Source organism: Papaver somniferum, unplaced genomic scaffold, assembly GCF_003573695.1.
Source record: "Papaver somniferum cultivar HN1 unplaced genomic scaffold, ASM357369v1 unplaced-scaffold_92, whole genome shotgun sequence".
NCBI lineage: Eukaryota > Viridiplantae > Streptophyta > Magnoliopsida > Ranunculales > Papaveraceae > Papaver > Papaver somniferum.
In genome coordinates, this window is record NW_020652304.1 from 381,294 (window position 1) to 453,382 (window position 72,089).

The 72,089-nt window shown below is 36.8% G+C and overlaps 2 protein-coding genes and 1 pseudogene across 2 annotated transcripts; all 3 read left to right on the forward strand.

The window, feature by feature from the left end:
* The first annotated feature begins 15,859 nt into the window (after positions 1 to 15,859).
* On the forward strand, positions 15,860 to 42,473 carry LOC113346079 (annotated as a pseudogene).
* On the forward strand, positions 16,478 to 20,963 carry LOC113346084. The gene is made up of 3 exons (XM_026589673.1): positions 16,478 to 19,273; positions 19,393 to 19,917; positions 20,172 to 20,963. The coding sequence occupies exons 1-3, from the start codon at positions 16,478 to 16,480 to the stop codon at positions 20,961 to 20,963; spliced, it is 4,113 nt and encodes a 1,370-aa protein (XP_026445458.1).
* Positions 42,464 to 49,254, forward strand: LOC113346085. The gene is made up of 3 exons (XM_026589674.1): positions 42,464 to 42,484; positions 42,734 to 43,090; positions 48,704 to 49,254. Exons 1-3 carry the CDS (start codon positions 42,464 to 42,466, stop codon positions 48,806 to 48,808), a joined length of 483 nt encoding a protein of 160 aa, XP_026445459.1. The 3' UTR covers positions 48,809 to 49,254.
* Positions 49,255 to 72,089: the final 22,835 nt, after the last annotated feature.

Sequence of the window (72,089 nt, forward strand, 5' to 3'; positions counted from 1 at the left end):
CGGCGTTTGGACTTCCGTTGATAGAGTGCCGGAAGTACCCCATAAGTCTACCAGAAATACTCCGGAGAAACCCCGGAAAAAGTGCGAAAAATGCCCCAGAGGACACTTTTTATACGGACCCATGATTTTGGATAAGGGGTAACCTAATTACTAAGGGGTAACCCATGTCCAGGCAGCTGCTAAAGGGAGACCAGTCACAGATAAGGGGAGGTCATCTTCTCAAATTCAAACGAGATTTTTGGCGGGAAAAAGTTCATCAACTGCCAGTTTTTCGATCTGATTGTTGAAGGGGCTATAGTACGATTAAAGGGATAGAATTCATTGGGCCTATTACTAGTACTTAGAGGAAGCTAATGGTGGTGATTTGAAGGGCCAGAAGTGGTTGGAAAAGCCGTGAGAAGCAATCACAGCTCAACAGGGAATATCGGGTCCTGTTTGAGTTGGATTAGGATTTCTAGCATAAGGAATTGCTGATAAACCTTCCTATATTTTCTAATATATCATACAGAGAGTTTGGGATAAGCTGGGAACTCTCAGAAGCCGCGTAGAAGACTTGGGAAGCTTTTCTTCGTGACTTGCTGCCGGAGAGATAAAAGGATAAACCGAAAGAATTTGGAGAGATTGGATGACCCTTTTGTGTATAAATAGGAATCTTAGGGTTCCTAGAAGTTTATCAAGAGTTTTGGGGTCGAGCAGAGGCTAGCAGAGAGGCGCAGGAGGAGTTGCAGGAATTGTACCTGCTGCTGCCATTAACACGCCTGAAGAACACGAAGAACACACTTGCAAGGACCGTCGTTTTTCAGCAGTGGAAAAGACAACTTTCAGCAGTCTTAAAACAGCATCGACAGCGACAGTGGAAGCCAAGTATCGTTGTTTCCGTTGCAGCAGTGGTATTTTTCGTTCTTTTCTGGACGCCGCCTGTGGGTCGCAGAATCATTATTTTAATTCTTTTAATCAACTTTTTGAGCTATAAACATGTATTTTGAGCAAGTGATTAATATGAGGAGCTAAACCCCAACACTGGGATGATGGAGGAAGCCATTTTTCATGCATGTGGTAATTTTATTTAATTCTTTTATGACTATTTGCACTTTTATTAATCGTTTTATGATTTTTATTAATTAGTTGTGATGTCGTTTGATGGTGTATGCTTAGACTTAAGAGCTTTTGATGCACCATGCTTGTGATTTACAATTGATGTTTTACAAAATCTATTTTTGGGAAATAAAAGAGTCAATATTTATAAGCTATAACTATTGAATTGATAATTGAATCGCATGAGTATAAGAATTGGTGGAATCCTGAGTCCCAGTCTCTTGATCATTGTGACACATATTTTGTACATATATTTATTTTTAAATCTAAACGAGTCCGAGCAACGAACTCTTACTACCACTTGAAAATACCGCAACAAAATGGCGCCGCTGCCGGGGACTTGTTTATATATTTGTTTATTTATTTTTTTAGGTTTGTTTTTTTTATTATTATTTTTGTTCTTTTTACCCGTTTTGGTGTTTTTGTTTGCTTTCAGACTTGGAGCTGAGCTAAGGAAAGAAAGATAAAGTGCTGAAAAGAAAAGCGAGGCCAAAGAACGAAAGAAAAGAGGAATCCAAAAGGAGTGAAGAAGAAGTTTTGTAAATAGCTATTTGATTTTATTTTTAGAAATTGTATTAGGGTTTCTTTATTATTTTGTACTTTTTTTTTTCTTTTCTTTTGGACTTTTTTTTGGACTTTGGACTTGGACTTGGACTTGGACTTTATTATTTTTAAACCCTAAGGAAGGGTTAAAATTAAATATAAACTGTGTGCAGGGAAGGACGACGATTACGATATCGTCTCGGCCCCTCGGGTTCGCACACTGACACCGGAGTCAGTGGCCCAAGTCGACTTCAACGGTTCATCCCCCGTCTGGTACGGGAGGTAAAATTCTAATCACCCGTGAATCCCCTGTCAGCGGGTTTACTGTATTCCTTAAGGTGATAATTGTTTGAGGACGAATCGTACTGCTTTAAATTCCTAGTAAAGGGCAAGGCCTGGCCTAAATAAGATAAGGGTTTGGATTTCATCACCGCTCCCTTCTTGCCCGCCTTAGGAAAACGAAACCTAACGCGAACCCAAGCTTAAAATTTGATTAGAACGAGACTTATAGGGTAACGAGCTTGTTAGGAAAAAATTTCGAAGGATATTGGTCACCTTTTCAGCAACTTCAAAGTTCATGATGACTTCTGGGAGTTAAAACAAGTCGCCTTGTAACGCCGGTGAGGCCTTGGGTATCAAAGCTCCATTGAGCTTACCTCGCCTCAGTTTCATCTCACATTAGCTCGGATTGATCCAGAGGGGTTTGCTCAAACTGTAACGAATTCCCCTTCGAGATATAGAATCTAGTCTAGAAACAATCTAAGTGGAGCCATCATGCTTTTTGTTTGCTAGAAATCTTTAGGTTTGCTTTGGTGAAGTCGAGTCGGCCTTGTTTGTGATTGTGTAAAATTCCCTTGCAAATTAAGAATGTCAAACTGTTATAATAGAAGCCAATACAATGAGTATCGACCTGAATTTGAATACGAACATCATCATTATTATGACTATAGTGAGAATAGTGTTTGGGAACGCCAACCTTTTCAAGGTTATGGTTCATACCATAGTGAGCCCAATTATTATCCGCATGTGCATCAGTCTTACGAGCAAGAAGATTATAATACTAGTTCTTCGTCTTTAGAGGATACAATCAAACTTTTGAAAAGTAGTCCTTTTTATGATCCTTCAGTTCCTATTCCTCCTCTAGAAGAGTCTTTCAGAAAATTATAAGGGTCGACACGTAAGTTAGCTGAGATGAATAACTTAGTTTATGATGAAAGAACAATTTCTCTAGAGGAATCCTTCAAGCTGATAGCTGAGACGAACGAAAGAATTGCTCGAAATAATTTCCAATACAGTGTTTCCAATAATACCCTTGAAAATGAGGATAGTTATTTGCATAATCAAGATGAAGAGGTTAGAATTGGTAACATTACATGGTTAGATGAGGTTCGGTCATTTTCATGTTATTATAACGATGATGATGATGAGGATAGTAGTAATGAAGAATTTGAAATATGTAGGCATAGTGATCAGGAATCTAGTAATCCAATTGAGCTTTATAGTGATTATATTATTTCTAATTCAAATCCAAATAATTTTTATGATTATTCACCTATTCAAAAGGACGAGGATTTGATTAGGGATACCACCGTTTTAGACGATGTATTTTGTCATGTTTACGAATCCGATAAAGGTTTAGAGGAACCGATTTATCTTGAGACTACTGTTTTCGAGTCGAACGATTTAGAAACTGTGATCGATGATGGTTTTGAGGAACGGTTTTATCATGAGAATACAGTTTTAGAGTCGTACGATTTAGAAACAATAGTCTTAGATTAACTCGTAGAGATTAATGAGGATGAACCTGACTTAGAAGAATCAATTGCCCATTTTCCGGAATCTGATGACCTAGAAATTAGGGAGATTGTGACTAGTCTAACTAGAGACATTGAAAACTCTAAGTTTGAGGGTGATTATCATTCTCCGTGTGCTTTAACTCTTATAAAGGTCCCTCACTTGGGACTTAACATATGTGCCTCAACCATTTTACAAGATTATCTTCATACACGTTTCCCGGAACCTAATGATGTCCAAAAATAAGTTCAGTCGTTAGAAACCCATCCTCTGGTTGATGTGGTTTTCCCAGGCTATGATACCCAGATCAATTTTGTTTTCCCACCAAATAGTTTTCTTCCAAATGTGGGAACGTTTATATTTAAAATGAGTCGATTATTAAGTTCTGAGACTAAGCCTAAGTACTTTAGGTTAATAGAAACGACACATTTTCCTAAGAATGACCACTACTCTCATTGTGGTCAATTATGTAAGTCAAATCTGATTGACTTAGAGGATCCTCAGTTATTTAGGTTATTACTTCGATATTCTAAGCTTTTATTTGAGTTTCTACAGACTCTAAGACCTGGTAATTCGGATCCCATCTATGAAGAAACGCAGCCAATGAAAATATTCTATTTAGACCCTTTCATAGAACCTGAACCTGAACCACAATTAGATATAAATTTATTAATCAGGAAACTAGGTAAGGGCATGCTAGTATTGTTAAATTTCTTGGTTTACAGCAGTTTCCTTTGGTCAGCTCTTTTTGGTTTTGAAGACCCGCAATTATTTCGGCTACTATTATACGGTTCGAGTTGACTAGTCCTTTCCTAAGTCTGGCTGAAGACTTTAAACTTAGCACTTCTTGGGAGGTAACCCAAACTCACGCAACACGGTAATATCTTTCCTTAACTCTTTTGCTTCGAATGATAACAGTTTTTCCTCGTTCATGCTTTTAATTTTATCTTTAGAACATTGAGGACAATGTTAGATTTAAGTTTGGGGGTATGGGGGAAACTTTTTAGTTGCATTAAATAAACTCCAGAGCCTAGAAATTTATGCTTACTAAGGTCGGCACTAACCAATCTAAGTGGATGGAAGCATTTTGGTTGTAGGAGTTGAGGAACCAATCTGATTAGATGGAAACATCTAAAGAGTCTATTCATAAAAGCACAGAGCTCAGGTGTTAGAAATAACATGATAGTTTCATCATATCTCGTTGTGTCCTTTTCACTTCTTTTTTTATTTTTTCCATTTTAAACTATGTTTCTCTAACTGATTAGGTGGGTCTCACGATTCAAGTTGTTACCACTGCTAGGGTGAAATAGAGTGATTGAGATACCAAAAAAAAAAAAAAAAAAAAAAACATGAGATGAAAAAAAAATTGTGAAAAAAAAAAGAAAAAGAAAAAAAGTATTGAGACCAGACCATTAGACCAAAACGGAATAAGATTCAATAAAGTCGACCACTGGAACCCTTGTATATGCCAGTTGTGTTGACCTAGAGTTAGGGTTATTGACCACTGGTTCCCTTGTATATGCCGGTGAGTTGATATTAGTCAGACTATCTCAGTCATTTAGGATAGGTTTATTTTGGCAGTGGCCTTCAGACAGATATGAGAAACACCGTTCACCTAGTTAACATCAAAACCATCTATGTTTTTCTATATCCATCTCTTAATCTATCCATGTGATTAGTTTGTCTCCGAATATGATGTCCATAGTGAAACTATCTGAGTAGAGCTCGGTCACTTTATATGAATTTTAGTATGCTTGAGTGCAAACTCGTGCACAACAATTGGAATTTCGCATCAGGGTACTTCCTCTTGTAATCAATAAGTATGACAACCAACGAGGTTCTTTAGTGCCTTCCAAGGTTCTGCGTAAATGGTTAGGGTCTGGAGTATAAAGGTTTTGTGGGTACACCTCTGGTAAACCCACCCGAGACTATAACTCGGCCACTAGGGCCACCTAGGGGTTTAAAGGCTTATTGCATACGCTAAATGCAATCGACGATACCTGCGAAAGTGAGTTAGGATTTTATTTTGATTTGCTCGGGACTAGCAAATAATAAGTTTGGGAGTATTTGATAGACGCATTTATGTGTCTAATATATCTCAATTGTATATATTGTTAGTGCTCGATTTTGTACTTATTTGGTTATTTTATTTATTTGTAGGTGTTTTTAGAAGAATAAGCATTTGCGGCGAAATTGGCTGAAAATGCGGCGTTTGGACTTCCGTTGATAGAGTGTCGGAATTACCCCATAAGTCTACCAGAAATACTCCGGAGAAACCCCGGAAAAGTGCGGAAAATGCCCCAGAGGACACTTTTTATACGGACCCTTGATTTTGGATAAGGGGTAACCTAATTACTAATGGGTAACCCATTTCCAGGCAGCTGCTAAAGGGAGACCAGTCACAGATAAGGGGAGGTCATCTTCTCAAATTCAAACGAGATTTTTGGCGGGAAAAAAAAGTTCATCAACTGGCAGTTTTTCGATCTGATTGTTGAAGGGGCTATAGTACGATTAAAGGGCTAGAATTCATTGGGCCTATTACTAGTACTTAGAGGAAGCTAATGGGGGTGATTTGAAGGGCCAGAAGTGGCTGGAAAAGCCGTGAGAAGCAATCACATCTCAACAGGGAATATCGAGTCTTGTTTGAGTTGGATTAGGATTTCTAGCATAAGGAATTGCTGATAAACCTTCCTATATATGCTAATATATCCTACAGAGAGTTTGGGATAAGCTGGGAACTCTCAGAAGCCGCGTAGAAGACTTGGGAAGCTTTTCTTCGTAACTTGCTGCCGAAGAGATAAAAGGATAAACCGAAAGAATTTGGAGAGATTGGATGACCCTTTTGTGTATAAATAGGAAGCTTAGGGTTCCTAGAAGTTTATCAAGAGTTTTGGGGTCGAGCAGAGGCTAGCAGAGAGGTGCAGGAGGAGTTGCAGGAATTGTACCTGCTGCTGCTGCTGCCATTAACACGCCTGAAGAACACGAAGAACACACATGCAAGGACCGTCGTTTTTTAGCAGTGGAAAAGACTACTTTTAGCCGTCTTAAAACAGCAGAGACAGCGACAGTGGAAGCTAAGTATCGTTGTTTCTGTTACAGCAGTGGTATTTTATCGTTCTTTTCTGGACGCCGCCTGTGGGTCGCAGAATCATTCTTTTCATTATTTTAATCAACTTTTTGAGCTATAAACATGTATTTTGAGCAAGTGATTAATATGAGGAGCTAAACCCCAACACTGGGATGATGGAGGAAGCCATTTTTCATGCATGTGGTAATTTTATTTAATTCTTTTATGACTATTTGCACTTTTATTAATCGTTTTATGATTTTTATTAATTAGTTGTGATGTCGTTTGATGGTGTATGCTTAGACTTAAGAGCTTTTGATGCACCATGCTTGTGATTTACAATTGATGTTTTACAAAATCTATTTTTGGCAAATAAAAGAGTCAATATTTATAAGCTATAACTGTTGAATTGATAATTGAATCGCATGAGTATAGGAATTGGTGGAATACTGAGTCGCAGTCTCTTGATCATTGTGACACATATTTTGTACATATATTTATTTTTAAATCTAAACGAGTCCGAGCAACGAACTCTTACTACCACTTGAAAATACCGCAACAAAATGGCGCCGCTGCCGGGGACTTGTTTATAGATTTGTTTATATTTTTTTAGGTTTATTTTTTTATTATTATTTTTGTTCTTTTTTACCCGTTTTGGTGTTTTTGTTTGCTTTCAGACTTGGAGTTGAGCTAAGGAAAGAAAGATAAAGTGCTGAAAAAGAAAAGCGAGGCCAAAGAACGAAAGAAAAGAGGAATCCAAAAGGAGTGAAGAAGAAGTTTTGTAAATAGCTATTTGATTTTATTTTTAGAAATTGTATTAGGGTTTCTTTATTATTTTGTACTTTTTTTTTCTTTTCTTTTGGACTTTTTTTTTGGACTTTGGACTTGGACTTGGACTTTATTATTTTTAAACCCTAAGGAAGGGTTAAAATTAAATATAAACTGTGTGCAGGGAAGGACGACGATTACGATATCGTCTCGGCCCCTCGGGTTCGCACACTGACACCGGAGTCAGTGGCCCGAGTTGACTTCAACGGTTCATCCCCCGTCTGGTACGGGAGGTAAAATTCTAATCACCCGTGAATCCCCTGTCAGCGGGTTTACTGTATTCCTTAAGGTGATAATTGTTTAAGGACGAACCGGACTGCTTTAAATTCCTAGTAAAGGGCAAGGCCTGACCTAAATAAGATAAGGGTTTAGATTTCATCAACGCTCCCTTAGGAAAACGAAACCTAACACGAACGCAAGCTTAAAATTTGATTAGAACGAGACCTATAGGGTAACAAGCTTGTTAGGAAAATTTTTCGAAGGATATTGGTCACCTTTTCAGCAACTTCAAAGTTCATGATGACTTCTGGGAGTTAAAACAAGCCTCCTTGTAACGCCGATGAGGCCTTGGGTATCAAAGCTCCATTGAGCTTCCCTCGCCTCAGTTTCATCTCACATTAGCTCGGATTGATCCAGAGGGGTTTGCTCAAACTGTAACGAATTCCCTTTCGAGAGATGGAAGCTAGTCTAGAAACAATCTAAGTGGAGCCATCATGCTTTTTGTTTGCTATAAATCTTTAGGTTTGCTTTGGTGAAGTCGAGTCGGCCTTATTTGTGATTGTGTAAAATTCCCTTGCAAATTAAGAATGTCAAACTGGTATAATAGAAGCCAATACAATGAGTATCGACCTGAATTTGAATACGAACATCATCATTATTATGACTATAGTGAGAATAGTGTTTGGGAACGCCAACCTTTTCAAGGTTATGGTTCATACCATAGTGAGCCCAATTATTATCCGCATGTGCATCAGTCTTACGAGCAAGAAGATTATAATACTAGTTCTTCGTCTTTAGAGGATACAATCAAACTTTTGAAAAGTAGTCCTTTTTATGATCCTTCAGTTCCTATTCCTCCTCTAAAAGAGTCTTTCAGAAAATTAGAAGAGTCGACATGTAAGTTAGCTGAGATGAATAACTTAGTTTATGATGACAGAACACTTTCTCTAGAGGAATCCTTCAAGCTGATAGCTGAGACGAACGAAATAATTGCTCGAAATAATTTCCAATACAGTGTTTCCAATAATACCCTTGAAAATGAGGATAGTTATTTGCATAATCAAGATGAAGAGGTTAGAATTGGTAACATTACATGTTTAGATGAGGTTCGGTCATTTTCATGTTATTATAATGATGATGATGATGAAGATAGTAATAATGAAGAATTTGAAATATGTAGGCATAGTGATCAGGAATCTAGTAATCCAATTGAGCTTTATAGTGATTATATTATTTCTAATTCAAATCCAAATAATTTTTATGATTATTCACCTATTCAAAAGGACGAGGATTTGATTAGGGATACCACCGTTTTAGACGATGTAGTTTGTCATGTTTACGAATCCGATAAAGGTTTAGAGGAACCGATTTATCTTGAAACTACTGTTTTCGAGTCGAACGATTTAGAAACTGTGATCGATGATGGTTTTGAGGAACTGTTTTATCATGAGAATACTGTTTTAGAGTCGTACGATTTAGAAACAATAGTCTTAGATGAACTCGTAGAGATTAATGAGGATGAACCTGACTTAGAAGAATCCATTGCCCATTTTCCGGAATCTGATGACCTAGAAATTAGGAAGATTGTGACTAGTCTAACTAGAGACATTGCAAACTCTAAGTTTGGGGGTGATTATCATTCTCCGTGTTCTTTAACTCTTAGAAAGGTCCCTCACTTGGGACTTAACATATGTGCCTCAACCATTTTACAAGATTATCTTCATACACGTTTCCCGGAACCTAATGATGTCCAAAAAGAAGTTCAGTCGTTAGAAACCCATCCTCTGGTTGATGTGGTTTGCCCAGGCTATGATACCCAGATCGATTTTGTTTTCCCACCAAATAGTTTTCTTCCAAATGTGGGAACGTTTATATTTATAATGAGTCGATTATTAAGTTCTGAGACTAAGCCTAAGTACTTTAGGTTAATAGAAACGAAACATTTTCCTAAGAATGACCACTACTCTCATTGTGGTCAATTACGTAAGTCAAATCTGATTGACTTAGAGGATCCTCAGTTATTTAGGTTATTACTTCGAGATTCTAAGCTTTCATTTGAGTTTCTACAGACTCTAAGACCTGGTAATTCGGATCCCATCTATGAAGAAACGCAACCAATGAAAATATTCTATTTAGACCCTTTCATAGAACCTGAACCTGAACTACAATTAGATATAAATTTCTTAATCAGGAAACTAGGTAAGGGCATGCTAGTATTGTTCAATTTCTTGGTTTACAGCAGTTTCTTTTGGTCAGCTCTTTTTGGTTTTGAAGACCCGCAGTTATTTCGGCTACTATTATACGGTTCGAGTTGACTAGTCCTTTCCTAAGTCTGGCTGAAGACTTTAAACTTAGCACTTCTTGGGAGGTAACCCAAACTCACGCAACACGGTAATATCTTTCCTTAACTCTTTTGCTTCGAATCGTAACAGTTTCTCCTTGTTCATGCTTTTAATTTTATCTTTAGAACATTGAGGACAATGTTAGATTTAAGTTTGGGGGTATGGGGGAAACTTTTTAGTTGCATTAAATAAACTCAAGAGCCTAGAAATTTATGCTTTCTAAGGTCGGCACTAACCAATCTAAGTGGATGAAAGCATTTTGGTTGTAGGAGTTGAGGAACCAATCTCATTAGATGGAAACATCTAAAGAGTATATTCATAAAAGCACAAAGCTCAAGTGTTAGAAATAACATGATAGTTTCACCATATCTCGTTGAGTCCTTTTCACTTCTGTTTTTATTTTTTCCATTTTAAACTATGTTTCTCTAAGTGATTAGGTGGGTCTCACGATTCAAGTTGTTACCACTGCTAGGGTGAAATAGAGTGATTGAGATACCAAAAAAAAAAAAAAAAAACATGAGATGAAAAAAAAATTGTGAAAAAAAAAAGAAAAAGAAAAAAAGTATTGAGACCAGACCATTAGACCAAAACGGAATAAGATTCAATAAACTCGACCACTGGAACCCTTGTATATGCCAGTTGTGTTGACCTAGAGTTAGGGTTATTGACCACTGATTCCCTTGTATATGCCGGTGAGTTGATACTAGTCAGACTATCTCAGTCATTTAGGATAGGTTTATTTTGGCAGTGGCCTTCAGACAGATATGAGAAACACCGTTCACCTAGTTAACATCAAAACCATCTATGTTTTTCTATATCCATATCTTAATCTATCCATGTGATTAGTTTGACTCCGAATATGATGTCCATAGTGAAACTATCTGAGTAGAGCTCTATCACTTTATATGAATTTTAGTATGCTTGAGTGCAAACTCGTGTACAATAATTGGAATTTCGCATCAGGGTACTTCCTCTTGTAATCAATAAGTATGCCAACCAATGAGGTTCTTTAGTGCCTTCCAAGGTTCTGCGTAAATTGTTAGGGTCTGGAGTATAAAGGTTTTGTGGGTACACCTCTGGTAAACCCACCCGAGACTATAACTCGGCCACTAGGGCCACCTAGGGGTTTAAAGGCTTATTGCATACGCTAAATGCAATCGACGATACCTGCGAAAGTGAGTTAGGATTTTATTTTGATTTGCTCGGGACTAGCAAATAATAAGTTTGGGGGTATTTGATAGACGCATTTATGTGTCTAATATATCTCAATTGTATATATTGTTAGTGCTCGATTTTGTACTTATTTGGTTATTTTATTTATTTGTAGGTGTTTTTAGAAGAATAAGCATTTGCGGCGAAATTGGCTGAAAATGCGGCGTTTGGACTTCCGTTGATAGAGTGTCGGAAGTACCCCATAAGTCTACCAGAAATACTCCGGAGAAACCCCGGAAAAAGTGCGGAAAATGCCCCAGAGGACACTTTTTATACGGACCCTTGATTTTGGATAAGGGGTAACCTAATTACTAAGGGGTAACCCATTTCCAGGCAGCTGCTAAAGGGAGACCAGTCACAGATAAGGGGAGGTCATTTTCTCAAACTCAAACGAGATTTTTGGCGGGAAAAAAAAGTTCATCAACTGGCAGTTTTTCGATCTGATTGTTGAAGGGGCTATAGTACGATTAAAGGGCTAGAATTCATTGGGCCTATTACTAGTACTTAGAGGAAGCTAATGGGGGTGATTTGAAGGGCCAGAAGTGGCTGGAAAAGCCGTGAGAAGCAATCACATCTCAACAGGGAATATCGAGTCCTGTTTGAGTTGGATTAGGATTTCTAGCATAAGGAATTGCTGATAAACCTTCCTATATATGCTAATATATCCTACAGAGAGTTTGGGATAAGCTGGGAATTCTCAGAAGCCGCGTAGAAGACTTAGGAAGCTTTTCTTCGTGACTTGGTGCCGAAGAGATAAAAGGATAAACCGAAAGAATTTGGAGAGATTGGATGACCCTTTTGTGTATAAATATGAAGCTTAGGGTTCCTAGAAGTTTATCAAGAGTTTTGGGGTCGAGCAGAGGCTAGCAGAGAGGCGCAGGAGGAGTTGCAGGAATTGTAACTGCTGCTGCTGCTGCCATTAACACGCCTGAAGAACACGAAAAACACACTGGCAAGGACCGTCGTTTTTCAGCAGTGGAAAAGACAAGTTTCAGCAGTCTTAAAACAGCAGCGACAGCGACAGTGGAAGCTAAGTATCGTTGTTTCTGTTACAGCAGTGGTATTTTATCGTTCTTTTCTGGACGCTGTCTGTGGGTCGCAGAATCGCTGTTTTCATTATTTTCATTCTTTTAATCAACTTTTTGAGCTATAAACATGTATTTTGAGCAAGTGATTAATATGAGGAGCTAAACCCCAACACTGGGATGATGAAGGAAGACATTTTTCATGCATGTGGTAATTTTATTTAATTCTTTTATGACTATTTGCACTTTTATTAATCGTTTTATGATTTTTATTAATTAGTTGTGATGTCGTTTGATGGTGTATGCTTAGACTTGAGAGCTTTTGATGCACCATGCTTGTGATTTACAATTGATGTTTTACAAAATCTATTTTTGGCAAATAAAAGAGTCAATATTTATAAGCTATAACTGTTTAGAATTGATAATTGAATCGCATGAGTATAAGAATTGGTGGAATCCTGAGTCCCAGTCTCTTGATCATTGTGACACATATTTTGTACATATATTTATTTTTAAATCTAAACGAGTCCGAGCAACGAATCTTTACTTACCACTTGAAATATCGCAACATTGGTCATGGAAGAACGAGGCTCAAAGAGGAGTAGAAACTCTCTTGGAGGTGCGAGTAGTAGCCGTCGTCAACTTCACCTGGCAGCGAAGAGACAAATGATGAAGAAGAGGAGGGCGGGGTGGGCCATAGCCGAAGAGGTGGTCGCGGTGGTCCTAGAACTCGTGGTGGTGGTAGCACCAACAAAAGGGGTCGTGGCGGCCGCCATGCTTAGTTATGGTTTTATCTTAGTTGTGTGTTGTTAGTTATGACTTTCGACTTATGGATTTATCTTATTTGTGTGTGGATGTTATGAATTTTGACTTATATTATGGATAATTGTTTTATGTTAGTTATGGAATTTAGCTTATGAGCTTATATGTGTTAGTTATGGATTTGAACTTATGGATATCATCTATAAATTTGAACTACGACTTGTAATTCAAAGCACATTACCAACCGTACCTGGGTCCGTTTGGTAACTTAAAGCACATTACCAACCGTATATTGTCCTGTGTATGTTTGAAGTTTTTATATTCGGTTTCAAAATTTTGTAGAATTACCAACCGAAGTTGGGTGTGGTTGGTGTCGAAACCTTCAAGACGAACCGTACTTGGGTCCGGTTTGTAACTTGATGCAGGTTACCAACCGTACATGCTCCTGTATGTTTGAAGTTGTGTGTTCGGTTCAACAATTTAAATGAGTTACGAACCGTATCTCTAGATTTCAAAATTACTCAGAGGTACGGTTGGTAAGTCCGAAAAAGTTACGAACCGTATCTCTGGATTTCAAAATTACTCAGAGGTACGGTTGGTAAGTCCGAAAAAGTTACCAACCGTATCTCTGGATTTCAAATTTACTCAAAGGTATGGTTGGTATTTGTCTTTTAATTACCAGCCGTAACTCTGGAAATCAAAAAATTTACAGGCATACGGTTCGTATTTGTTTTTCCTTTACCAGCCGTACATGTACTTTCTCCCACTTTTTGGCAGTTGGTTGCACTGACATGTACTTGTGCAATTTGAAAATATATCCGTTGAGACTATCAATAACTTCAATTTCAAAAAAATAGATCCGTTATTGAAGACTTTTTATATATATATGCTTATCCTCTTTGCTTGGACTTACACCTCCACTTGAATTCCAAAAATAGATCTCTTACCTTAAACTATATTATGGCTCCAAACCTTGAATTCACTTTGGAAAAAGATTTATGTATTTGCCGTAACTTTGTTCTATGTTATCCAAAAAGAGGAGAAGAACGACGTCGATGTGGTTTTGTGAGTACAAGTTATTTGGGTACTCTACTTGAAAACTTTTGTTCCGAAACAGGTAACCCTAATAACCATAATGAAATTATGTTGTATGTTCGTTATGGAACTATTCGGGATAACGTTCACGAATTTATGGCATTAGTTCGTATTATGGGTGAAATACGATTAAGGGGTGAAACTGACGCTGAAGTTTTAGAGAGCTCTATTCAAGAATGGAGGCGACGGAAAAGGTCGAGTTTTCAATACTTACCTCATTTCAACATCCTTAAAGACTTCTATCGCACTCGTAGACGCGGATATTAGTATCATTTTAAGTCGCATGAATGAATGAGTTGTAATTTCATTTATATTTGTAATGGTTTCATGGTTGTAGTGTTGGTTTAGTAATGAACATGGTTTAACAAAATACTTCATTCATTCATCACCCGAATCAAATAGATATGATATTGTCACTTTTAATCATATCACATTTAGTCAACATACAAAATACTTTCAACATTTTTTGAACTACTTTGAACATAATACTTCATTCATTCATTCTTCATCGTCGCTCATAAGTACGAATTGCTTCGGCATAGATTGAATTATGGCCTTCCATAATTCAATCCTTTCCTCAAATCGATTGCACCAAGTCTTGTGGAGTTCACCGTCACAACCAAATTCCCTCCACAATGGAGGTAATGGACTTCCTTCATGTAATAGAAGACCAATGTAATGATTTCCTTCCACATGCCCCATTACAACTGTTTTTTTAATTGACAAGTGTTCGTCAAACGGAACTCTTCTTGGTGCAAATGTAATGCTCAAGTCTCTGGAGAGGTAAACAAAACAAATATATGTTTATAGGTACGGTTGTTAATGATAGAGGCAAACAAACTGTAATGCAGGTACGGTCGGTAACGATAAAAACTTAGCAACTGAACCTCGAATACGGTTGGTTATTCGAAAATTTTAACCAACCGTACGAACATACAGAGTAATATACGGTTTGTCACGAAAATACATAAGACACCGTAGGATAGGTTCGGTCGGTAACTAATTCTTAAACACCAACCGTACTAGGTGCAGTAAATACCGCCATGCAAAGGATGATTAGATACGGTTGGTATCGAAAATTCTCAACCAACCGTAACTGATACTTTTCCCCAGAATTGAAGAACATACGGTTGGTAACTGATACTTTTGCAACCGTAACCACTAGGTACGGTTGGTAATGAGCTCAATTCCAACCGTATGTTCTTCTGCAAATTTTAAAAGTTTGATATTTTTACGTACTTTAGAGAATTTTGAGCAACAAAAAACTAATGGGAACTAGTTTAGAAGTATACCTGGTCATTTTCAGTGCTTGGTTCTCCACTTTGTTGGCTAATTTCTTCGATTGGTTGAGATTGACCATCACTTTGGGTTAAAACATTTACACCATCTAACAAATACTCCATATCAGGATCTCCATCAAGAGGTATGTAGTACTTGTTTTTTCTATCATATAGAGATTCACCCACCTCAAAGTTGCCACTGAAATCACTCATTTTGGTTGAGTGAATCAAAACCTAGGGTTTCACAAATATCACACAAGTTTTTTATTTCTCTCCTCTTAACTTTTTTTTTATTTTCATAACTCTAAAAATCTGATTTTAGAGTTATTATAAGTGAAAATTAGTTATCAAACACTAAACTTGATTATCAAACACTAAACTTGATTATCAAACACTAAACTTGATTATCAATCACTAATCTTGATTATCAACAATAAGGGTTAATTGGTCATTTCCATATCTTATTTGATAAGGGGCACTTGAATTATCACCTAATGACCCTTTTTGCCTTATTAGGTTTGCCGCCCCTCTACCATTCCTTGCCGCCCCTATACCAAGTTTGTTTGAGAGTGGTATTCTCGTTATATTTGTTCGCGATAAAGGGTTAATTTTAATTTGGAAGGAAATGAAAGTGGAAACCCCGAAATCTCACAGCCTGGTTTAGTTTCTTCAGTCAGTCTCTATTAATTCTCCTCGTCGTCGTCGTGTTTGTGCTGACGAAAATCTCAGGTACAAACTCACCAACATTTCTGCATCTCTTCTTATAATTCATTCATTTATGAGTAATTCACTCATCAAATCAAAGATGTTGTCGTAAGTAACTAAAAGTTATGTTATTATCATGGTTTGTAATTGATCGTTTCTTGAAACCTGTTGCGACCCAACACCATTCACACTAGTTTACTTATTTAGGCTTCCCTATTTCTAGCATAGTTTGGTTTCCCTTTTTTATCAGAACTCTTTTTCCTTGTTTGGCAAGTCTGTGCAGCTATAAATACTGCCTTAAGTCCTGTATTCAGGCAATGAATTAAACAACCAAAGTTCTGTTCTTTAAAATTACTCTTCAAGTTGGTGGTTAACCCCCAATCAAAGGGTTTATTTAGGGTTCTTAGCTTATTTTTGGTGAGATACAGGCAAGGATCCTAACATCTGGATCAGAGCAAGGTTACGAATTACTCTCAAATTCTGAAATTATTTTTTTTTATTGGAAGTACAATGGGTGGTCATGATTATACAGAAAATCTCAAGGGGGTTCATGATGGATTGACAGACTTGACCAAGAATGTCAATACGCTTATTCAGGCTATGAACACCAATAAGTCTGAAGAAACAGAGAGACGAAAACAGAAAGTTATTGAGCAACGTCAGCAACGTGAAGAAGAAAGAACACAACGTCAGCTAGAGTTAACGGAGAATAATACAGCTTTGACAGCCAGTATTACTACAGCGTTCACAAATTTGTCCACAACCATTGCCGCTTCTGTTGCCACGGCCATTGTTGATCAACTTCGCCCCTTGCTTCCTCCAGTTGCAGGCAATCATGGTGGTCCTCGTCATAATCCACCTCCACCCCCACCTCCGCGACAAAATAACATCAACCTCAAGTTTCCTCAATTCGATGGAGATGATCCTGACGGTTGGCTTTTCAATGCAGATCAATATTTCGCAGTTCACACAGCAGATGATGCTCTTAAAATTACTATTGCCTCTGCAAATTTGAAAGGTGATGCTAATGTTTGGTTTAGATGGAAGCAGTCTAAAGCTGCCATTGTTACTTGGACTGAGTTTGGTGCTCATCTTCGAGCTCGTTTTGCACCAGAGAAATTTGTGGATCCTAGACTAGCTATTAGCAACATCGAACAAAAAGGCACAGTGCGTGAGCATATTCCTGTGTTTGAGCATTTAATGAATTTAGTGGACTTCACGGAAGAACACTTGATTCAATGCTTCATCCGCTCTCTTAAACCTCAAATAGGTTCGGCGCTTAGATTATTAGATATCCGATCTTTGGATGATGCTTTTAAAAAAGCCATCCATCAAGAGGAAGCCCTTGCAGCAAAGTCTGTTCCCAGACAGCCCTATCGTCCTCCTCCCTTCCGGCCTGCTGCATCTGTTCAACCCACTCCTTATAACAAGTCTTCTTCAACTCCTGTGTATCGCCATTTATCACCAGCTGAACAACGTGAACGCAGAGAAAAGGGTCTCTGTTTTAATTGTGATGAGGTTTACAAGAAAGATCATGTTTGTCTGAATCCCAGACTGACCATTTTGGATGTTGAGAACTATATTCGTGAAGGTTCTACCACTACAGAGGATACTGCTCCTGTTTCCTTTGAAGTTTCTGAAGTATATGAATTTGATCCTACCATCTCCTTAAGCTCGCTATTTGGTTCTTCTTTTCCACGTACCATGCGCGTTACAGGTCGTATTAAATCTCAACCCATTACTATTTTAATTGATTTAGGATCTACTCATAATTTTTTGCATCCATCTGTGGCTAAACAATGTGGATTTGAAGTTTGTTCTCGAGATTCTCCTCTAAGTGTTACTGTGGGTGATGGTGGCAAGTTGAATACTCGGGGTTCTTGTCCTTCTGTCCATATCCAACTCCCTAGTTTCAGGTTTAGTGCTGATTTCCACTTGCTTGACATTAGTGGTTGTGATGTAGTTTTAGGGGTACAATGGTTACGTACTTTAGGACCTATTGAATGGGATTTTGCAAGATTATCAATGCAATTTACAGTTAATGGTAAAACTGTTTCCTTACTTGGTAACAATCATTCGTCTGTAATGATTTTTGAGCAAAAATCAATGCAGCGTTTATTACAACATGCAAATCATGGGGTTTTTATTGAACTAGCTGCATTAACTATTTCATTGAAGGAAACATCGGTTATTGATCCTCAAGTACAACAATTATTAGCTCAGTTTACTGATATTTTCAAGCAACCAACGACTCTTCCACCAGAACGTCTTCATGATCACAGAATTCCATTGGTTCCTGGTTCTCCACCTGTCAATGTGAGGCCGTATCGATACCCTTACTTCCAGAAATCAGAAATTGAAAAGATTGTTGCTGAATTACAATTCTCTGGTTTTATACGTCCAAGTTCGAGCCCCTATTCTTCCCCAGTGCTGATGGTACGTAAGAAAGACGGGTCTTGGCGTATGTGTGTTGATTACCGTGCTTTGAATAAGCTGACAATCAAGGATAGATTTCCAATCCCTGTTGTTGATGACCTGTTAGACGAATTGCATGGTGCGACTGTGTTTACTAAACTGGATTTGCGCTCGGGTTATCATCAAATTCGATTGCATAAAGCTGATATTCCTAAGACAGCTTTTCGAACTCATGATGGTCACTATGAGTTCTTAGTTATGCCATTCGGTCTTTCCAATGCTCCATCCACTTTTCAGAGTTTAATGAATGATTCTTTCAGGGAATATTTACGAAAGTTCGTGCTGGTCTTCTTTGATGACATTCTGATTTATAGCAAGAATATGTCTGATCATTTGATTCACTTGTCTCAGGTGTTTGAAGTACTTCGTTCTAATCAGTTATTTGTGAAGGAATCCAAGTGCACCTTTGCTCAGTCCTCCGTGGGTTATTTGGGACATGTTATTTCAGCTGAGGGAGTTTCAGTTGAACAGGAGAAGATTGAATGTATTATGTCATGGCCTACACCAACTACCATCAGAGAGTTACGCGGTTTTTTGGGCTTGGCAGGTTATTATCGAAAGTTTGTTAAGGATTTTGGTAAGATCAGTGCGCCATTAACTCAACTACTTAAGAAAAATGCTTTTCAATGGTCGGAAAAAGCTATTGCTGCCTTCAAACTTTTACAAACTGCTCTTACTACAACACCAGTTTTGATCCTTCCTGATTTTTCTAAAGAATTTGCAATAGAATGCGATGCTTCTGGATTTGGATTGGGTGTTGTTTTGTTACAATCTGGTAGGCCTATTGCTTTTCACAGCAAGCCTTTAGCTGAGAAGAACAAGAATTTAACAGTTTATGATAAGGAGATGCTAGCTATTATTTCTGCAATTCAAAATGGCGCCATTATTTGCTTGGGAGGCATTTCAAAATATATACAGATCATAAGAGTCTGAAATATTTCTTGGACCAGAAAATATCTTCCTTAGAACAACAGAAATGGCTATCTAAACTTTTGGGTTACGATTATGAGATAATCTTTAGACCAGGAAAAGACAATGCTGCAGCTGGTGCTCTATCTCGCCAATCCAGCTTCCACTACAGTCTTACTGCACCAGTTTTCAGTGGTGTCACAGAAATAATGCACGAATGTCATAATGACACTGAATATGGAGAGCTTATTCAACGGTTAGTTGCAGATCCAACTTATAAGCGTAATTATTCTTACGTAGATGGTATATTACGTTACAAATGCAGAATTGTGGTAGTTTCCACTTCTTCGTGGTGTTCAAAAATTCTGCAGGAATTTCATTCAACTCCAATTGGTGGCCATTCCGGGTTTTTGCGTACGTATAAGAGAATACAGCATAATTTTTACTGGAAAGGACTTAAGCAATCTGTGAAGAATTTTATCCTTCATTGTGAAGTGTGTCAGAGAAACAAATCTGAGGCTGTTTCTCCTCCAGGTTTTCTTAATCCATTACCAATACCAACTGACGTATGGATCGATATTTCTATGGACTTTATTGATGGTTTCCCTCGTCCAATAAAAAAAATTCTATATTGGTAGTCGTAGATCGTTTAACGAAATATGCTCACTTTATACCACTTACACATCCATATTCTGCACATTCTGTAGGCGATATCTTTGTGAGGGAGATTGTGCGTTTACATGGCATGCCAAGATCAATTGTAAGTGATCGAGATCCCATTTTTTTGAGTAAGTTTTGGGAGGCTTATTTTTCTCTTCAGAATACACAGTTATGTCGCAGTTCAGCTTATCATCCTCAGTCGGATGGACAAACAGAGGTGACAAATAGAACTTTAGAGTGTTATTTGAGGTGTTTTGCGGGAATGAAGCCAACTGATTGGAGCAAATGGTTACCTTGGGCTGAGTGGTGGTATAATACAAGCTTTCATTCAGCCATTCGAATGTCTCCTTATCAGGCATTGTACAGTCGTCCTCCACCTGCAGTTACAGCTTATTTACCAGGTTCAACTTCAGTGCATGATGTTGAATTAAATCTTAAGGCTCGTGATCATACACTCAAGCTTTTGAAGTCTCATTTGCATGATGCACAGTCCAGAATGAAAAAATATGCTGATTCGCACCGTACTGAGCGTTCATTTTCAGTAGATGATTGGGTTTATTTAAGATTACAATCTTATCGTCAAACAACAGTGTCTCAGCAATCTTTTTCAAAGCTGTCTCCTAAGTTCTATGGACCATTCCGCATTTTGGAGAAAATTGGGTCAGTTGCGTACAAACTAGAGCTTCCTGCCTCTAGCCGCATTCATCCAGTTGTTCACGTATCTCAGCTTAAACTAAAGGTGGGATCAACTACATCTGTGGAACAAGTATTACCCGACATTATTGATTATGAAAAGTGGGAACCTGATTCGATTTTGGATCGTCGCATGTATAAGAAAGGCAATGGTGCAGGCACCAGATGGTTAATCAAGTGGAAGAATCATGCGCCAGAGGATGCAACTTGGGAAGATGCTGATGATTTCATCGCTAAGTTTCCAGAATTTGAGGCTTGAGGACAAGCCTGGTTTCGAGCAGGGTGGGATGTTGCGACCCAACACCATTCACACTAGTTTACTTATTTAGGCTTCCCTATTTCTAGCATAGTTTGGTTTCCCTTTTTTATCAGAACTCTTTTTCCTTGTTTGGCAAGTCTGTGCAGCTATAAATACTGCCTTAAGTCCTGTATTCAGGCAATGAATTAAACAACCAAAGTTCTGTTCTTTAAAATTACTCTTCAAGCTGATGGTTAACCCCCAATCAAAGGGTTTATTTAGGGTTCTTAGCTTATTTTTGGTGAGATACAGGCAAGGATCCTAACAAAACCCTAGTTTCTGATCTCTTATGAGAAAAACGAGAAGAAGAAAGAAGCTCTAATACTGAAGGTTTTCTTTGTCTTAGTTTAGTTTTGAATTTCCTGTGTGATTTCTTTCTGTTGATGAAATTTTGTTGTTGAATTTCTGAAATGTTGTTGAGCTTCACTTAGTTTACTGTTGGAGAATGTGTTTAAGGAGTTTAGTGTTGGATGTTTGTTTGTAGCTATATGATTATTTCATATTTGTCTAGGATTACAGTAGTAAGTAGCATCCCTAGGTTTGAGTTATGGACCAAATCAAACCTAATATTCTTACCAAAAGAGTAAAATCAGCAACAACATGTTTGAGTTATGGACCTAACTAAACTTATCTGCTGACTCAGATTCCGTTTTGACATGAGGAGAGGGATGATTAATCATTGACCAATAAGATCAGCTGATGTGAAATAATTTACGAGGGTCCTTTAGATTCCCTTCAATGAAATAATGTTTGTGCCGATTTTACCGGACACAGATGATGGACAACTCTTAGTGATAGGTTTAGGAACGGGGGTGACGTTGCACCTACGCTTACAGTGCTTCTTGCAGATATTGTAATGATTCCAGCGTATACAGCTGGTTCACTCTTATAAATGGGAGGCGAGGTTTTGCAAGTGGGAAAGAAGGATCAATAACTTATGACCAAAACTACCAATTATGTGGGAAATGTACTTGCACATTTTGCTCCATTTCCAGAGCATACAGATGGATATGATTTACCACTCTAAATGTGAGCGTGAATCTTTCTAGAGAGAGAGAGAGAGAGAGAGGTGATTAATGCAACTTTTGGATGCTGTCCACCATTTGGTTTACCCTGTACCACACATCACATTACTTCACACGTTTGTTTTTATCCTAAAGCTAATAGTGTACTTGTCTCCAATTTTTCCGGGTGTGGATTTTTTTTTTTTGTCTCAAGTGTAAATGTATCTTCAGCCTCATGAAACCAATCATTCGTTAATATAAACGAAGGCTGTTTCTAATTTATGATTTAATTATGGAACTTGGTTAACTTTCTTGAGAATCAAAAGAGAAATTCTGTGATTAGAGGAGTTATGGATGAATCCATTTTGTGCTCTTGGGAATTAATGTATGCGTAGGTCAGGTGTAGATTACAATGCTTGTCATGTGTAATCTTATCTTATTGTTGCCTTTTTGAAAAAAATCTACGGGGTTGTTTTTTAGAAGCTGATCACTTGCTTAGTAGAGTATAAGAGATTGGCATCTTGCTTAGTTTGGGTTTACGGATTTGATGTGAAATGTTTGCTCTCTTTTGGAGAAAATTATGAGCACCGTTTTATGATGTCATGGTGTGGAAACTCGGTCCTGGAAAATTGAGATATAGTGTATACTGCAAACCAAGTTTTACATATCCTACACAAGGATATGTTGGAACTCCGTGAATGCCTTTAAAAATGCACCGAGTGATTCAAGTTTCCTGGAGCCCTTGTTTCCAAGTATTTCTTGGGAAGCATGAGTGTTGCATTCAAATGATCCTTTTTACGTGTTTAAGATAGATAATTGGTTCTGGGCATGTGCTTAACTGTTTTTGAACTCTTGGTGTCTCTCTAAAGTTTTTCCTCCCAATATTCGCAACTCTTCAAAGAAAATTGCCAACTAGCATCATAATCTGATTGTAGGAGATGAGTAGTTTGGTGGAGAGACTGCGGATTAGGTCTGATCGAAGACCGTCATATAACATCGATGAATCAGATGATGAAGCCGATTTTGAGCAACGATCTGGGCGTACACAAGAAAAGCCTGAGAGATATGTCAGAAGTGACGCTGTAAGTTTTCTTCTTCATTTGCACCTTTCATTGTTTCGATAGTCCAGGTGTTATTGAAAGAGATTCTAATTTTGTCCCTCTTTCGGTATTTTTTTGTATACTATCATATGAATGACTCTCTTTAGAGTTCAAACTAGAGGATAATGGTTTACTGTTGAAATGAGTTGTTTCACTGTAAGTGTAAATGAGGAAAAACAAAAGTTTGCACACTCGTTCATGAGTATTCCCATACTTTTTCATATCCATCTTTACTTGGCATATATTCTGAACCTGCAGTTACTCATCAAAGAAAAAAAATGATACCTGAGTACACTATCCTGAAAAGACAAGAATGTAACATATTTCTGGCTATGGACTTTTCTATTCTCTGTAATGAGCAGACTATGCATGTTAACTTTTACGCAAACCTGTGTTTAACATAAAGTCCCACGTCGAAGATGATTCGTTTGGTTTACTATTCCGGCAGAATATATCTACTGCTTATATTTCCACGCTTCTAAGCAACAATGAGAGTTTCTATATTTGTGCTTCCAATTCAATTGTAGAAAGCTGACTCATGTCAAGGCTGCGGAGAAAACGAGGATCTTTTGAATGCGAGACATGCACATACGCATACCACTCTAAATGTTTGCTTCCTCCTTTAAGATCTCCTCCTAACAGCTGGAAGTGCCCAGAATGTGTATGTTACTAGACTAATGGTTAATTGTTTTGAATTTGATAGCTGGTTTTTTGTCGATCCACCTTATGGCCACTCCTGATTGTATACAATACTAGCAGATAACGGTTAATTGTTTTTGGATCTGATAATTAATTTTCCAGTTTGGTGATTCGTTTTTTTTTTTTGGCTGTTGCAGCTGAGCCCTCTAAATGACATTGATAAGATATTAGATTGTGAAATGCGACCCACCGTAGCAGAAGACTGTGATGCTTCCAAGCTGGGTTCCAAGCAAATATTCGTTAAGCAATACCTTGTCAAGTGGAAAGGACTGTCATATCTGCACTGCACATGGTAGTTGTTCTTAAAAAATGATTAAGTTGAATGTGTCCTTTTGTTGTATTACAAAATAAAATTGGCATTTTCTTAGGTTTTCCTTTTACTAAAGATCTTTCAGCATCATTTAAATTGCTAATTAGCTTTTCCCGCTTACATAAGATATGTCATAGCTGTTGATGCGCTTGCTACCATACTGGGTCTTGTTCCATATGGGCCATCTAGTGCTTTGAGATTTTGGAACTCACTAATCCGTTATCTTCTATTGACTCAGGGTGCCGGAGAAGGAGTTTCTAAAGCTTTCAAGGCACATCCTGGTCTAAGGACTAAAGTAAATAATTTCAACAATAAGTCAACGACGGCGAATAACTCCGAAGATGACTTTGTGGCAATTCGTCCTGAATGGACTACCGTTGATAGGATTCTCGCTAGCAGGTTAAAGACCATTTGTTTTGTTTTGATTTTCCATTTTTAATTTATTTCATTCATTTGCGCACACACCCATTTTTCGATTTGTGATGCCTTCAGTGGAATGTATCTGCAAAATGTTGTTATTTTGCTTTATAAGGTAGCACAATTCGGGTGTACTTGTATAGATATTTAGCTGTATAAGAGTCTCTAAGAGTTTGTTTAGGTTCAAACGCTTTAATTTGATTGTTTACATTCACCACTTAAAATGCTCTTCTTTCGTCTTCAATATGAAACACTTCATGTTGTGTTTCAGATTGAACATATGTTGGGTACTGTCTCATTGTAATTCATTAGTGTTCGACCAGGCTCTGAATTATTGTGAAAGACATTGAAATCTAATGAACCGTTAATCCTAGTTGTTACATTGTGTAGTTGTTTATTCTGTGTAACCAAATTCCTTGATCTTTGGATGCATTTTTATATTGTACTTTTGTTACGTTCAGGCAGAATGGTGATGAGAGGGAGTTCCTTGCAACCTGGGCGCCTCACATGAATGTGGTATGTATCATGAGTCTCTGTATTTATCAACCTGCCTAACCATTTCGATATACTTCTTGGTGCACCTCATTCTTCTCCTTCAATATATTTTTTTTTATGTCGAACATTATTTGAAGTATCCTGCAATGAACAAAAAGCCCCATAGCAATCTGCACCTTGTAACTAATCATTTTATAGTTAACCAACAAGAGTTTACAGAGCAAATATTTTATGAAGTTGTGATCTGGGCTCAAAATAAATTTGTTTCAGGTGATGTATGTCGGGTCTTCTGCAGCTCGTTCTGTCATTAGGGAATACGAATTTTACTTCCCTAAAGGTCAATCTAAGAAGCTGAAGAAAAAGAAGGCTGGTCAAATTTTGTCTGAAAGCAAGCAAGATAGATAAAATTTGACGTCCTTCTAACTTCATGAAATGATTAATTTAGACTCAGCCTCCTTGAAACCGATTAAGTGGGAGTGTGTGGTAATACTCATTACTCATTTGCTGGTTGCATTCCTAGCTAGTTGGCGACATGTATTGCTAATGTGGATATATGTTTTGCAGATTGTTGATGAAGGCCATCGCCTAAAGAACAAAGATTCAAAATTATTTATTTCACTGAAGCAATACTCCAGTAATCATCGTACGCTTCTAACTGGGACTCCTCTACAGGTTTATTCTTCTTCTTACTCGGGCTTTGTTTCTTCATTTGCAACCTAATTATGTGCACCGTGGGTGTTTCCTTTCGTTATATCGTGTTCAAGAAATGAGACGGAAAACCAAAGCATAAAGTAATAAAAGTATTGAGTGTTGGTTCTCATGGCCCATACCATTTCATGTACCTGACTTTACATTCTGCTTTTGCTTCAGCGATGTTTTCCATGATAAGATTTGTGTTGAGTTTATCAGCGAAGTGATTTTGTCGTGCAATTCATGTTCCTTTTAGTTAGCTGTGCATTTCTGATTCTTCTGTAGGCACACTGATGGTTCCTGTTTGATATGCTTTGCAGAACAATCTTGATGAGCTTTTCATGCTGATGCACTTCCTAGATGCTGGAAAGGTCAGTTTTATGTCCCGTTGATACTTACCAACAAAAAACCAAGGTAGATTTCAAAGATCGGAAAATGGTTTTGACTTGCGGTAGATACTTGCAGTTTTCGAGTTTGGAGGAGTTCCAAGAGGAGTTTAAGGATATCAATCAAGAAGAGCAAATTGCTAGGCTCCATAAAATGTTGGCGCCACATCTTCTCAGAAGTACAAATCTAAATCTGCTTTAATTCCATTGACAATATTGGTTTCTTCGTATCTCTCATTGAATAGCTTGGACTACTTTCATAACTGACTTGTTTTCGATGAAAAATGCATTTTAATTTCATTCTGAATTGAAAGTACAATGTTATGTGCTTTATGGTCTCTTAGAAATTTGATTGGTATCCAAATTTGATTACAAAATGAATGCACATAGCGGTCGTTCTTTTGTCATCAGACAAATCTGCCACATCCTCATATTAGTATACCATCCGCGAAAGCATTTGGATTTTGATCTGCTGATGCCACGTCTCTACTCTAACACCACTTATACAGGCATCATTTTCACCCTTACTTTTCACCCGTTACAGGTGAATAACCGGAATATCATGTTGCCTCCATTATGTATAACCCATAACTAATTTGTGGTGGCTGAAATGATAGTATTTAGTTTTCTTTTGGCTTAAAAACTGTTGTTTTTCTTTTACTCGTAGTTGTTTTCCTATGACAGATATTTGGAAGGATGAACATAAATAATTTCATGTCTAGTTTTTATGTGCTTAGCTTTACCTCAGTTCTTCTGATGATTGTTGGAGTTAAAAATATATAAATCGTGCGACAACTGTAGGAGTTAAAGGATGTCTTGAAGGAGATGCCGCCTAAGAAGGAACTCATTTTACGCGTGGAATTAAGTAGCAAGCAAAAGAATACTACAAACCATCTTGACTCGGAATTATGAGATACTGACTCGCAAGGGTGGTGGACAGTAAAACGCATAATTGTGATGAATAACCATCTTGTCTTTGAAATTATGGTTGGAAGCATAATGATTTCTGCTTTCTTTCTTTTTCGTTTTTCATAATTTATGCATATTTCTCTTATAAATGTGGTTATGGAACTACGAAAGCTGTGCTGTCATGCATATATGCTAGATGGAGTTGAACCGGATATAGAAGATCCGAACGAAGCTTACAGGTAACATGCTATGAATTTGATCCATCGCCTACTGCTGATGTTAGTTCGTGAAATTGCTAGTGCTTCTTATTCTGGTTGCATATTAAATATTTATATGCTGCCATAGAATTTCCTTGACTATGTAAAGCGGGATAATATGTTGCCTTGTCTTCCATTCATGTCTCCTTACTAATTCGCTTAACTTCTTAAACTAAATAAGGTGTATTTTTAGCTTATAGTTGTCGCTTACAATTGTAAACTGGAATATAGTGCCTATGTTTGCTTGTTAATTATACAAACAAGATATGCACTCCATTACTAACATAATAAGCGAGATGTACACACATTATACACGCACTGAAGTATCCACAACTGTTGGTATATGCGGATACAGCAAAATCTAGATAACTGGTGTGCTTTTGTTACAAAAAATTATGTATACAAATTTTAGATATTATTTGATTGGATTTTAATCTTCAAATTAACAATAATTTTATAATTCTCATTTCCTGTGCTTTTGTATTCTTTTCCAATTGGCAGGCAGCTTCTAGATACTTCTGGAAAATTGCATTTATTGGACAAAATGATGGTGAAGCTTTAAGAACAAGGGCATAGAGTTCTTATATATACGCAGTTTCAGCACATGCTAGATTTACTGGAAGACTATTGCATCTACAAGGTAAAATTCCAAAGAATTTTATCAATATTTGATTCTGCTAGTAAAAGTTTGTATCCAAACTGGTGATTTGCTCTTGTGAATATTGTGGGGTAATGCTCTAGTGTCTTTTATCTGAAGAAATTTTAGTAATGTGTGTTTAGTAAAAACGAGTAGGGGCTTGCACGAGTTTAATTTTTTGGTGTTCTAAGAGTGTCTTCTGTTGATATACCGGGGCTTATATTTTCAAGAAATGGCTATATGAACGGATCGATGGAAAAGTCAGTGGAGCAGAGAGACAAGTCCGTATAGATCGCTTTAATGCCAATAACTCTTCCAGATTCTGTTTTCTGCTCTCTACCAGAGCTGGGGGATTGGGAATAAATCTTGCTACTGCTGACACAGTCATCATTTATGACAGGTGATTACTTGTTTCTTTACATTTAAACTTTTTTTCTAGAGTGCATAATACATATGCTCGTTTAGTTTCTTGATCTCTCTCAAATTTTATCATCTAAAGACTTAAAGGCCTAGACAAAATTAGCTCCCATGTTGAACGGTGAGAAAACCCTCGCTTCCTACTGGTAGAAATAGGTCTTTTTTGAGTTCTGTGAAACGAGCATTTTGGTGAGGACACTTGGCATCGTATAATTGTTTAAAAATTCCTTTTTTAACGTGTTTGGAATTATGGAAATCCGGATTCGATTGGGAAGTCGAATACCTACCATATTAGGACTCTTTTTCCCAAATTAATACATACAAGAAAAAGAACCCACATATTTTATGCAAAAATAAAAGCAAGAAAATAAATGTATCTGAAAATAAAAAAGAAAAATTAAATAAAATCGGCACATATTTCATATCTTTTTTCCACTTTTTAATGTATTCGCCTTGCCGCATCACATCGAAAATACATCTCTACGGGGCCAGGCGAAGCCCCGCGACTCACCAAATCGAAAATGCATTGCCACGGGCGGGTAATGCCCCGCGACTCACCAAATCGAAATGCATCGCCATGGGGCGGGGCGATGCCCAGCGACTCACCAAGTTAAAAGAAAAAAAAAAACTCCTGATGCGTAGCACGGGCACAAATCTAGTTTATTAGTATTACCTTATCTGCCTATGTTCTGCATTCACAAAACCTTTATATTCTGCAGTGATTGGAATCCTCATGCTGATTTACAAGCCATGGCTAGAGCTCACCGGCTAGGTCAGACCAATAAGGTTTGATTCCACTGTTTAATTACTGGTTTGATGAACTGGCATCTTATTTTTGCTTCAAGGTGCAAGTGCGGGAGCTTGTTGCCACATGTTTATAATTGAATATTGATAAAAGTCAGTGCAAGTTGCATGTTTGTTGATTCTTGCCCACATGTCAGGTAATGATTTATCGGCTGATAACTAGAGGAACCATTGAGGAGAGAATGATGCAGCTGACCAAAAAGAAAATGGTTTTGGAGCATCTGGTTGTGGGGAAACTCAAAGCACAAAATATAAATCAGGTATAACTTTGCTCTATAGTCCCTCTACGTCATGTATGTGGAATGATTGTCTTTCTTTCTATTCATGCTTCCTAGCAAAGAATAGATGCGCATGCTTCTTCAGGGACTTATTTTTATTTATTTATTTATTTTGAATATAATCATGTGTTAGTTCTTTATGAAATTTTAACACAGCTTCTGATGTTAAAACTATATTTTCAGGAAGAGCTAGACGACATCATAAGATATGGCTCAAAAGAGCTTTTTGCGGATGAGAGTGATGAAGCTGGAAAAGCTCGTCAAATACACTATGATGATGCTGCAATAGATAGGTGAAATTTGTTCTGCCTTCTCTTTTATCTTAACTTTCACCCAACAAATTTGAAGAGTTTGTTTTTTATTTACTGTATGTTATTATGGGGTTTACCTTGAATAGATTGCTGGATCGTGATCAAGCTGGAGCAGAAGAGGCTACAGTAGATGACGTGGTTGATGATGGCGGCTTTTTAAAAGCCTTTAAGGTTTCTCTCCCTTTCCCACTCAATAGTGTTTGTGCATATATATGTATTGGGCCATGATGTCGAGAAAATTTTCTATTGTACTTTATAAATTATCCATGATAAATGGTGACTTTTTCTCCACATATACAAGGGAATGCACGCTTTGCTTTGTGAAGATGAGCAGTTCTCCATCTCTGTTGTTTCTTTGTAATAAGAAGATTACATGCGTCTTAAGATCTTGTTAGTCATAAATATCATTCGGAACCTTTAAAAAATCAAAAAGTCTGAGCAACCTCTTAATTAATTGGTGGATGTCTGCGATTACCTTACGTTTTATCCTATGTCTTAAAATTGAGGGCAATATTCTGAAAATGATGTTTGTCCTTTTATTGCGTGTACCTCCGTGTCCTTATTTTGCCTCTCTCTTTTTTTAGTTTTTCAAACCTTTGTTTGTCCTTATTTTGGTTCTGCAAATCCTACATTTCATCAATTTGGTCCTGCAATAAATTGTCCTTATTTGGGTTTTGCAAATCTTTCGTCTTTTTATCTTGGCTTTGCATCGCATAGTGCTATTAAAATGGGTCGTTAGCTAGATAAAACTATTTTATGTTTGTTAATAACGAGGAATCTGAAAAACAAGTGAACCCAATCTCCTTTTCTTAGATAAAATTAGTATCTAGTTCTAGATATTCGTTGGGGGCCTTCTGTAGAATTTAATAACATCGACTTCATGATTCTTCCTTGTGTCAACTTTATAAGAGCTAGGAGTTCAATTGGTCACAGTGCCGTCAACACGAAGGTATGAACCCCTTGATAAGATTTTATCTCAGTACGTGTATGAGAGCATTTAATTTTTGTCTTGTGACGTTTGATTTTGGTAGTAGATATTTGGATTGGTAGTCTGTTGAATTTGTTTATTGCAATTGGGCTGGTTTGTGTTTTGTATCTGATTTTGTTGTCAAATTGGTAGAAGATTTTCCTAGAGTTTTTGGTTGAGATAAGAATAATTTTTTGAGTGGGATCTAAGCTTAGTGGTGTCATGTGTTTGTTAGTAAAGGATTTCTGTGTTTCTCAAAGGTTCGGCATGTTACTAGACATATTTACGATGATTCAAAACAATATGGGATATTTTGTTGGGTGCAATAATCAAAAACAAAGAAAAATCAAATAAACAAAAGTTATTGATACTTAGCTCCTTTATAATGGAAGTGATTGCTTTGACGAAACGAACAAGCTCCCCGTATCTCCGCAACAGCAACAAGGAAAAACTTTGGAAAATAGAGTGAGTCACGTGTTCAACACGCTGTCCTTAAGACATTAGCGCCCGGCTACACTCAAGAGTGATGCTATAGCCCTCACAGGACGGATATCTCCAGGATAAAACACCCTAATACACCTACTACTAGCATATGTAGTAGATGCTCAACTTGAGCTTGGCAACTCCGAAAAAACCGTTAAGGAAAATCGCGAATGCTTAAAAACAGCTATAAAATATTTTCCCTTAGGGGTCCCTCTAAAATATAGAGCAACCCCTTTCCCATAGATTTTACAAAAGTAGTGAATTTCTTTATATAATTGACAAATACAACTTAAGAAGAAAAACTCCCCGATGTGGGACTAAAAGCTTTATATAGTTTCTTAAAACTACTAAAAATTGGAAACTCCACGATGTGGGACTAAAAAGTTTCATTCACAAAATAAAACAATAAATTATAATTTTTTATTAAAACTTTAAAAAATTATTTTTTATTAATCGTTTTCCAACAATCCCCCACATGAATGAAAACTCAATAAAACATGAAAACACAGATAGATCTTGGTAAATAAACATCCCAACCTCACGATCCAAACAGACTGATCGTGCAAGTGTTGAAATCATACTAGTCATTTCTACGTCCTCTCCCTCACAAAAGTGTGTTGACCCCAGGGTCATACTATGGATTGCATAAATCATAATAGTATTGAGAGCTTTCATCTTTAATTCTCACATGGTGAGACTATAGGTATCTTTCACCAAAGTGAAAAAGCATGAACTAGTGAACCCTTAGTGACCTTTAGGTCCTAAGTTCCAGTAATACCAAAACCATCAAAATGAAAATCACATAAAAAACGCAGGAAATACCATTTTAGGCAGAGGTGTCCATGAGGTCTTGAACCTTTGCTTAGTGAGATATTACCAGAATTACTTGCTAGAGACAGTGAACTATGTCTTGAACTGCTAGCATTTGATGTAATTCGTGATAACAACCACGGGTGATATCTCCAAGATTGCTGCCAAGCTCGTGCCGTTTTGTCCGTTTTGGCCCTGGACGTATCCTGTTTCTCAGAATGCTCTAGAGAATCAGCTCATATTCTCACAGGAAGCGACCCACTTCCTCATTCAGATAGGTGAGTTTCCATAAAGAGTGTTACTGCTACACCCCACTTCAATCTTAAATTGAAACTATAGAACTCATTAAGACTTATTAAAAAGTCATCCTCCACATGCAGTCACACTATCACGTCTACACCATAGGGAAGGGACAGAGAATGAAAATCTCTGATAGTGTTTACCTTTACCCACCACAAATTAGTTGTCTCATTCGAAACCTTGATCATGGGATCTCCAGTCAGCAAGGTTGAGTATCCTTCATGGCAAGTTTAATATATGAGCTTAAGCCCCAACCCCCTCGATGCATTTTTAACTATCTCTTTGTACAAACCTTTCGTCAAAGATTGCGCGATATTCTCCTTGGACTTTATCCAATCAATGGAAATAACGCCGATTGAGATTAGTTATTTCTTAGCTTTAACTATTATAGCTTGGCTAACACAATGTATAGATATAGCTGGCACAGGCCTATGCCAAAGAGGAATGTCTTCTAAAAATCATCTTAGGCACTCGGCCCCCTCTCATGCTTTATCTAACGCAATACTCTCAGATTCCATAATGAATTGAGCGATATGTTTGTTTGGAAATCTTCCAACAACAAACCCACATGTTAGAGTGAAACCATATCCACTCGTAGACTTAGACTCCTCTGAGTCAACTATCCAGTTTGCATCATAAAGTCCCAAGGACAACAAGATACCTTTCATAAATCAAAAGAGTATTTTAGGTACCATAATACTCTACTCAGTGCATCTGAATTCTCTTGCTCTGGACTACAATTATATCCACTTAACTTACTCACAATATAGGCAATGTCTGGACTCTTACAGTTCATTAAATTCATCAGACATCCTATAACTTTTGAGTATTCAAGTTAAGATACTCCACTACCCTTATTTTTCTTGAGACTACAAGAATAATCGTACGAAGTACAAGCAGGTTTACAATCAGACTGATTGTATCTCTTAAGCACAACTCAACATAATGAGAACGACTAAGACTTATAAATGTTTGATTATCTTCTAATCCTCATCCCTAAGATTACATCAAAAGGGCCCAAGTCTTTCAAGTCAATGTTCTCATTCAGTGCATGTTTTTAGTGGAATTGATCACATCTATGTTTGTATCAAGCATATCATCAACATACAAGCATACAATTACACAGACATCCTTAACAAGTTACTTGTAACATACTTGTCAGATTCATTAATTTAAATCCACTATCCATTATCACATGATTAAATTTTCCATGTCACTGTTTACGTGCTTATTTGAAAACCATACAAAGATTTTTCAAATTACAAACTTTGTATTCACAACCTTTCACTACAAAGTCTTCAGGTTGATCTATGTAAATTTCTTTACCTAATTCACGGTTTTAGAAAAAGCTGTCTTAACATCCATCTGATGTATCTCTACGTTCTTTATGGCAGCAATAACAATTAGTATCTCAACGGAAGTAATTTCCGTCACAATTGAATTAGAATCAAGGAAATCTACACCTTCTTTTAGTTTATAGCCTTTAGCTACCAACTTAGCTTAATATTTTTCCACAGTTTCATCTACCTATCGTTTCCTCTTAAAGACTCATTTACATCCCATGGTCTTACAACCTGGAGGTAAACTAGCAAGCTCCCAAGTCTGGTTCCAACGGACTGAGTCCATTTCACTAAATGAAGCTTCTTACCAGAATGGGGTTTCAGTAGATATTAAGGCTTCTTTACAAGTCTGTGGCTCAGACTAAGCTAGGCATGTTATGAAGTCGGTTTCATAAGAAGTCTCAAGTCTAATTATTTTACTTCTCTTAGGCTCAACATCAACTTCATCTTCCTTTAAAATAAGTTCTGACTATTTGAAGATAAATCTAGGGGATCAACAACACATCTCTAATGAGGTACAGGTTTAGAATAAACATGTTCAAAGAACTCAGCATCCCTAGATTCCGTAATAATATTCACACCAATGTCAGAAAAAATCAGAACACACAACCAAAAATCTATTTGTAGAAGTATACTCAATATACCCTATACGAAAACACAATCAACATTTTTGGTTTCAATCTAGTTCTTTTAGGAAGAGGAATTACAATCTTAGTCAAACGCCCCCACACTTTGACACATTCATAAGAAGGTCATCTACCGTTCCATAAACCATATGGAGTTTCATCTGATTCTTAAAAGGGTACTTTATTCAGGATATACTAGTTAAGAGGACTGCCTCCCCCCACAAGGCCGCAGGTAATCCTGAACTAATCAACATGGAAATTATCATCTCCTTAAGGATACGGTTGTTATGTTCAAGGCTTCTAATTGGTTTCCAACTTCAAGTTTATACATCTTAAGGCTTCTAAGGCGTCATCCTTATCCTAAGCAAGTATACAAGATAGTACCTCGTACAATCATCTACGGAAGTTATAACCATCTTTTACCACAGTGGTTTTGGGTTGAACTCATGTCAACTAGGCCTAACTGAATTAATTCTAAAGGCTTAGAATTACTCTGAACATTTGTGCTAAAAGATTTTATAGCATATTTTGATTCTTCACAGATTTCACTTTTGTGTTCAAAATCCAAACTAAATTTGGGTACGAAGCCTATGCTAGCCAGTTAAGCATTGACTTATAAGTTTACGGTTCCAAGTCTACCACGTAAAACAATCAATCACACAAAGATATCACAAGAATCAACTACGTTCACATCATCAGTTTTTCCGTTAAGCTTATATAGACCCAAAGTCCTATAACTCTTGCTTAAAAAATCACTGCCTAGTTACAACAAGTTTTCCAGATTCAATTAAGATCTTAAATATTTTTCCATCTACAACAGAACAAGATACAAGATTTTCGCATATGCTCGGAACATGAAAACTTCATTCAATGTGAGAATATTACAGATATGAGCTTCTGCTCGACCTTTTCCTTTTATGCAACCTCTATTGCATATGAGTTACTCAATAAGAGTTTCTCGACATCCCCTATCCTATGATAGGAGGTGAACAGGTCTCTGTTTCAACAAACATTCTTGGTGGCTCCAGAGTCCACCTACTGGTCTCTCACATTGGTTATTAAAATAACTTCCGACATCATGCCACCAAACTCGTTCTAGTTTGTTTCAACTAAATTAGCATTAACTTTCTACTTATTAAGGTTTTTATGTTGTCTACAATTTACTGCCGCGTGACCAGAAATTTTACAAACATAACACTCACCCTTAACTAAAGTAATTCCGGATTCAGATTTACGAAATATACCTTTATCATGAAGACCATGCTTAGAGTTGCGTTCGATGTTCTCACCTTTGCCATCTTTGGAAGATTTGTTTCCAACCACATGCGGCTATTAGCCATGTCCCTCGGAGATGACACCTTTATTCACAAATCACAATTCCAAATCAGAAAGTAAAATATGAGTTTTGAAGATAACATTTATATATACAAACTTCGTTTGAATCATCATTTCAAAAAACTCATGGTTACCCCACAAAAATTAATTTAGTTAACAACAATTTTCTGCTCGTCAGAATTTTTCAGAAACGTTTTTATGTTTTGTAAAATATCAAAAAAATACTTTTACAATTCCAAAAATTCTGAAATTTTACACGGGTAACTATCAGGATGTCTACTACGTTGTGTCAAAAGGGTTCAGCGAAATTCCTTCTATATTAAAAGATAAAATTGAAACTCTACAGCTGACCAGAAATTCGTTTTTGTTTTTTCACTCCACAATTAACATCCATGATTCACAAACCAATCAATCGTTTTCGATTATTACAAATGCTAATGTCTTAAGATTGTTGGGTGCAATAATCAAAAACAAAGAAAAATCAAATAAGCAAAAGTTATTGATACTTAGCTCCTTTATAATGGAAGTGATTGCTTTGACGAAACGAACAAGCTCCCCGTATCTCCGCAACAGCAACAAGGAAAAACTTTGGAAAATAGAGTGAGTCACGTGTTCAACACGCTGTCCTTAAGACATTAGCGCCCGGCTACACTCAAGAGTGATGCTATAGCCCTCACAGGACGGATATCTCCAGGATAAAACACCCTAATACACCTACTACTAGCATATGTAGTAGATGCTCAACTTGAGCTTGGCAACTCCGAAAAAACCGTTAAGGAAAATCGCGAATGCTTAAAAACAGCTATAAAATATTTTCCCTTAGGGGTCCCTCTAAAATATAGAGCAACCCCTTTCCCCTAGATTTTACAAAAGTAGTGAATTTCTTTATATAATTGACAAATACAACTTAAGAAGAAAAACTCCCCGATGTGGGACTAAAAGCTTTATATAGTTTCTTAAAACTACTAAAAATTGGAAACTCCACGATGTGGGACTAAAAAGTTTCATTCACAAAATAAAACAATAAATTATAATTTTTTATTAAAACTTTAAAAAATTATTTTTTATTAATCGTTTTCCAACATATTTAAGAAAGACCCCGGGGTGTTAGCCAAGATTAATCAGCTGAGTTATGATGGCTATAATATGAGTAACCCATCCTCTGGTGAAGTTGAACTCAAAAGTGCAATGCCAAGTGCTTGATAAATGCCCCACCAAGATTTGATCACTCATCTAGTCAGTGGAATAGGGGTTTGAAGGTAACCGCTATGAAGTTTCAGGATGAGACGGACAGGGAATTTTTGAGTTAGTTTAAGCAGGATTTTGAGTTAGTTTAAGCAGCATGGAAGAAGTAATTGAACTCAAGGGTACCCCTGGTATCCGTGAAAAATCTTAAGACTCACATATCGGTACGCTTAGAAGTTCCGAATGATATTTATGACATCTAAAGACGCATTGGGCCTTTAGAAAATCATTTTTGGATTTTGGATTGTGATGTGCATTGGGCCTTCGACATCTAAAGCCAACATGAGCTTAGAAGTTCGGCAATTGTTGAAATGCAAATATTTACCACCCTTTTCTCTCTCATTTAGTGTCCAAACTACAAGCTTATATCGTGCCAACTTTTTTGGGTTTGGGTCCTAATGGGGGCAATTTATTTATTTATTTTTTTGAAGTGCGCCACATTTAAAAATTTTCCATAAGAGGTGAGTGGGAACTAAGAGAACCTATGCAGTTCTAGTTGGGACTTGGAAATGAGGTACCACTTTGTGATTCTGAACTGATTGAAATAAGTCCTATACAGTACTTGGGTATGTCAGGAGAAATAAGACAGATGCATTAAGGGTATAGCACACTGCATGATGTTGCTGAAAAATCTGGATGTGTAGATACGAATTATATAGAATATGGATTCATGCCCCTTCAATAGAACCTAGTCCTTCCAAAGAAAAGTTTGGTAGATGGATTGGGAATAGAAGGAGATGAGTTCCCTGTTTCTTCTTTGGCTCGAGGGTGAAAGAACTTGGATTTTACTAGGGTTTTGACACCGTTGCGTGAAAACTCTTGTAATTGTTCTCTTTCAATTATCATCTCGAGCAATAGGCTTGCTGTGAACTGAATCATGCTAAGATGGACACACCTATGAACTCGATTGCATAGGCCAACTTCTGTAAAGACCTAGATGGAAAGATAACACCTCTCTTCAAAGCGAACGATGACTTGGGACTTTTCCTCTAAAATGTCAAGTATCCTCGGCTAAGATGTTAGATGCATGTTATGCCCTTTAGTTAGTGTGGTAGTTTCTTGAACTCAAACTGTCATTTATCATACCGGTGCACTTGAGGCATGATGCGGTTGGTTATTTGTTTTTCATATTTCTTTATATTTGTTTTTCATTTTAAAAATTGAAAAACATATAAATGCTGTTGTTATCATTCTCTGACGTTTGTAGTGATTAGTGACTGGTATCCTACTGCATTGCTTCAGTACCTACTGTCATTTTTCTTGTAATTTTAATAATGCATTTGTGTAATCTGTTGTAGGTAGCAAATTTTGAATACATAGATGAAGTGCAAGCAGCAGCTGAAGCAGAAGCGCAGAAGGCGTCCATGCTGAATAAGCCTGCTGCCAGCAATACAGAAACAAAAGTTTACTGGGAAGATCTATTAAAGGACAGATATGAAGAACATAAAGTTGAAGAATTCACTGCAATGGGGAAGGGAAAGAGAAGCCGTAAACAGGTATATTCAAACTCTGTCTGTAATTTATTGAGGTTGAGGATGGGAAAAACACGAAAAAGTAAAGAAGGGCCATGAGTTACTGCAGAAATACATTTGAAGCTGGTTAACATTGCTGCCTGCATTGTTTTCAAAGCCACAACTTCTGCCTACCAGGGTCTTTTCTCTCATAAGTTCTGGCTACCAGGGTATCCTTGTAGTCACAGTGCAATTATGTTTTCAATTATGCTTATGCTTCACATTTGTTATTATCATTTTTGGTTTTTATCATCTGTTGTGAAATTTAGAGTGTCTGAACAACCTGGGTTTGTAGTTCAAGCTTATTTTTTGCTTTATGGATGTTTTTGGCTTGTATCAGATGGTATCTGTCGAAGAGGATGACCTAGCTGGACTTGAAGATGCTAGTTCTGATGAAGAATTTGATGTTACTGAAGCTGATTGGGTTGATGCTGAAATGATCTCTGCTGGGACTGCAGCAGGAAAGAAGCCTCAGTCAAAGAAGAAAGCACGTGGTATCTTCAGTCACTTTAGTCTTCATCTTTGATAAATTAGTTGGTGCATATATTTTCTGTTAGTAGCATAACTGTGAGTTTAAAATCTTACAGCGGATGCCAGCGGACCGATCCCTTTGATGGAAGGTGAGGGAAATTCATTCAGAGTTCTCGGATTCAACCAAAGCCAAAGGGCTGCATTTGTCCAGATATTAATGAGGTAATTAAATCAACCAAGACATATCAAAACATCTTGTAGACACAAGAAAAACAAACAGAAAGAATACGATTCGGTTCCTTCCACTGATATCAGTACAGATAGGTGCATCCTACACACTTTAGATTTTGGTGACTAATATCTGGACCTTAGTGCTTGTATCTAGCTGTCACTTATATAATTTCGACAATCATGGGGTTGGAGGGGAGTATGAAACGGTAGCGCAAATCATAGATTGGTCTTCAAGAGGGACATATTTTAAGATTCTATTGTTGAAAAACGCGATTCTGGATGCTAACTGCTATCGTGGATTGAACCTGATCTTTTTTTGTTTTGTTTTACTGGCGATCTTTATCACATCTATTCATCTGAATAAGAAACAAAAGATTGTATTCTCTCATCTTGTGCCTATTCCTGGAAGGCTGACGCGTTGTTTATCTTGCAGGTTCGGAGTAGGTGATTATGATTGGGTTGAGTTTGCTCCTCGCTTGAAGCAGAAGGCATACGAGGAAATCAAAGAGTATGTGCTCATTTTTAAAATTGCTTAGTATCTGAAACACTTCTAAGGGAGGAAAATTGTATTAAGAACATGAATCCATCAGTTTTGTATTAAAATTTCTTTATAAATTAGATCTGTGATCTTTGAATTAGAATGCTAGCACTTGCCAATAAAAGAGAAGTACCAGTAGGACCACATACAAAGTAGTATTGTGCTGTGGAACTTTATTCAGTTATGCAATGCCTTGATTTTAATCTTCACTTCTTCAGATATGGAACTCTCTTTTTGTCACATATACTGAGGAATTAATGATGCGCCATGTTTTCAGGTAATTTTTCCTTGTACCCAGTCTATGCACTTCTAATTAGTGTCGCTTGATTTTTTTCTAGAACATCTGTATGCCTTCGCTTGTTTGCGTTATTGTTTTTTTGACTCTCTTGACATTTTACTAGATTTTTGTTTGTCAACTGGCTTTGCAACAGATGGCGTACCAAAAGAAGGACTTAGGATACAAGATGTACTTGTTAGGATTGCAGTGTTGATGTTGATCAAAGAAAAGGCAAGTAACTATCTGGTTGAGATATTTCTATTACATGTGGTCGCACTTGTTGGAAGTGCATAATAGTATTCCGCATTTAAAGCTGTCTTACTTACAGGTGGTAATAAATTTGTGGATCTAATTATTTAACCTCACCGTTCTATTTTAAAACTAAAAGGTTTTGGATGATTTCTGGTTGTATAAAGTTACATTATGTTCTTTCTGAACTGAATGTCACACACAAGTACTAGAAGCACATGTTAAACAGATTTCACAAATTACTAAACTTTAGGAATGTAACAGGTACAGTTCAACAGAACAACCTGGTAATCCCCTTTTTGCGGAAAAATCATTTCAGGCTATCCTGGGCTGAAGAGTGGAAATCATGGAGGGAGGAACATGACTTATTGTTGTTGCATGCAGTTTTAAAGTATGTTTGCCAGGATTTATCCATTGTGCTTCTTAGATATGTAGCTTATTGCCAGCAATTATTTAGTTTTGCGTTTTTATTTGCATTTCTTTTAACATTTTGGTTGTTACAGTATCGTATGAATTTAGCTAGGCTTGTTCTTGGTCGTTATGCCATGATATTGAGAAACTGACATGCCTGTAATGGCAGTGTGGAGGATACAGTAGGGTTTGAGTCTGAAATGATATCTTTACAGGTTGTTAGAGCTAGACTAGCACATTTTGACATTTGCCATCATGTGACCATGCAAGTATATACATGAAGTATCCTATCCTTGAGGATATCATGATCATATGGGTCCACGACTTTTTACATTCCAATTTAAAGCATCCGCGTTGTCTTTATGGTAGCTGGTTTTGGTTACTTACCTTTATGACAAATCATTTATGTCAAGCACCTTAAGTACTTGCATACTGTGAATATGGTGAACTGCCAATCTATTAAAAGACCCTCTCAGGTTGAACCATTTACTGATGTGTATAAATACACTCTTCAATTGGTGCAGAGTATATATCTTTTTCCCATTTTATTATCTGATTTTTTTTTTTAAATCATTAGGCATGGGTATGGAAGATGGCAAAATATTGTTGATGATAAGGATTTGCATCTTCAAGAGATCATTTGCCAGGAGCAAAATCTACCCTTCATAAATACTTCTTCCTATGGACCTTCTCAAATGAATGCTGGTGTAAATCCAGTTAATCCTGAAATGACATCCAATAAGCAATCAACGGGATCTGGTGGTGTAAATGATTTTAAGTCTGATTTTGCACTGGGTACCGCAGAGAACGCTAACCGTGCCCAAGTGTTTCAGGATCCTTCTATGTTGTATAATTTCAGGGAGATGCAGAGAAGATTGGTTGAGTTTATTAAAAAAAAGAGTACTTCTTTTGGAGAAAGGACTCAATGCAGAGTACCAGAAAGTTTATTTTGTAAGTTGTCTTTTTGTTAATTCACTTTATTAGTGTGGCTGCATGTAACTCCAGTTTATGATATGATTAGATGTGATCACATTCGTGGTGTATCTTGAACTAATAGTCTACTATTATCTCCACAATAAGTATTCAATGCAAGATGAATCGCGAGTCATAATTCCTTACATTGCTAGTTGAAAAACCAAATTGGGCATGTTTATGCTGTGTGTGTTCCATATGTTGATGACAGTTGACTCTTCTCCAAATAATGATGAGACCACTAAGTCTTTACGGGGAGACATTGACAGTGTTGATGAATAATGATTTAATTTCTTTCTTATGGAGACTGCATATATATGCAAATGGGTCCTGTATCAGGTTTGTCTGCAAGGTAATGAATGACTCTCATTCAAGTTTTTTTTTTTTTTTTTTTTGGGGGGGGGGGTGCGGCCTCAGGGAGATGACCAACCGAATGAGGTGTCAAATGGTGCTCCAAATGTTGTTGACGTCGAGAGGCCTACTTTCTTGGGGAAGAATGCCCAAACTGGTGAACCTCTTCCTCCGATAGAACCAATTGGTAAGCCTATAACTGCTAAAAGTTAGTTTTGGCATGGATCATGTTACGCATAACAGAGTAAATAGTAACTTTTTTCTTCTGTTGATATCATTTAGGTTATTATAATAGTTTGAAGGCAATACGCCAGTACCTATCCTGTTAGGATACAAAACAAAAAACCCAAAATAAATCTACATGAGTATTTTCGTTTATCTAGATCAGTGGACAGGGTAATCATCTTCACTTTTTCTGCGCATTGTGGATTATTTCTTTAATTTATAGTTACTCAACATTTAGTTTCTTTGCTTAGATGATAATGCGGCCGAGATTGGTGATACATATATATCAATGTTGTCTGCTAGATTTTATTTGAAAGTTTATTCATATACATGGTTGGATGTCTGCAGCTCTTGAAGAATTAAAAACTGTTGCCTGTGATGACAGTTCAGATCGTATTAATTAATATGGGAAGGCTTTATAATAAGGTAAACTAACATGCTTGTAATATTATGCCATTACAGTTGATCATGAAACCTCAATTTTACTTGTCAATCGTTATTCCATGAGTTGAGCAAGATCGGCCTGATTCCCTCTAAATTTGGCCGGGTGTTTTTTCTTAAGCAGCTTCTTATTTTCTCGATTGTCTTTTCTAGATCGAGCAAAATATTTAATGCCACGTGTAAGTCCTAGCATCCCTATTGACCCCTTTTTGTTTGTATATAATCTTCCACCAGCTGTGTAAAGTAGTTGGAGAGGACATCCAAGAATCAGTTCAGCCACAGGACGGAAATAAACCTGCCGGTTTTACCCTGAAAGGAAGCATCTCTCGTATTGAAGCCATTAAGGAGGACTTGCAACATATTTTTACTCCTCCAAATACCACCCCATCTTCCGAAGAAATCAAAGTGGTATCTGATCAATCAGCCCAGGATACTGTTTCTGGAGGTGAGTGTCTAACAAGAAAAGATGGAGATGATTCCAAAGTTGGTGAAAAGTTGGATTCCCTGCCAAAGGTTTCTGAAGCAGATTCAGAGCCTCCGTCAGCTCTCCTAAATTCTGTGAAGGATAGCTCTGAAGTTGCCGAGTCCAATGTGTTGGAAAACGATTAATAAAAAAATAATTTTTTAAAGTTTTAATAAAAAATTATAATTTATTGTTTTATTTTGTGAATGAAACTTTTTAGTCCCACATCGGGGAGTTTTTCTTCTTAAGTTGTATTTGTCAATTATATAAAGAAATTCACTACTTTTGTAAAATCTATGGGAAAGGGGTTGTTCTATATTTTAGAGGGACCCCTAAGGGAAAATATTTTATAGCGGTTTTTAAGCATTCGCGATTTTCCTTAACGGTTTTTTCGGAGTTGCCAAGCTCAAGTTGAGCATCTACTACATATGCTAGTAGTAGGTGTATTAGGGTGTTTTATCCTGGAGATATCCGTCCTGTGAGGGCTATATCATCACTCTTGAGTGTAGCCGGGTGCTAATGTCTTAAGGACAGCGTGTTGAACACGTGACTCACTCTATTTTCCAAAGTTTTGCCTTGTTGCTGTTGCGGAGATACGGGGAGCTTGTTCGTTTCGTCAAAGCAATCACTTCCATTATAAAGGAGCTAAGTATCAATAACTTTTGCTTATTTGATTTTTCTTTGTTTTTGATTATTGCACCCAACAATCTTAAGACATTAAATTTGTAATAATCGAAAACGATTGATTGGTTTGTGAATCATGGATGTTAATTATGGAGTGAAAAACAAAAACGAATTTCTGGTCATCTGTAGAGTTTCAATTTTATCTTTTAATATAGAAGTAATTTCGATGAACACTTTTGACACAACGTAGTAGACATCCTGATAGTTACCCGCGTAAAATTTCAGAATTTTTGGAGTTGTACAAGTATTTGTTTGATATTTTACAAAACAGAAAAACGTTTCTGAAAAATTCTGACGAGCAGAAAATTGTTGTTAACTAAATTAATTTTTGTGGGGGTAACCATGAGTTTTTTGAAACGCTGATTCAAACGAAGTTTGTATATATAGATGTTATCTTCAAAACTCATATTTTACTTTCTGATTTGGAATTGTGATTTGTTAATAAAGGTGTCATCTCCGAGGGACATGGCTAATAGCCGCATGTGGTTGGAAACAAATCTTCCAAAGATGGCAAAGGTGAGAACATCTAACGCAACTATAAGCATGGTCTTCATGATAAAGGTATATTTCGTAAACCTGAATCCAGAATTACTTTAGTTAAGGGTGAGTGTTATGTTTGTAAAATTCCTGGCCACGCGGCAGTAAATTGTAGACAACATAAAAACCTTAATAAGTAGAAAGTTAATGCTAATTTAGTTGAAACAAACTAGAACGAGTTTGGTGGCGTGATGTCGGAAGTTATTTTAATAACCAATGTGAGAGACCAGTAGGTGGACTCCGGAGCCACCAAGAATGTTTGTTGAAACAGAGACTTGTTCACCTCCTATCATAGGATAGGGGATGTCGAGAAACTCTTATTGAGTAACTCATTTGCAATAGAGGTTGCATAAAAGGAAAAGGTCGGGCAGAAGCTCATATCTGTAATATTCTCACATTGAATGAAGTTTTCATGTTCCGAGCATATGCGAAAATCTTGTATCTTGTTCTGTTGTAGATGGAAAAATATTTAAGATCTTAATTGAATCTGGAAAACTAGTTGTAACTAGGCAGTGATTTTTTAAGCAAGAGTTATAGGACTTTGGGTCTATATAAGCTTAACGGAAAAACTGATGATGTGAACGTAATTGATTCTTGTGATATCTTTGTGTGATTGATTGTTTTACGTGGTAGACTTGGAACCGTAAACTTATAAGTCAATGCTTAACTGACTAGCATAGGCTTCGTACCCAAATTTAGTTTGGATTTTGAACACAAAAGTGAAATCTGTGAAGAATCAAAATATGCTATAAAATCTTTTAGCACAAATGTTCAGAGTAATTATAAGCCTTTAAAATTAATTCAGTTAGGCCTAGTTGACATGAGTTCAACCCAAAATCACTGTGGTAAAAGATGGTTATAACTTCCGTAGATGATTGTACGAGGTACTATCTTGTATACTTGCTTAGGATAAGGATGACGCCTTAGAAGCCTTAAGATGTATAAACTTGAAGTTGGAAACCAATTAGAATCCTTGAACATAACAATCGTATCCTTAAGGAGATGATAATTTCCATGTTGATTAGTTCAGGATTACCTGCGGCCTTGTGGGGGTAGGCAGTCCTCTTAACTAGTATATCCTGAATAAAGTACCCTTTTAAGAATCAGATGAAACTCCATATGGTTTATGGAACGGTAGATGACCTTCTTATGAATGTGTCAAAGTGTGGGGGCGTTTGACTAAGATTGTAATTCCTCTTCCTAAAAGAACTAGATTGAAACCAAAAATGTTGATTGTGTTTTCGTATAGGGTATATTGAGTATACTTCTACAAATAGATTTTTGGTTGTGTGTTCTGATTTTTTCTGACATTGGTGTGAATATTATTACGGAATCTAGGGATGCTGAGTTCTTTGAACATGTTTATTCTAAACCTGTACCTCATTAGAGATGTGTTGTTGATCCCCTAGATTTATTTTCAAATAGTCAGAACTTATTTTAAAGGAAGATGAAGTTGATGTTGAGCCTAAGAGAAGTAAAATAATTAGACTTGAGACTTCTTATGAAACCGACTTCATAACATGCCTAGCTTAGTCCGAGCCACAGACTTGTAAAGAAGCCTTGATATCTACTGAAACCCCATTCTGGTAAGAAGCTTCATTTAGTGAAATGGACTCAGTCCGTTGGAACCAGACTTGGGAGCTTGCTAGTTTACCTCCAGTTTGTAAGACCATGGGATGTAAATGAGTCTTTAAGAGGAAACGATAGGTAGATGAAACTGTGGAAAAATATTAAGCTAAGTTGGTAGCTAAAGGCTATAAACTAAAAGAAGGTGTAGATTTCCTTGATTCTAATTCAATTGTGACGGAAATTACTTCCGTTGAGATACTAATTGTTATTGCTGCCATAAAGAACGTAGAGATACATCAGATGGATGTCAAGACAGCTTTTTCTAAAACCGTGAATTAGGTAAAGAAATTTACATAGATCAACCTGAAGACTTTGTAGTGAAAGGTTGTGAATACAAAGTTTGTAATTTGAAAAATCTTTGTATGGTTTTCAAATAAGCACGTAAACAGTGACATGGAAAATTTAATCATGTGATAATGGATAGTGGATTTAAATTAATGAATCTGACAAGTATGTTACAAGTAACTTGTTAAGGATGTCTGTGTAATTGTATGCTTGTATGTTGATGATATGCTTGATACAAACATAGATGTGATCAATTCCACTAAAAACATGCACTGAATGAGAACATTGACTTGAAAGACTTGGGCCCTTTTGATGTAATCTTAGGGATGAGGATTAGAAGATAATCAAACATTTATAAGTCTTAGTCGTTCTCATTATGTTGAGTTGTGCTTAAGAGATACAATCAGTCTGATTGTAAACCTGCTTGTACTTCGTACGATTATTCTTGTAGTCTCAAGAAAAATAAGGGTAGTGGAGTATCTTAACTTGAATACTCAAAAGTTATAGGATGTCTGATGAATTTAATGAACTGTAAGAGTCCAGACATTGCCTATATTATGAGTAAGTTAAGTGGATATAATTGTAGTCCAGAGCAAGAGAATTCAGATGCACTGAGTAGAGTATTATGGTACCTAAAATACTCTTTTTGATTTATGAAAGGTATCTTGTTTCCTTGGGACTTTATGATGCAAACTGGATAGTTGACTCAGAGGAGTCTAAGTCTACGAGTGGATATGGTTTCACTCTAACATGTGGGTTTGTTGTTGGAAGATTTCCAAACAAACATATCGCTCAATTCATTATGGAATCTGAGAGTATTGCGTTAGATAAAGCATGAGAGGGGGCCGAGTGCCTAAGATGATTTTTAGAAGACATTCATCTTTGGCATAGGCATGTGCCAGCTATATCTATACATTGTGTTATCCAAGCTATAATAGTTAAAGCTAAGAAATAACTAATCTCAATCGGCGTTATTTCCATTGATTGGATAAAGTCCAAGGAGAATATCGCGCAATCTTTGACGAAAGGTTTGTACAAAGAGATAGTTAAAAATGCATCGAGGGGGTTGGGGCTTAAGCTCATATATTAAACTTGCCATGAAGGATACTCAACCTTGCTGACTGGAGATCCCATGATCAAGGTTTCGAATGAGACAACTAATTTGTGGTGGGTAAAGGTAAACACTATCAGAGATTTTCATTCTCTGTCCCTTCCCTATGGTGTAGACGTGATAGTGTGACTGCATGTGGAGAATGACTTTTTAATAAGTCTTAATGAGTTCTATAGTTTCAATTTAAGATTGAAGTGGGGTGTAGCAGTAACACTCTTTATGGAAACTCACCTATCTGAATGAGGAAGTGGGTCGCTTCCTGTGAGAATATGAGCTGATTCTCTAGAGCATTCTGAGAAACAGGATACGTCCAGGGCCAAAACGGACAAAACGGCACGAGCTTGGCAGCAATCTTGGAGATATCACCCGTGGTTGTTATCACGAATTACATCAAATGCTAGCAGTTCAAGACATAGTTCACTGTCTCTAGCAAGTAATTCTGGTAATATCTCACTAAGCAAAGGTTCAAGACCTCATGGACACCTCTGCCTAAAATGGTATTTCCTTCGTTTTTTATGTGATTTTCATTTTGATGGTTTTGGTATTACTGGAACTTAGGACCTAAAGGTCACTAAGGGTTCACTAGTTCATGCTTTTTCACTTTGGTGAAAGATACCTATAGTCTCACCATGTGAGAATTAAAGATGAAAGCTCTCAATACTATTATGATTTATGCAATCCATAGTATGACCCTGGGGTCAACACACTTTTGTGTGAGGGAGAGGACGTAGAAATGACTAGTATGATTTCAACACTTGCACAATCAGTCTGTTTGGATCGTGAGGTTGGGATGTTTATTTACCAAGATGTATCTGTGTTTTCATGTTTTATTGAGTTTTCATTCATGTGGGGGATTGTTGGAAAACGATTAATAAAAAAATAATTTTTTAAAGTTTTAATAAAAAATTATAATTTATTGTTTTATTTTGTGAATGAAACTTTTTAGTCCCACATCGTGGAGTTTCCAATTTTTAGTAGTTTTAAGAAACTATATAAAGCTTTTAGTCCCACATCGGGGAGTTTTTCTTCTTAAGTTGTATTTGTCAATTATATAAAGAAATTCACTACTTTTGTAAAATCTATGGGAAAGGGGTTGTTCTATATTTTAGAGGGACCCCTAAGGGAAAATATTTTATAGCGGTTTTTAAGCATTCGCGATTTTCCTTAACGGTTTTTTCGGAGTTGCCAAGCTCAAGTTGAGCATCTACTACATATGCTAGTAGTAGGTGTATTAGGGTGTTTTATCCTGGAGATATCCGTCCTGTGAGGGCTATAGCATCACTCTTGAGTGTAGCCGGGCACTAATGTCTTAAGGACAGCGTGTTGAACACGTGACTCACTCTATTTTCCAAAGTTTTGCCTTGTTGCTGTTGCGGAGATACGGGGAGCTTGTTCGTTTCGTCAAAGCAATCACTTCCATTATAAAGGAGCTAAGTATCAATAACTTTTGCTTATTTGATTTTTCTTTGTTTTTGATTATTGCACCCAACACAATGATTCGTCAATACCCGTGTCAAGTTCCGTGGAAGGATCAGTAGATGTGGATATGGCTGATACCGAACCGAAGAGAAGTGCTGGAGTGATTGTTTTGGATGATTGACTGTGAGAGGGTACTCTCATCGTATTACCAATTGAAATAAACCATTAACAGGGTATAGAACAGTCTGAGTACAGTGTATTATTAGAACTTTATAAACCGCTGTTATAGAATATAAGTGCATATATACAGTATGTGTAATCCTGAGAAAGATGGTATCATTCAGGGGTTTGTTTCTTGGTCTACTCTTTGACGTTCGATTTTCCTATAGGATAAGTGTTCTCGTGTCTTTACATTTAGATTATCTAACAAATTGTTTGTAGACAGAGAAGTTGCTTTCCTAAAATGGGTTTTGTAAAGTAAACCTTGTTCATTGTTCTGTATGTTTGGACTAGGATATGTACGGGATTTGGTTCGGAATGTTTGCTACACTTGTTCGATTAGTTATATTATTGTAGATCATACTCCTTAGAAGTTCAATGTGGAATAAGACATTGTTTTTGTGACGATTTCATAGTATTATAAATTTTTATCATGTATATTACTTTATATCATTAGTTGTTAATGTGATGGACCTGATGGTCGATCTATCAACAATGGAATTGCCAATGAAACCTTGTTCAACTATTATTTTTCTGTTTCTGAAAGAATGTGATGGTCCTATTGATATATACCGCCAAATTATCACTTACCGTTTTTCTACCCATTGCAAGTATTTACAATATTCACTTTAAGTCCACACTTACGATCCTCAATGAAATCCACAAAAGTAACCAATCCTCGATTAAGAATGATTTACAATATTTAGGTACGTTGTGCCCGTAAAATTCAACAAAAATCTATCTTCAATTATACATGAACAAATTCACGATTTAGGGAGAGTTTCTCTTTGTCTGCATATGTGTTTGAGATCGAAAAGTAAATTAGAGACCCGGTCTAAATGGCAATGGTATGAGACTGTGAAACACCTTGACCTAAGAGGACAAAGGAGAGCTAAAATTGCCATAATTTTATAATTTTCTAGCACAAAATGGAGATGCAATCAAATATTAAAATATTTCTTAAACCGATTTCTGTAAAGTGTAAGCTAGTTATATATAGTTCGGTTAGTTGGTATCTTTAATGAAGAAAAAAAGCTCAAGCATTAGAAGATATATTTACAGAGTAAAATATAGGTGAAGGATATGGTATTAGTTGGTATCTATAGATGTACTAAGCTCTCTTAAACAAAATAAAAAGAGATGTGTATGGAAAGCCAAATAAAAAAATCAAGATAATTTGAAAAAACATAGAGAGATTAACAGCAAAACCAACAAATGAAACTAATACAAATCTCATAAAAACAAGTTATTAGAACTATAAGCACTGTATGATTTATAAGAGAAATTTGCAAAACAACAATCAAGAAATAACACTATAGCTTTGAGTGAAAGAAACACGACTTTCTGGTAGGCTTTTAAAGATGTGAAAATTGAAGCGAAATGAAACGGGCCTACAATAATACCGCAAGTGCACGGTCGTCGGTTGTAGCTCGTGCAAGTACGGGTCGATCCACAGAGACTGGGGGTGTTTTGTAGTGTTTAGCTATTTTGGGTTCTAGTTGCTATTGTTGGGCTTTGGGTACCAATGGATTTTGGTAACCAATGGGTTATGATTGTGCTTTGGGCCTTTGAGTTCTTTGGGAATGAATTGGGCTTTAGCTTTAGCCTATCAGTACACTAGGCTTTTGGAGGGAACTGTGGACTGGGCTTAACAGTTCACTTGTGAACTGGACTTGGTAGTGAACTAGGCTTTGGTTTTGAATTTGGGCTTGGGTTCTTTTGATGTGTACTGGGCTTGGTAACAGTGAACTGGGCCTTAGGCCTTAACCTGAACTGTGGTCTTAGCTGAGGCAAGCTCAGCTGCAGCAACAGCAGTGGCTTCAGCAGCAGCAGAAGGGGGAGAACAAGGCAGCAGAAGCAAAGGCAGACAGGAAACAAAATCACACAGGGCCAAGGATGGCATTTACAATGACAATGAAGATGGTAGTGAAACAAACTAACAATGATCATGGGAAAGAAGCAAAAATCAGTGGCAATGAGGCACAAAGGCAGTTAGCCTAAGGCAAGGGAGCAGCAATGAAACAAAATGGTAACAGTGGCAGTTAACAGGAAACAAAACCAAATAAACCAAGGCTGTTAGCCAAGGGCAGTGGGAGAACAAGGCACAAAGGCAGCTAGCCTAAGGCAAAGAGTGAAGAAAGAACAAGATACAAAAAATGAAAGGCAAAGTTGGGAGCCTAGGCATACATCTAGAGTGGGAAGAGAACCAGTTTGCTCACAGTCACTAGTGAGCACTAGTTTCTCCCCACTGCTCAATCAATCCAATGCTTCAAAGGCTTTAGCCTAACATTCACACAAAACAGTAAACATCACAACTAGGTTATGAATCCACCTTGTGACCTAGCCAGACAATGTAATTCTAGGTTGAATTCCTAATAGAACTAAGTGACAGCTAAGGTCAACTTATGATCCTAAGCATACAAAAAGGGAATAGCAAGATAATCAGCTTGCTCAACTGATGTGCTCCTAGTATTGACTGTCTTTTGACAGTACAATCAATCACAAGCACTAGTGAGCACTGATTTCTCCCATTGCTCAATCAATTCAGTGAACTAAGGCTTCTAACCTAACATTCCACTACCTAACAGTCCACTAAAGCTTCATCTGAGCCTAGCTATACACATACACATGTGAGCTCACATAACAGAACCAAAAACAAAACATTTACTAAACAGAGAGCTACAAACTAACATGTGAACTAGAATGAAATGTGAATTAAAACATAAAACAAACTGAATTGAAACAAGATAAACTAAAATTGAATTTGGAATTAAAATTGAAAGTTAAAATTAAATCTACAAATACAAAATAGGGAAGAAAAATCTACCCAAGAGGAACTGGCTAGTCCAGCCCTCATGGGGATACACTGGCTAGTCCAGAGATATCTCTCATCCTCCCACACATCCCCTATTTATACATATAAGAATAATCCCCAAAAATCAGTGAAGTTAGGGTGTACCCAAAAATCCAAAATTCACTCACCTAACACACTGATAGCAACCCAATCAACCAACCCATGCTTCAATTAGACGTACAATTGATTTCCCCCAAAAAGTTCCCAAATCAGAAAAATTAGGGTTCTTATAAAAATTATTAAAATTTACCTAATCACTGTTGACACTGGTAGATGTCGACCCATGCCTCCAATCCTTCTCCTGATGCTTCTCTTGTTCTTCCCATGCCCTAATTGCTTTTCTAGCTTCACTGATTCGTCAACCACTCACCTAGGGTTTCGGCAGGGGAGAAATTGACGAATTAGGGGGCTATAAAGATGGGTAATAGCTGTAGGAAGGTAGGGGTGATGATGGTGGAGGTGTGGTGGTGGTAGAGGAGTAGGTAGTGGTGGTTGTGGAAGTGGAATAGGTGGTGGTACGGCAGGGTATGGTGGTTCTGTTGCAGAGAGGAGGGAAGAGAAGATGAAGTCGATGGGGTTTGAGGAAGGGGCTGTTTGTTTTGCGGGTATAGATATTAGGTACTAGGGTGTTGAGCAGGTGTAGAGGATTTTGATGTTTCGCAAAGCTTGACCGTAGGATTATAGGATGATGGAATGATCCAACGGCGCGATGGAAATTGATGAGGGGAGACCGTTGGATGACGAGATACATCAAAACTGACGGCGAAGATCGAGGTTAGGTGTTGTAGAGTTTAGCGGAAGTATCGATATTTGATGCACATGCATAAGAGCGACCGTAGGATTCAAATGCAATCTAATCTGAAGGCTTGGAATTTAAGCACTATGGTGTTTGACAAGAACCTCGGATTTTGATGCACTCTACCGAAGCGACCATTGGATTTCGATGTAATCCCATCTAACGGCTGAGAATGGAAGCGGGTATGGATATAGAAAATGGGTTTGGGTAAGGGTTTTGGGCCTTGGGTATGCCAAGCCCATATCTTCTTTAAGAACAATTCTTCCTTTTTGAGCCCATTCCTAGCTTTTTGATCTTGTGCGCACCATTCTTTGCGGCTTCCTTGCGTAATTTCTTCCGGCTTTTCACCACTCTTCAGCTCTTTTCCGCTCCGCAAGTCATGCAGACTTTATTTATTACCTAAAAATGCAAGATTAAGTAAGAAAAATATTTATTCTTGAAAACAATGAAAATACAGAATATGGGATAAAATGTAGAATTAATGCACAAAAGATGAGTTAAATGCCAAGAAAAATATATAGAAATATGCACTTTTTAGCACTCATCACTTTCTTTCATGTTACAACTTTGAAAAAAAGAAATAACATAGATTGTATAAAATATAAAAACGATATTGTGGTTTCTACTAGAATAGAAATTGAAGAAGTTTTGACTTCTTACTTCTCTGAGTTGTTCACTGAGACTTCCAATAACTCTGATGACCAAATATTTTCTCACATTTCACCTTGTATATCCTTTGAGGAAAATAATGCACTAACAGAAGTACCATCTTCAGATGAAATATGGGAGGTGGTTAAAAACTTAAACCAAACAAAGCTCCGGGGCCAAATGGTTTCCCAGTGAGTTTTTTCATACATAATTGGGGTATAGTAGGACCACAATTAGTGGATGTAAAACAAGATTTTTTAAAGACAAAAAACTAAATAGTGAGCTTAATAAAACTTTTCTTTTTCTATTCCAAAGACAAAAAATCCAAAATCTCCTGCAGATTTCAGGCCAATTGGTCTGTGTAATACACCTTATAAAATCATAGCTAAGCTTATGGCTAATAGATTCAAACAATCATTGGAAAAAATAATTTCACCTTTACAGTCTGCTTTTCCTTCATCCAGGAAAATTTCAGGCAACATTATTGTTGCTCATGAAATGGTGCTCTATGAAAAAAAAGTAAAACGAAAACTGGTAACATTGGCCTGAAAATAGACATGTCAAAGGCGTTTGATAAGGTAAACTGGAACTTTTTGATCAAAACTCTACAAGCTTTTGGTTTCTCTGAACATTGGTGTACACTTATTTACCATGTATGTTTACTTCTTCAATTGCAGTTCTTCTTAATGGAAACCCTTGTAGTGAGTTCAAACCATCTAGGGGAATTAGGCAAGGAGATCCATTGTCTCCATACCTATTCATCCTGTGTATGGAAGTTTTTTCAAGACTATGAAGTCACTTAGAAAGTACGAAAAAAGTTCAAGGAATTAAATTAACTCCTAAATCAACTCCAGTTTCCCACCTATCCTTCGCAGATGACCTCCTTCTGTTCACTAAAGCTGATCTGGGTAGTTGTAAAAATCTACTAGAAGTCATTCACATGTTTAGTGCTTCATTAGGACATGTAATAAATTTTGCAAAATCTGGATTGTTTTTAGCAAAAAAGTTCACAATAAACACCAGGGCTTAATTTGCAGAATGAAGATAAAAAAGATAAACATAAAAGACACACATCTAGGAGTACCCTAGTTCATAGATAGATCAAAGCTTAAAGCCTTCGACAATATAATTGAAAAAATGGAACAAAGAATAAAAACTTGACTGGGAAAGATCCTGTCGCATCCAAGTAAAATAGTTTTGAACAAAGCAATTTTTTATAGCATGCCAATCTTCAGCATGGGTTGTTTTGTTTTATCAAAAAAGATAACAAAAAGAATTAATAAATTACAAAGAGGCTTTTGGTGGAGAAAACACTCAAATTCTAAATGTATTTACATAAAATCCTTTGATTTTCTATGTAAACCAATAGAACAGGGAGGTCTAGGTTTTAAGGAGGCGAACAAGGTCAACCAAGCCATGATCAGCAGAATAACTTGGCGGTTAGTAAGTAAACCATATGATTTATGGGCTCAAATTCTAAAAGGGAAATATTTTAAGAAAACAGGATCCTTACATTCCAAGAAGAAATCGTTGGATATGGAAGTCCATCTTACAGGGCATAAAACACATTAAAAAATATAGTATATGGGAAGTGGGTTATGGTAAATCCATAAATATCTGGGATGATAAATGAATACCAACCAGGGGAGAGACTCTGGCAGAGTCTGTTCACTAAGGAAACAGAAACATAACACTTGTGTCTGAGCTAATAGGCTCAAACACGAAAAAGTGGAATATGGAACTGCTACAATCTTTGTTTGACAATTCAATAGTACAAGAAATTAATAAAATTAGATTGTATACGAATGCTGAAGGGAGTTTGAAAACAGATAAACTAAGATGGATCTTAACCAAGAATGGAGATTTTTCTGTAAAATCTCTATATGCCAGACTTCTAAATCCTTCTAATTCAATTCCTAACAAAACAAAGAAGTTTTGGGAAGGATTATGGAGCATGAATACTTCTCAGAGAATCAAGTTGTTCATCTGGAAATGCTTGCAAGACGCACTGCCTACTAGACAGAAATTAAGATCAGTGGATAACAAATGTGTGTTTTGCAATGATGTTGTGGAATCTACATATCACATGTTCTTTGACTGCGATTATGCAAATGATGTGTGGAATCTTCCGCCAATGGCCTTACAGGGAGCACGTCATAACTCAAACTATGTCAATATTTCTTTCTTGCACAAGTACAATGAATGGATAGCAGGAGATCCCACTTCTATATCAATGGCACTCGCAGCAACAAAGTGCTGGTTTATTTGGAAGGAAAGGTATCTTAGAATTTTTGAAGATAAATCTAGAACACCTGATCAACTTACACTTGATATCAATAGACACTATGCTTACTGGCATCCAACTAAATTGAATAGTTTGAGTGAACCACAATTAGAACCATAAAACCAACACCATATCTAAACACCGTTGTCCCTTAAATATAGATATGTGTAGCCCTTGTTAGAGCTACAAAATAATAACAAAATCAATTTATTTTTGATTTTTGCGCTTTAATTTTTTGGGATCATCATAAGCATATACTCGGAGTTAGTTAAATACCCAATTATTTAGGGAAGACAATACTCCCTCTGTACCTATTATATAAGAGGAAGTTTTATTTTTATTTGTACCACTAGATAGGCGAAGTCCTAGTTTCAAGATGGATTTTCTTCTAAATATCCTTATTTATTGTGCATGGAAAATTGTAACAGAAATCTGACAAGGGATAAAATAAGAAAAGGTATGAAAAATTATGAATCCAAAGAAATTTTCTTAATCTAATAGCATAAATAAATATAAAAGGAAACGTAATAAATAAATAAAATTCCAACTCAAGGTGATATCAAAGTGTGTCCAAAATATAATGATTAGGTGTTGACACTTATGCTTTTTATGTAGAGTTTTCTCCGTAGAACTCCGTTGCATTTTTTGGGTGTCAACGCTTCTTATGCTTTGTATAATTCTCATTGCCTATATAACTTCTATGCAAGAGAGGGAAAATGATCTATCAAATAGCTGCATAACAAGCATAATAAGCTTAGATGGGGAGGATCCATGGACATTCTTAAATGCACACTATCATACATGATTTGCGCCATTTTATCCACAAAACTCAAAATACAATGAGTTTAAATATAATATTTTCCTGGTATGTTCCTCTAATATGACTCTATATTCCTACCGAAAATGAGCACAATCCGAGACGTATAACACCACCATCTACCCATTTGAATATCAAACGTTAAAAGTTAACGGTATAAATTAAGATCGGTGGATGGTGAGGTTTGGTATCTTGGATCATGCACATTTTTGGTAAGAATGTAGAGTCTTATAAGAGGAACATATCATCAAAATACTATATTTAAATTCATTATCGTTTGGGTTTATGGAGAGAATGACACAAATCATGTATGATAACGTGCATCTAAGAGTGTCCATGGGTCCTCCCTTTATATCTAATGATAAAGTTGATATTTGAACCTAGGTTATGATTTCTGGGTAGAACCCTCAAGGCATGATAATCATATAGGTATTTTGTGAAACATTGGTGTTTACCTTAATTCAGCTTGCACACTTTTCATTTCTCTATTCATCTTTAAATTCTTTCACGTGATTAAGGTAGTAATAGATCATAGATGAGATGCTTATAATAGGCAAACCTATATGGTTAATGATCCATGTACCATGAGTATCATTCATATTTACCTAATTTGGTTTGTTTTTAAGTTCTTAAATTTACAGGTCAGAAGAAACAAATAAAGTCATTTATTTTTGTATATGATAAATTGCAAAGAAGAAGTTTCGATTTCAAGCTTGTACTTGACAAATATCTAAATATAATTTCAAGTAATGGGTGTTCGTAAGTTCATCGCTTTTGAGGTGGAGAACAATTTTTTGTTCAAAAACTATGTTTTCGAATATATAAACCTAAAGACATCAAGTTGAAACATATTGTTCACAAATTGATATTCAAGAACTACGCAAAAAAACACTGATATGCCTGGACTCCAAAGTGCACAAGAGATCATGTACCAATTTATGGGTTCGCGAACTATGAAATTTTGAAGTGTTACTGTATGCATTGAACTTGAAAATTTACTCTTGTATTCATGAGCTGATTTGTGAGTTTTCAAAGTATGTGTTCATTGGTGAAAATGGTTAGGACTTAGGAGGCTAGTACAAGAGATAGCAAGTGTAATCCCCGTACTTAATGGAGAAAGTCACTAAAAAATCCTTTCCAAATTAATATTATTTTCCCTTTATAACCCTATTTATCTCACCTTATACCGACACATGTCATTTCTTTCTCTTATTACTAAACAATCACTTTCCTCTTTTGCAAGTAACCATTGACTTTCAAGTTTCAAGTCAACCATCATTTATTGACTTACCGTTCCTTTATACACTTTTGGGCCTTGGTTTTGGACCAACAAAACCTGTAACTTTGGGTCACACCTAGTCCAAAGTCCCTCCCCATTCCTTAAACATGCATGGGATTACAAACTGTTAGAGCACTGCTCGGTCGAACTCGCAAGCGTTGCTATCTCAAGCTTGTTTGTCAAGTTTAGTTGATCAAAACTATAGTCTTGATTTCTAGTCTATTTACCACACAATATTTCGCTTAGCAATCTGTATGGACTAACTTGAATATAATTTTAAGAGAATCAACAAGACTCAATCAATTAAAAGTATATCAACGAGTTTATATCTCTCTCTTGATTTGATTTACTCAAGCAGGGACTGCGAGTTCTAATCAAATACAAGGAATAACTTGGATGGTACCAAAGACCAATATCCAAGGATCAATCAATGACAATCAACAACCAAAGGTTGGATTACTCTAATTGATGATCTAACGCACAACCTGTATTATTTCAATTATAAAGATAAAACAATATAATGTGGAAATAGGAATAACACAGACACCTGTATTTTGTTAACGAGGAAACCGCAAATGCAGAAAATCCCGGGACCTAGTACAGATTCAACACACACTGTATTAAGTCGCTACAGACACTAGCCTACTCCAAGCTAACTTCAGACTGGACTGTAGTTGAACCCCAATCATTCTCTAACTAATCCAAGGTACAATTGTACTCCCTACGCCTCTGATCCCAGAAGGATACTGCTCACTTGATTCCCTTAGCTGATATCACCCACAACTAAGAGTTGCTACGACCCAAATCGCAGGCTTTGAAAATAAACAAATCTGTCTCACACAGACAAGTCTATCAAAGGATCAATCAGTCTCCCATAGATAAACCCTAAAGGTTTTGTTCCGTCTTTTGATAATAATCAAGGTGAACAAGAACCAATTGATAATCTGGTCTTATATTCCCGAAGAATAGCCTAGAGTTATCAATCACCTCACAACAATCTTAATCGTATGGTAGCGAAACAAGATGTTGCGGAATCACAAACAATGAGACGAAGATGTTTGTGATTATTTTTTATATCTTGCCTATCGGAGATATCAATCTCAAGCCAATCAATCTGATTGTACTCGTACGATAGAAGATGCAAGATCAAATCACACAACTACGATAAAAGTAGTATCGGTCTGGCTTCACAATCCCAATGAAGTCTTTAAGTCGTTAACCTGGATTTAGAAGAAGAAAACCAAAGGTTAAAGGATAAACGAATCTAGAACGCAAACTAGTATCACACGTAAGGTGTGGGGATTAGTTTATGCACAAGGCTAAATGTCTCCTTCATATAGTCTTTCAAATCAGGGTTTGCACTTAAGTTACCTTGGTAACAAAGCAATCAATATCCACCGTTAGATGAAAACCTGATTTAGATTCAAGCTAATATTTCTCAAACGTTAGATCAAAAACTTAGCTTGTTACACACACTGGACAATGCACGCTTCTAGGTTTGTTAACCGTACCCAAACTTATGCACTTGTTGGTTCAACAATAGTTAACCAAAGGTTAGCCATATGAGCATTTCATATCAACCATGTTCTTCTTCACCATAACTAATTCAAATGACTTCAAGATGAACTAGTTAAAAAGTCGTTCAATTGCAAGAAAATCTTATGCAACTACGCAAGACACAATTGAAGCAAAGATGAAGTGATTCACTTGAATCAGTTCATGAACATTATAGCCACGGTTTGCATACTGCATTCCTTAGTCTTTATAAGTATTAGTTCACGATCAACATCTTTAGATATAACCTACTCAAGTTCGCGGACTGGGTTCGCGGACTTAAGTTCACGAATGGATTTCACAAACTCCACCAGAATTTGTCAGACGAGAACTTCCGCCGGTTTGCGGACTGAGTTTGCGGACTGAGCACATTCCATTTCCCTTGATCAACAAAGTTCGCAAACTTTGGTTCAAGGAATAAGACTTATACATAAATGTGTTTCCGCAACAATGCTTATGTCCACCATTGGTTATATAATCTAAACTCTCATTCCAATCATTGAAACATTCTTAGAGGACGGTATATAGTTGTTACACTATTTCTCGTCAAAGAAATTTTCAAGATGATTGAAACATATAATGACTTTCGTCACATGGTAAAGATAAACTTGGTTAAAGCGAAAATCTTACCAACTCATATTTCGAGATATAGATAGGCGAGGTATACTCGGCTCGAAATACCAAATGTGTATAATAAAGTCTATATATATAGCATAAGACATATTGTCTCAAGAAGTAGGAGATATAGTAAATAGACTTTTGAATGATAAATAAGTTCAAGTCTTCACATACCTTTTTGTCGAGAAGTTCCACCGGTTTGTTGAGTAATTCTTCTACTTGTATGATGAATCGCCATGAAGTCCTTGAGCTCAACTACACTTTCTATCCTAGACCGAGATTTAGCTATAATAGACTAGAATCAAAACTTATAGTTTTGATCACTAACATTGAAAAACATTCTTGAGACATCAACGCATGCGAGTTCGACCGAGCAATGCTCTCACAATCTCCCTCTTTGTCAATTTTAGTGACAAAACTATCAATACATACGGAATACAAAAAAGATAAAGAAACTTTAGTAGCTCCTATTCCACATACCTAATCTTCAACATTCCTCGAAATCTTCGACACTTCCAAGTACTCCAATGATCCCAAAGGTTGTAAGTTTAGCATCACCGCTGTTGAAGATCCGTAGTGATAGGCCTCTGAAAGGGTATAGAAATTAAGCGCAATAAAAACGCGGGCCTACAGTAATACCGCAAGTGCACGGTCGTCGGTTGTAGCTCGTGCAAGTACGGGTCGATCCACAGAGATCGGGTGTGTTTCGGAAATGTGTCTAGCTAATTGGATTCCTAAATTTGCTTTGGGCTTAGAAGCCTTTTGGAACTATTGGGCTTAATATACTAATGGGTTTGTTCAAAATAAAAGGAACTGAGCTTGGGCTCAGTTTGGTTTTTGAAGTGCAAATGGGCTTTGGCCTTAAACTTAAGCTTTTGATTAAGCCCACAGTGGAATTGGATTGGGTCTTAACCTTAACCTAAACTGGGCTTTGAGCCTTAGTGAAATGGGCCTCAGTGTACTAAACCTTGGGCTTTTGTTTCAGTCAAGAATCTGGGCCTTTGGGTTCAGTTGGCTTGGTTTAGCTAGGCCTTTGGGCTTCACTAAATTGAATTTGGGCTCAGTTGAACTTTGGACTTGGGCTGAACTGTGGACTTGGCTTGGCAGGCAGCAGCAGTAGTAGTGGTCTGATGCAGGAAGGGGAGGCAGCAGCAGACAAGGCAGCAGCAGTTTGGCAGCAGCCTTGGCAGGAGAAGTGAGCCTGGCAGCAACCTTGGAAGAGGCAACAGCAGCACTGCACAGGAGCAAGCTTGTTGCAGCAATGCAATAGTATGTACAAGATGAGCAGTGCAGCAGCAGAAGTGCACAGCAGTGCAGCAGCAACAGAGTTGCAGCAGCAGCTGTAGCACAAGTAAACAAGAAAACAGCAAACAACAGCACTACAGGGCAAAACCAATGAGGAAAAATAAACAGCAACAAAACAAAATAAAAGCAAAATAAAATGACACAAAGGCAATTAGCCTAAGGCAGGAGATATGGTTAAACATGGAGCTAAACTAAGGCAGTACCTACTCAAGTCAATGTTCTTGTTTCATTACAGGGAGGATCATAATGGATGGTTTCTTGGCTAATCTTTACTCACTTGCCCCTAGCATCAGCTGTCTTCTTACAGCACAGCTGATCACAGGCTTGTTGTTCAAGAAGCTATCTACCACCCTAAGTCAGTTAAACACAGCCCTTCAAATGGACTGATTTCTTAGCTACCATCATTCTTTCACTCCTAGAATCAGTTGTCTTCTTACAGCACAACTGATCACAGATGCATTCATTCAAGTAAATATTATCAGTCCTATGGCATTTAAGCACTACAAGAACAATTAACATGATCTTAACTAACTAAACTAACATTGAACAACATCTAAACATGACACATATTAACAGGCATTAACATAACAGAATACAGTGGTGAGAGAATAGCACAATTAACTGAAACATGATACTAGCAATCAACACATTAACACATTACAGGATACATCTAACACATTACAGGATACAAACACAGCAACTACTAGCACAATTAACTGAAACATGAAAACTAACAGAACTTGAAAGTTCTGGATGCAGGCTAATCCCAACATAAGGTTTACAACACACCCATACCCATATTTATACCCACAACACATTAGGGTTCTACAATAAAATTCCCAAATTGACAGTAGACTAGGGTTCAGTAATTTCTCACCTAATTTGATGTAGCACATCAAATTGATCGCAACCCATGCTTTGTATTTGCTCCTACTCCATTTCTCATGCGCCAATTTCAACTCTAGCACACGTTAATCCATCAATCCATAACCTAGGGTTTAGGTTAGGTAGTGAGCTGATGGGATAAGGGGCTAGAATGATGGGGGAAGGCTACAGCGTGTATGTGGTATTTGGTAGTGACAGTGGAGAGTTGGTGGTGGTGGCGGACATGGTGGTACGGCGGAGCTGTTTCTGCAGAGGGAGGTGATGGTGGTTCTCTGCTGTGGAGAAGTGAGGGAGGAGAGCTCGATAGAATGGGAGAAAGGGAGTGTTTGGGTAGGTGGTATAGGCTCGGTTACTAGGGTGTTAGGCGGATCCATCGAGTCGGATGAACAGCGAGGATGAGCCGTGGGATATGGAGCTGGTAGGTAGATCGGACGGTGATGCGGAGGTAAGCGATGAGCGACCGTTGGATTATATGATACAACAAAATCAACGATGCAAGATGGAGTTAGGTACTGTAGTGTAAGGCGGAGATATCAAACTTCGATGCACAGCAAGGGAGCGACCGTTGGATTCAACTACCATCTAATCTGAAGGCTTGGAATTTCAGCGCTGTGGTGCTTGGCAGAGACATCAGATTTTGATGCTCAGCAAGGAGCGACCGTCGGATGCTTCTGAGAAATGATCTGATGGCTGAGAACGGAGGCGCTTTTGTGTGTAGAAAATGAGGTTGTGCGCACCATTCTTCGCGGTTTCCTTGCGTAATTTCTCCCGGCTTTTCACTACTTTTCTGCTCTTTTCGCTCCGCGACTCATCCGAACTTTATTTATTACCTAAAAATGCAAAATTAATTAATAAAAATATTTATTCTTGAAAACAATGAAAATACAGAATATGGGATAAAATGTAGAATTAATGCACAAGAGATGAGTTAAAATGCCAACAAAAAGGGATAAATATATACAATATTTGGCACTCATCACGTAGCTATAACAATGAGAAAGCATCAGTCTCGATCATTGTTATACAGTGTCATATTATTATTACACAGTGTCAAAGTCCAATTGCATCACAACTTCAACAATAATATTATGGTGATATGTATCACTCCCCCTTAGTCAATACTCAATATCTCATGGAAACCACTCCCCCTTACACCATGATCCGAAAACCATGTGTATTTGTAGTGTGAACTACATATTAATTCTCCCCATTTTTTTCAATAAAATTGGCAAAGGTACAAGAACGGGATCATAATGAAATTTCCGAAGAGACATTTCATGACTAAAATAAAAAAAATACATACCAACTAATTTAGATGCAATCATAAAGCCGAAGCTAAATGCATTCATCAAGGAGTTTAAAGATACAAGATAACCCTCCTAAAATTCCACAGCCGCACACCCCTCAAGATATGACCGTTAAGCACAAGTTCAAAAGAACTCTCCCCCATTTGATGTCATTCCCGAAATAATAACAAGAGCGACCTTAATTTCGAAAGAAAAGAAGTATTTTTATTGGACACCAAAAATCAATAAGAATTTTTTGCTATATCCAAAAACTCAATCAAATTAATCACAAGTAAACCGATGATTAATTTAATCGGGATACACAATCAAATTAAACACATAAAGTGATCAATTCAATTAATTGTGCTCAACATAAGAGAACTTATGGAGACACGAAAATAACTCAACTAGATTAATTATAAGAGAACCCATAATTAATCTAATTGGAATACACAACCAAAGTAATCACGAGTAATCAATTTAATTGTCTTTTTTTTTTCTCGACACAAGTAAACTTACGGAGCAATAACTAAATAACCAAACAAGATGCTTAATTTAGTTCAATATGCTCGACATAACATATCTCACGGAACACCAACTAAGATAAAAAGATCAACTTGGTTGTATAGTGCTCAACATAAGATACATTACGAAGTCTCACATTAATACATAAAATATGGATCAGGGATGATCAATACTGCGAAATACACAAGGATTCATTATATTTTCCGTCACTATTTGCATAACGATATTAATAGACATAATCCTTGAAAACAAAAGATTTTAACCTATCTTCCATCAAAAATTGACAATATAGGTTTAACTTTTGTATATGTCAAAAGTCCATTCATTCTTTTACCAGTATGTGAATACCGAACACGAACGACTTTACTTTTGACAAAGTATGGGACGAACATAGTTCACGGACGTAAACACCAAAATCCCATAAAAAATTGCAATACATCAAATCATAAAGATTAATACTGCAAAACATCATCCTCCAAATATATTTTAGAATTTAAAACCAATAAACCTAAAAAAAAGAACAAGAAGATGAAAAATAATAGCTATGTGTAGTCACAATCATTGCTATTCAAAGCACTAGTTATTCTTCCAACTAAACCAAAAAGAAGACATACTAGGAAAAATAAAAATAGAACTCAAATTTCCTTGATAATTTCATACCTCTGGAATGGTCCGTCGAAATAGGAATCACTGATATCCTTGATCTTGTTGACCGTAGAGACCCCATGTTCATGAGTGAGAACATTAGTTTTTCGATTAATAATACGAGAAAAATGTCGAGCCTTAGCGCAGTCAAGAATAACTTTCTTCTGATTCCTAATCAAGATGTTCTGAGTACCAAGGATTTTTGCCTGTCCATCAATAAGCTGGTTTATCTGCAATTGAAGGTCAGGAAGTTCGTTCTTTACATCATTCTGAACGAGAATTAAATCCTTGACAGATTCTCCAATCCAAGAGTTAATTATATTCTTTTCTTTCAAGCATATTCTTCAGAATAAACTCTTGAGCAGGATCACTTCCTTTGAGATCATCCTCTACAGTAGGGTTAACTTCTTCTTTGGGAACAGTTTCATCGAGTTCCTTTATGAAGATTAATGGACACATATATGGGATATATATATATATATATATGTTCAGGTGTATACCCTTGATAGAAACCCTAGAGTTCCTTGAGGAGATATGGGCGTTCATGGACTAAGTCATATGCCAAGACAACATGACCCAACCAGGAAAACTGCATACTGTGTTGCTTCCAAAATTTCTCCAGTCCAAAAGAAAGATCACAGTCATGGAGGAAGAAATATTCCAAACTCACATCATAAGATATCATATATACAAAAAGATGAAAATCAACTAAACACTTGAGCATCTCTCAAATATCATCCTTGTATCTCTCAATTTAGATACAAGAATGGGACTTTCTGCTACTAGGTAGAAGACGGAGACATAGTCTCACCATAGGTTTTGAGAGAGTAGTTGTGATTTCCACCAGGATATCTGAACTCAGCATTTCTTGTCTTTCCTTGGCCACTTTTAAACTTAGAGAAATTTCTCACAGCCCTTCCTGAAAGCTCAACAGAGGAAGCTTTCTGATTACTGAGCCTAGGACCTCTAGAGATCGGGTCTAGAGGATTCTCCGAAATGTGTCTCCAAACTCTAGACTTAGATTTACCAGAGTTGTTCTTATAAGCACAGAACATGCTATCACTAGCAGCACAAGAATTTATACCTCTAGGATGCACCAAATTCATGTAATGATTTTTAGGAAAGAGATCATTTTTATAAGATGTTTGGTTTCCTATGAGCACGAGGTTCACTGCAGTAGTCGACTGACTATTTACTCCATTGACAGTGGAACGAAGCAAATTACGAAGTTTAGAAATTTGTTTCTTTCCGGAAAAAAAACGGATAGCATAGTGATTTCCTTTGCCACAGAAAGTACAAGTTCGTGGAGAAGACGCAATAGACGGCATCTGCTTTAACTTTACAGCCCTATGAGAAGATTGTAAGTTATATAAACTTTTCTCGACACAATCTTCTTTTGTATGATATTTCTTCATGTACTGTATGTTAAGAGGAACAGTTTGAACAAAAGAATTTTTCCTTAAGACAGATTTTTCCTTTTCCAAGGTCATACACTGTTCATGGGCTCGTGAAAGTGATGCATCTAGCTTATCTTTTTCAACACGAAGTACGTCAGGATCAGATGAATGTGTCTTGATCAAACGTTTTTCTCTAATTGATCCTTATTTGACAACCTTTTCAAGATCACAAATCTTTTCACGCTGTAGATTATTCTCTTGAAGAAGTTTCTCAATATCCTTAGAGAAGGACTCAATAACGTTATAGAGTACACATTCTCGATCAATAGACTTTTCAAATTCATCGATGAGTTGATCATGATTCTAAATTTCAACAAACTCAGTATAATTTTTTTGCGATTCTGGTGAGCTCCATTTCAGCTTTTTCCATTGTTTCCAATGTCTCATTGGAGGAAGAGTGATCAACACAAGATGAAACAATCTTCCTACCTCGGGATTCGGAAGAATCAACTAAGGAGCAATACTTTGAGGTATTCCCGAGACAACTGACATAGTTGAAAGCTTTAGGAGGCATCTTGGTATGCGTAATAGATTCTGTCCTCAGACTCAGATTGCTACAAACACAGACTTGTAAGGTCTTGAACGTGTTTGCCTGCTCTGATACCAATTGAAAAAGCGGGGGTCTAACAACACTACCCAATATTTTGCTTAGTAATCTGTATGGACTAACTCAAATATACTTTTAAGAGAATCAACAAGACTTAATCGATTAAAAGTATATCAACGAGTTTATATATCTCTCTTGATTTGATTTACTCAAGCAGGAACTGCGAGTTCTAATCAAATATAAGGAATAACTTGGATGGTAATAAAGACCAATATCCAAGGATCAATCAGTGACAATCAACAACCAAAGGTTGGATTACTCTAATTGATGATCTAACGCACAACCTGTATTATTTCAATTATAAAGATAAAACAATATAATGCGGAAATAGAAATAACACAAACACCATAATTTTTTTAACAAGGAAACCGCAAATGCAGAAAACCCCCGGAACCTAGTCCATATTGAACACACACTGTATTAAGCCGCTACAGACACTAGACCACTCCAACATAACTTCAGACTGGACTGTAGTTGAACCCCAATAAGTCTCCCACTGATCCAAGGTACAGTTGTACTCCCTACGCCTCTGATCTCAGCAGGATACTGCGCACTTAATTCCCTTAGATGATATCACCCACAACTAAGAGTTGCTACGACCCAAATCGCAGGCTTTGAAAATAAACAAATCTGTCTCACACAGACAAGTCTATCAAAGGATCAATCTGTCTCCCATAGATAAACCCTAAAGGTTTTGTTCCGTCTTTTGATAATAATCAAGGTGAACAGGAACCAATTGATAATCTGGTCTTATATTCCCGAAGAATAGCCTAGAGTTATCAATCACCTCACAACAATCTTAATCGTATGGTAGCGAAACAAGATGTTGCGGAATCACAAACAATGAGACGAAGATGTTTGTGATTACTTTTTATATCTTGCCTGTCGGAGATATCAATCTCAAGCCAATCAATATGATTATACTCGTACGATAGAAGATGCAAGATCAGATCACACAACTACGATAAAAGTAGTATCGGTCTGGCTTCACAATCCCAATGAAGTCTTTAAGTCGTTAACTTGGCTTTAGAAGAAGAACACCAAAGGTTAAAGGAGAAACGACTCTAGCACGCAAACTAGTATCACACGTAAGGTATGGGGAATATTTTTGCAGAAGGCTAGATGTCTCCTTTATATAGTTTTTCAAATCAGGGTTTGCACTTAAGTTACCTTGGTAACAAAGCAATCAATATCCACCGTTAGATGAAAACCTGATTTAGATTCAAGCTAATATTTCTCAACCGTTAGATCGAAAACTTAGCTTGTTACACATACTTAACAATGCGCGCTTCTAGGTTTGTTAACCGTACCCAAATGTATGCACGTGTTGGTTCAACAATAGTTAACCAAAGGTTACCATACGAGCATTTCATATCAACCATGTTCTTCTTCACCATAACTAGTTCAAATTACTTCAAGATGAACTAGTTAGAAAGTTATTCAATTGCAAGAAAATCTTATATAACTACACTAGACACAATTGAAGCAAAGATGATTTGATTCACTTGAATCAGTTCATGAACTTTATAGCCACGGTTTTCTAACTGCATTCCTTAGTATTTATAAGTATAAGTTCAAATCAATCATATTTAAATATAACCTACTCAAATTCGCGTATTGGGTTCGCGGACTTAAGTTCCCGGAAGGAGTTCACAAACTTCAGCAGAAATTCTCGGACGAAAACTTCCGCCGGTTTGTAGAATGAGTTCAAGGAATATGACTTATATATAAATGTGTTTCCACAACAATGCTTATGTACACCATTGGTTAGATAATCTAAACCTTCATTCCAATCATTGAAACATTCATAGAGGACGTTATATAGTTGTTACACCATTTCTCGTCAAAGCAATTTTCTAGATGATTGAAACATATCATGACTTTCGCCACATGGTAAAGATAAACTTGGTTAAAGCGAAAAGATTACCAACTCTTTCGAGATATAGATAAGCGAGGTATACTCGGCTCGAAATACCAAATGTATACAATAAAGTCTATATATAGCAAACTACTTTTTGTCTCAAGAAGTAGGAGATAGAGTAGATAGACTTTTGAGTGATAGATAAGTTCAAGTCTTCAAATACCTTTTAGTTGATGAAGTTCCACCGGTTCTTTGAGTAGTTCTTCGTCTTGTATGATGAATCTCCATGGAGTTCTTGATCTCAACTACACTTTATATCCTAGTCCGAGACTTCTCTATAGTAGACCATAAATAAAGACTTATAGTTTTGATCACTAACATTGACAAACATGCTTGAGATAGCAACGCATGCGAGTTCGACCGAGCAATGCTCTAAGAATCTCCCCCTTTGTCAATTTTAGTGAAAAAACTATCAATACATATGGAATAAATAAAAGATAAAGAAACTTTAGTAGCTCCATTCCACATGCTTAATCCTCAACATTACTCGAAATCTTCGTCATTTCCAAGTACTCCAATGATCCCAAAGGTTGTAAGTTCAGCATCACCGTTGTTGAAAATCCGTAGCTATAACAATGAGAAAACATAGTTCTCGATCATTGTTATACAATGTCATAGTATTATTACATAGTATTAAAGTTCAATTGAATTACAACTTTGACAATAACACTATGGTGATACGTATCACTCCCCCTTTGTCAATACTCCATCTCACATGGAAACCACCCCCCTTACATAATGATCCGAAAACCATATGTATTTGTAGTGTGAACTACATATTAATTCTCCCTCTTTTTGTAAATAAAATTGGCAAAGGTACAAGAACGGGATCCTAATGAAATTTCCGAAAGAGACATTTCATGACTAAAAGAAAGAAAAAATACATACCAACTAATTTAGATACAATCATAAAGCCGAAGCTAAATGCATTCATCAAGGAGTTTAAAGATACAAGATAACCCTTCTAATATTCCACATCCGCACTCCTCTCAATATTTGGAAATTAAGTACAAGTTCAAAAGAATTCTCCCCCATTTGATGTCATTCCCGAAAGAACAACAAGAGCGACCTTAATTTCGAAAGAAAAGAAGGATTTTGTTGGACACAAAAAACCATAAGGAATGATTTTCTATATCCAAAAAACTCAATCAAATTAATCACGAGTAAACCAATGATTAATTTAATCGGAATATGCAATCAAATTAAACACAAGAGTGATCAATTTAATTGAAAAATTGCTCAACATAAGAGAACTTACGCAGCTACGACTAAGTTAACCATAAGGAAATGATTAGATTAATCGTTCATATACTCAACACTACAAAACTTATGGAGTAATGCAGTATACACATAAATATGGATCAGGGAAGATCAATACTGCGGAATATACAAGGATTCATTCTATCTTACATCACTATTTGCATAACGACAATTAATAGAAATAATCCTTGTTCACAAAAGATTTTAACCTATCTTCCATCAATAATTGACATAATAGGCTTAACTTTTGTAATTGTCAAAAGTCCATTCACTCTCTTATCAATATGTGAATATCGACAACGAACGACTTTACTTTTGACAAGGTATGGGACAAACAAGGTTCACGGACGTAAACATACATATACCATAACATATTGCAATATATAAAATCATAAAGATTAATACTGCAAAAATCATCTCCCAAAAAGTTTTAGAATTTAAACAAATAAACCTAAGAACATGAAGATGAAAATAATGGATATAGCTATGTGTAGTCACAATAATGGCTATTCCAAACTCTAGTTATTCTTCCAGAAACAAAAAAGAAGATTTACTAGGCAAAAAAAAAAACAAGAACCTTTACTCGTCATCTTCTTCATCGGAAAAACTCCAAGATGCTTGAATAGTATTCAATTCTTCCTTGAGATCGGGAAACTTAGTTGAAACCAATGACAATTGTTCTTTCACGCAGTTTACCCTTGAATTGACCTTACACACACCCTTGTGAATTTTTTGAAGAAGGCTCAAGGTAGTAGGATCACTTACATCAAGAGAAGCAATTATTTGTCGCTTGCAAGCATTTTCCCTTATGCGTCTGAAGGTACAAGGACGAACCAGTTTGGGAACCCCAAGAGAGTTTCCAATTGAATCAAACCCACGGTCACGACAAATTTGACTAATTAGCAAGGGTAACCTAACGTCTTGATGGGTGAAGTCATCGAAATCATTTGAAATATAATAAAACCACAAATATCGAGACTTGGAATACCCGATTCAAGGAAATAGACTAATTCCGCAAACTTATGACTCCACCAATAATTTTCAATTGTGGAGGGACAAATATTGGGGATACCAAGTTTTCCAAATGCCATCAATGCTATACTAAGATTATTAGTAGGGAACTTTCCTTGACTCCAAACGACCTTCTTGCCACAAAGCCCAATTGAGATACCATCACATGGCGTACGTTCTTAACTTGGCCTAGGAAGCCGTACATTTCCCAACGGTATTTTGGTAATCCTTGAAATTAATTCTCTATCAACAAGAAACCTTTCTCTATTTATCATGGATTTGAATTCCATTTTGTTGTAATCAACATCATGAATGTTGGCATAGAAAATTCTTGTAAGAGAATCAAATCCTTGACCAAGACCATCAAAGATATTTCCAAGATTGAATTTTTTAAAAAGAACTAAATCCTCTTCATGCCCACTTGAAAAATCCAATTTCTTTTCTATAATGAAACCTTTTGATAAAATCCTTTCGAAAATTATGTTACAAGACTCATCCACAAACCTAATTCTAAGAGAATTTTGGTCATTATGAGAATTCAAGATAGAGGATTTTGAGCTTTTAGAACTCCATTTTGAGCATCAAGAATTCATCATAGATCTAGAGATATGAAAGGATCAAGAGAAATTTACTTACTTGTAGAGAATCTTGAGCACCCGTTCTTTCAATTTCTTCAAGGAGGCTTCAATGGAGGAAACACACAAAACCCTAGAGGTTCACGTACGTGGACGGGTGATGAAGAAGAGGGTGCGCGAACTTCTTCTTTATAAGGACAAAAATGGGCTTGGACCCGTTTGTGAACCGCGACCCACACGAGGAAAGTGGGATTTTCTTAGCCGCTTGCACAACAAAGGTTATGCATCCAGTGACAACACACTTTGAGAGATGATGGATGCATAAGAAGGCTTTATTTGATATCCGAAAAGAGAATAAGAAAACTGTACACAATTCAAGCCATTTCTTGCCCCATTTCAAGAAATATACACATGGGGTAGTGCCAAGCTTGTTATCAAGAGGCATAATGTGCAGAAGAATTCTCATGAACCATTTCTGGTTGATATGTGTGAACAGTCCCTGTTGTGTAATCAAAATAATGATGATAATCAGGGCAGTCAGAGCTTTCTCTCCTTTATTTAATCTTGTTAGAAGGAAAGTTCTTCCGATTCCTAGGTTGTACAGTATTAACATGTACGAAACCTTTTCGGAATGATTCTTAGACTTAACAGAATTAAGTTTTTCTAAGAATTTAAAAACGCCTTTGAATGCTCTGAATAGATCTTTATCAATTGATCCATTATGATAGTATTCCTCAAAGAGATCAAGAGTTAATTTAGTGAGGGTCAATATCCTTGAGCATGACGAACGTTTTCTCAATCTTTCCTTCTTTTTATTTTTTCCTTTAGATTGATACTTATCATCTAAATCTTCCTTTTTAGATGAAGAGAGACTATCATGAGAAACCAGAGGTTTTGACCATAACAATCTTTGAGA

What these genes read in the sequence shown, in the direction of transcription:
- LOC113346085 (XM_026589674.1), top strand. Translation starts at nt 42,464, where the DNA reads ATGGGAAGGCTTTATAATAAG. An exon ending in TGGGAAGGCTTTATAATAAG is followed by an intron (nt 42,485 to 42,733) that starts GTAAACTAACAT and finishes ATCTTCCACCAG; the next exon opens with CTGTGTAAAGTAGTTGGAGA. An exon ending in CTGAAGTTGCCGAGTCCAAT is followed by an intron (nt 43,091 to 48,703) that starts GTGTTGGAAAAC and finishes ACCCAACACAAT; the next exon opens with GATTCGTCAATACCCGTGTC.
- LOC113346084 (XM_026589673.1), top strand. Translation starts at nt 16,478, where the DNA reads ATGGGTGGTCATGATTATACAGAAAATCTCAAGGGGGTTCATGATGGA. An exon ending in AGAAGAACAAGAATTTAACA is followed by an intron (nt 19,274 to 19,392) that starts GTTTATGATAAG and finishes TTCTTGGACCAG; the next exon opens with AAAATATCTTCCTTAGAACA. An exon ending in CATTACCAATACCAACTGAC is followed by an intron (nt 19,918 to 20,171) that starts GTATGGATCGAT and finishes TTTTCTCTTCAG; the next exon opens with AATACACAGTTATGTCGCAG.